This window comes from Electrona antarctica, assembly GCF_951216825.1.
Source record: "Electrona antarctica genome assembly, chromosome: 7".
Taxonomy (NCBI): domain Eukaryota; kingdom Metazoa; phylum Chordata; class Actinopteri; order Myctophiformes; family Myctophidae; genus Electrona; species Electrona antarctica.
Window position 1 is genome coordinate 22,691,844 of NC_136812.1, and position 72,089 is coordinate 22,763,932.

Sequence of the window (72,089 nt, forward strand, 5' to 3'; positions counted from 1 at the left end):
TAAACAATTATCCTTCTTTTCCCCCCTGGCTTCTCGATTTTATTGGCCTGAACATCTAGTATTGTAACTGAGCACATCCTTGTCATACGTGACAACGGTTCTTTTAATAGGACAAGAACAGGCATTACATAAGATCTTAATAGGAGTAATCAGTGCTTACGGTGTTAACTGCCTATCGTGAGATAGAGCTTCAACATAAGCTTGTACATGATGAATACATCACAGGATATGAGATCTACTCAAATCAAGCTATTATCATTTCTTTTTTGCAATATACATGTAATTGAGCAGTAATTATTCCAGTTTTGTCTTCTCTTGAGTAACAAAACAAAAGTAATGTGAAGTTTAACTACTGGTAACATTTTACATGTAAGGAAAAGGATGAATTCAGGAGAATATTTTGGATAGGCCCATCCCACATTATAAACTTGGGTTTCTGAGTGACTGAGATGCAAGCCTGAAGCCAAGGAGAAAGAATGTAGTTATTCAATAGCACTGTACTATTTTGCAAACTGTTAAGTAATCAATCAATCTTGTAGCTACTGAAATGTGCACGTCAATTTGAACAATGCTAAATCTGAAATGACGCGCTTTGGATAAAAGCGCTATATAAATGCACCATTTACAAACCAATCTAAGTGAATAATTATCAGTCAAATAAGTGTTGGGTCAGCTACATGTAGCTTAACTTGCCCAACACTGGTTTTAATTATTTATTTTATGTTTTGTCCCCAGTAACGGCCACGCTACACCAGGCTTTGTTTGTGTGTTGAATTTAGGTCCAGTCCTATTTTAAAAAACGCACACGCGGGCCGCGCGTTTAGGGTAAACGCGCGGCCCGCGTTTTTTAAAATAGGACGACCTAAATTCAACGCACAAACGCGCGCGTTTTGTGCGCGAAAAGCCTGGTGTAGCGTGGCCGTCAGATTTGAGGCTTGAATACCTGCAGGTGTATAGTGGAGTAAGCAATAGGTCTATTTAAGTTCATTAAATAGGCCTATTAGCTATAATGCATTGTTATCTGCAGTGTTGGGCAAGTTAAGATACATGTAGCTGACCCAAGACTGCAAAACAGTGAATCATACCCAATACTTATAGGCCTATTAACTTTAATAGAGCGATTGCTTACTCCACTATACGTACAGGTATTCAAGCCTCAATTCTTACTGGGAAAAAATAAATAAATTAAAACCAGTGTTGGGCATTCTGATGGGCAAGTTAAGCAACATGTAGCTGACCCAACACTAAGTGCTGATGGATATTTTATAGACATGGACACGTATATATCAATCAGTTGATATTTTAATAGACAGTTGACACACAGTGTCAGTTTGCACAGGACACAAGAGGAGCTCTGTAAGTTGAGACTTGGTGACTAGCACAGAGTAAAAACGGCTTAGAGCTATTTACAAGTAGGTTGTAAAAACAAAGCCTTTTGTTTCTAATCTTGCATGTGTGTGTGTGCAGGGAGCTTCAAGCTCTCTGCTTCTCCTCTGCTCCAGAATTGACATGAATCTACACTGTGTATTTGTGCTTAATCATTTAGACTGGTTAACAATATAGTTTGAACAATTTCATTACATGTGTTCGGCATACTTCATATATAGTATAGATATTGAATTAGTCTTATTTGGTATAAAACTTATAGAGTGTTACATGAGCTGTATGCTCTGTGTCCCTCCTCCCCCTCCACCGGAAGATCCTGTGAGTTTCTAGGGAGGCGGGACTTAGAAGTTAGTAAATACTGCAGACGCTGTGAAACTAGCAGAGTCCACACTGATTAGCTATGATGTGACTTCATGTATTTCACGGGGCCTTCCGCCCGTGGAAAGCCTTGTAACTGAGTGAACTCTGTTCAATAAAACTGATCAGATGATGACGACAATCCTGCTTGACTTCCTTTCTTCCACCTCGACGACCATCACTGCTAAAGACACAATTTGGGTAACTTGGTGCTAAATATACATCATAAATGGCGCTCGATGATGGAGGAATGTCGGTGTAGTTTCTATGCCGCGCTGAACGGACCTGCGGCCTGCTGTGACTCTGTGTCGTAGCGGTGATGGGGGGAGAGGTGAGTGGAGGAGAGGGGGGTCGTCTGCTCAGTGACAACGCGTGTTTTCATTCACCATTGTTTTATTTTTTCTGTAAACGCCAGGCGAGCTAGTCATAAACTTGTCTTTATCCCTTTGAAATTCATTTTTTACGACAATTAAGTACCTTCCTACTTCTTGATAGTCCGTCGTCAAGTGATGGCTGTCATGAAGCATTCCTGGCCAATGTGCGGAAGATGTAGGTTTTTTAAATCTATGTAATTATTACCTTCTGCTTCGAGTAGAAGCGTGTGTTCAGAGTAGCGTGCCTTATAGGTTAAGGCAGTTGCAAACTGGACGCGTTTTTCGGGAAACCGGGAGGCGCGCCTGGTGTGCGATTGTCTTTCATGTCCACGTTCTGTTTGCGTGGCTGCCCTCGTATTAAATGGAAGTGCACAATATTTGGACGGTTTTGTGCATTCCTGAGGGCAAGCCGAAAGTGTTTAGTGGGAAAACTGAGGCCCCACGTTGCTGGGTGTATGGGATAGGAGTCTGAAATTTTGGATGATTAATATTAATATTTATTAATATTGTTCTTCTGAGGTTGTCTGGATTACGCACGGCCCAGTAAGACGAGCCGGCGAGCGTATTGCAAAACCGAGATTTTGTGACGTATATATATATACGATGCATATGTGCGCGCACTTCGATGTGTACGTGTTTTTTCTTACATTGCTGCTGGGGAAATGTGCGGGCGTATGGGGATTATTTTTATTAGATTAATTGTGGTTCCTGTTTTGTGCCTGTGCTGTTTTCTCCGTGCGCGGTGGTTTTGTGGGAGGACACGTTGTGCGTTGATGTTTAGGTAGGGTGAGATCTCTTATTTTTGTCTGTGGTTCATTATGGGACCGTATTTGCACCTTCATGTAGTGGGGGGTTTTCTCCGGGGGAACCCCCCCTGTTTTCTGAAGTGTTTAAACTTTAATATTGTTTTTCGTTTGCGTTGTGGTTACGTTCCCTGTGATGTCTGTGATGTGGGGGACGTGCTGATTCGTTTTCGATATGTTTGTCATCTGTAGCAGGATTCACGACGACTTGTTGAGGTCTTGTTATTATTGTTTGGTCGCGGCCATGTTTTTACCCAGGAGGCCTTTCCGGTTTTTCTGGCCGTGCTGTTTTTGGTCCCGGTCAATGGGGGGGGGGGGTCTTGATTCTTTTTAGACTCTCTTCACACTTCCGGTATGTGATGCGGACTGTTTATGCTTTTTATTTTTCACTTCCCATTACAGGGAATATGGGGAAGTAGAATGCTTGAACTAGAAGCGTTGTTTTTAAACTTGAGCTGGTTTTCTGTCAGCAGCTCTGGCTAAAGTTGTTCCCTTACGCCCGCTGCGTGCGTGCGCGTGTGCGTGTGGGTGTGCGCTCTTTCGGCGCTGTTTTATTTTCTTTGGGGACTTTGAGTGACAGTTTATCTTTGGCTTGACAAAGCCTATGGTTTTGGCGTGCATGCGTGCGTGCATGTGCCTTGAGTGCGTGGCTGACGGTATGACTGTACTGTACGTGTGTACTTGTGGATGGTTGTTTATGGTGCGTGCGTGCCTGTGCCTTGCGTGGGAGCGTCTGATGAGTGCGTGATGAGTATGTATGACTGTACTCAATGTGTGTAGTGCGTGCCTGTGCCTGTGCGTGGGTGCGTGATGGATGCGTGTGTCGGTTGATTTGTTCTACTGCCTGTATGACTGTACTGAGAGTGATGTTATGGATGGCGTAGCACTGTTTTCTGTGATGATCTGATTCTTGTCATGAGCGGGAGAGGTTAGTAATAGGTTAATACATTTATGAACAAACTAGATAAATAAACGAAATTAATGGGAGGTTAACAAATAAACTGGATGCATGAACTAAATTAGATAAGGGAACTATAATATGGCTATTCATGTACGTTAGAGTGTATAAATGTATAAGAGTGAAATTATATTTGGGAAATTATTTAAAGTGCATTTATGGACATTTTCTGTGTTAAAATGTGGGGCTAAGAGTAACCATTGGGCATATAGTAACCACGATAGCGAGTCTATTAACTTCACTGTAGGAATATGGTGTGGGGTTAGGCCCGGGTGAACATAGTAGCTATAATGATAGGGTGTTACCTCATTTTTGATCAGTGACTGTTTAAAGGTGGATTGACTTTTTCTTAAATGAATAATATAGATATTACAGTAGGGAGGTTCATTTAAATTTTGACGGAGACAACAGCTCAGTCTATTTTTGTTGTCTTGTGCTCAAAAACTCAGAGATTGGGGACAATTAAGGTTAAAAAAATGTGGGTTCAATTTGGGGGTCCAAATATAATTTAGAAGGTAAATGACAAATGCATCTCATTGGAAATGGTTACATTTAGGTAAAAGTTAGGTATAGGTTAATAAGGGATTGTTAAAAATACAGTTCTCATTAGTAAAATTTATATATAGTCTGCGTGAGTAATTTGATTCTGGGACAAAAACAGTGGCGTAGGGTGAGATAAATCTCCATTTACTCAGTATGGGGTTGGTTGTATGCAAATGAGTGTGTGGGTGATGGGGTAACTAGTCCCATGCATGTGTGTGTGTGTGTGTGAGATTGTGTCACTGAGAGAGTCGAGGGGGGTCCTTCTCCTATTGCAATGGAAGACAAATATTACTTCCACCTTGTTTGTTTGAGTGCATGAGTGAGTGAAACGAGGGGGGTCCCTCTCCCCTCTCAAGTGGTAGAGAGATTACTTCTGCCCTGTTCGACTGTGAAATGAGTGAGTTTGAAGGGTTGGAAAGTAATACTACTAAAACAGTGGTAGTATTTTGGATCAACTCTGTGTGAGAGTGTGTACAGGCAAGGGAACTTCTCATTGAAAAAAAGGCATAGCAATGGTAGACGTGTCTACATTGATCTTTTTTATTTTGGTGGTGGATATGGTTTGGTACACCTTGAGTGTCAGAAGAAACGTACAGTATGTTTGCCAGGCCATATGAAGCTTGAGTTTGGGGTAGACACCAGCCAGGGGTTTCAATGAGAAGGTCACACAAGCCTGAGAGTGTTTGTGGTGTGAATGAAATCGAGAATTGATTGAGAATAATGTATGTGTGAGTTGTTGTGGAAATTATACTAACACAATAACACTTAGACTAAAATATAAGGTGAGGACAAGATGCGATGAGCCATTCAGTTCAATTTAATAGAGATCTCTAGAGCACAACCATCGTCCAGCATGTCGGATGACTGAACTCCAGAACAATACATGTGTGTGAATTTTATACAGTCTTACTCAGAGGAGGAGGAGTAACTGTTGGTCACATGACCAGACAGGTAGCTCTACATCAGACAATGGGATAAATCTAATTAGAATGACAAGTGGTCCAAGTGTGGGTGGGTTTGGAGGAACTGCGATGGGTAAACATGACCTTACAAAGACATCGTCTAGGCTGGTGTTGCTAAAACAGCTGGAGACTGGAGCCATCTCACACCAACACTTTCTCCATGACAAAAGCCTATTGATGTGCGTAAATGGTTGATTAAGTCAAGAGAGGCCTATTACTTACAGTGTAGACCACATCCAGCTAGACTAGACAATCAAGATATGCAGTTTTAAGAATTAATAGTGTGAGTGCAGATTCACACAATTATGTTTGAATGCACGATTTCATATTTCCCATTACATTCCCCCGTTTCGACAATTTTGTCGACATTGAAGAGATAGATTTCGACAATGTTGTTGACATCATGGCAATATGAAAATGTCTGTGAACAAGTTTATATACATATTTTTCATTTAAAACGAAAATCAAAACAATAATGTAAATCAAATTAAAACAATATAGCATAGCAGAAAATATAGAAAAACAAAACAAAAAACAAAATGTTTCAAACGTTACCATAAAATACAGCATATGACTTTCAAACTTCAGAGGACATAATACGTGAATACTGCAGTTTATTCATGCACCATATCACTCCCCAGTCCGGAAATCACAGCTGTTCCATTTTCCCATAATACTGCATCTCACCTTCCCACAACACAAGATCATACAGTATCACTTTCATTAAATGGTGGAATCCACTGTGTTTTAGGAGGTGAGGGTGGCTGTATCATGTGGGACGTGGTGCTAACTAGTTTTGACATGATAGTTCTAAAGCAAACGGATATACATATGAATATCAGGAATATCACAACAATTACAACGGCAATGGAGATTAATGCACGCATCAGTGTGCTTTTTATCCCTCCGAACAAACCTTCGACAAAGTCCCAGAAGGGTCCTCCTTGAGTTTTGTGCAATTCATTTAGACCATGCTTTGTGTCCTCAGTCAACTTGTCAATGGCCTGAGTCGGGTCGGATACATAAGAACAGCATTCTGTACCAATAACTGCACATGCTCCACCTTGACTAGCTAACATGACATCCAAAGCCATTCTATTTTGTAAAACAATGGTTTTTATTTCATTAACTTCTGTTGCCAAGGCATGTACTGCTGCATTTGATGCATTCATGTGAGACTCTAGTACAGTGGATAAAGTTTGCTGTTCACTCTGAGTATTATAAACACCATAAGCAGGTATAATTATTCCTAGTGCTTTTTGCCACCAGGATAATGCTCTTTTCCCACGGTTTGTCTTACTCACATGCTGAGAATAAAATGCTTGGATATCCACATTGTTCACTTTCCTGATCATTGGAATGATATGAGCTAAGTAGCATGAACCCTGACTGTTTCCAGGTAAGTGTGTGTAGGCTTTCTCCCCACAGATCGCATATACCTGACCGGGGAGGCGAGATGGAGCTGAAAGATTAGTGTACATCATGGTTTTTCCTTCACAAGAGCTTTCACCTACATTCACCCCAGCCTGTCCATGGTATCCAGTAAAACAGTACGAGACATTGAGTAAAGGAACTACAGGCAGAGTATGACGCACTGATGAGCTTCGGAGGACCAGATTATTATTTTTTACCTGAGGATGACAGACATGAGTTGCACATTCTAAGAATCCAATCAGAAATTTGGCTTCGTCAGCATAATAAAATATTTCTGATTGGCATTTAAGTCTAGTGCTGACACCGGTTATTATACAATTTGTGGATTTTGACCTTGCGGAACAATTGGTTTGTGCGTGTGTAGTGTCAATCTTAAATACCATGTCTCCTTCTTCCAATCTCCACTTCATTTTAAACGTTGAGGTCTTTCGTGAGGTTATTTTCTCATAGGCTACTAGCCTAAAAATGTCAGTGGTATTCAAAAAATCCATGGGTAAATGTCCCTTATTTACCTCAGCTGACACGACTGCCAACACCTTCTGTGTGAGGTAGGGATTGATGTAGCTGTCAGGGTAAGTCATTTGTGCTGTTAGTTCGGTGTGTTCTGGGTGGGTATAGCAGTCATAGTCCTGTCCTAAATTTTGCCAATTATATCGATACCATTCCTCCTTTGTTAACGGAATGGGCAAAGCCATTGCGGCGGTGGTGCTTTTTGGCATATGTTGACATATCCAGCAGTTTGAATAATTCATTCGTAGAGCAAAATCTGTGATCATAGACATGGCCAGATTTGGATGATGTATGTCACGCCGTGGTCTAATGTGTGTCAGAGGTATATCCAACTCTTCTTCCCCCTTCTTCCACACACACACTGACAGGTATGTGACGATGCCCACTGCAATTGCGAGACAAATGATTTTGAAAGGGCTGTATCCATATCCATGTTTGGACGTCATCGTGCGAACTGCTCAGTGTAGTGTTGTGGATGGGTCGTGGTTGAACTTCTTGCAATGTGATGCGTGAATCCAGGAGTCCCTCTCAGCGACCTTCACTGCCGTAGGAGTCGTCAGTAGTACTTGGTATGGTCCGAGCCAGCGTGGTTGGTGCCAATGCTGTCGTCTCAGGTCCTTCACCACCACCCAATGACCTGGCTGGATGTCATGTAATTGCCCTTCCTTGGGTTCAGGGAGTGCTGCTTTCACCCTGGAATGAATGGACTTTAAAACTTTGTTCAGTGCGAGGCAATATTTTATCATTTCGTCATCTATTCCCATTAGTGTCAGCTTATTTTGTGGGAAAGGCGTGTTAGTCATTCGCATTGGTCTGCCCATTAATATTTCATAAGGAGACAGACCAAGTGTTGCGTGGGTGCGTCCTCTCATAAACATCAGTGCCAGGGGCAGGACTTGCACCCATGCCAGTTGTGTTTCCGCCATCAATTTTGTCAACTTATTTTTAAGCGTCTGGTTTGCGCGTTCAACCGGGGCTGCGGATTTAGGGTGGTACGCACAATGCCTTTTCAAATCAATTTGGAGGCTTGCTGCAAGACTCTGTATTACATTATTTACAAAATGACTCCCGTTGTCCGATCCTAATTTTGACATTAGGCCGAATCTTGGGATGATATGTTTTAGCAGGATTTCTGCTACCGTGTGTGCTGTCTGGCGTCGGCATGGGAAACATTCAACCCATCGTGACCACATATCAACAATGACAAGGCCATACTTGTAGCCCTGATAGGGGGTCAGCTCAATGAAATCCATCATTAAGTATTCAAAAGGTCCATCCGGCATAGGTTGTGCTGACATTGGCACAACTATGCCTCGACCAATATTATTAGTAGCGCAAATTACACACTTTGTACAAAACTGGTCAGCATAGGTTGAGAAACCAGGGGCAAACCAGTATCTATTTACAAGATCAGTCATTTTGGTTTTCGATGCGTGGTCACCGGCATGCGAAATCTTAGCCAAATAGTGAAAGACTGATTTAGGCATGGCAGGACGTCCCATGGGATCCATCCATATGCCAGTAGTTGCATTTAATGCACACTTTTTAGACCATGAGGCCTTTTCCCGTGCGTCAGCTCCTGTCTGTAACAAAGAGACATCATTAAGGGAAAAAGGATCAACATTGCTAGGGAGTGACACCATTTGCAAAAGTGGGGAGACAGAAGAAGTAGCAGCAGTCTTTGCTGCTGTGTCCGCACCAGAATTTCCTCGGGAGACAGGATCGGATGCTCCTGTGTGGGCCTTGCATTTGCACACTGCAATCGTTTTTGGGAGTAAAAGAGCATTTAACAGATTTTTAACCAGAACATGATGGGTAATAGGTTTTCCTGTTGTTGTGAGGAAACCACGATGTGCCCATATTGCATGAAAATCATGGCAAACACTAAAACAATACTGAGAATCAGTGTAAATGGTGACTGTCTGTCCTTCTGCTAAGATACACGCACGGGTCAGCGCAAATAACTCGGCAGCTTGTGCAGAAAGATGACCCGGCAATTTAGCGCTTTCAACAGTATATGCATCAGTACACACAGCATATGCTACTAAAGGTACTCCTGATTGTTTACACCGTTGTGCTGAGCCATCGACAAATAAGATCATATCTGAGTTAGGTAATTCACAGTCTGTTAAATCTGGTCTGGGTTTGCTCATAATATCAACGAGCTGGGTGCAGCTGTGGGGTTCTCCGTCCTCAGCTGTAGGAAGGAGAGTAGCAGGGTTAAGAACTGTACAGCGCTTCAATGTGACATGTGTCATAGTTAATAGAATGTTCTGATAGTGTAGAAGACGTGCAGGAGTTAAATGTGCAGTGCGTGCCTGTAAAATCAATGAATGGACTGCGTGTGGTACATGCACAGTTAAAGGGTGCATTGCTACAATGTCTGCTGATGATAGAACAGCATTTGTGGCAGCTTCTACAGCTCTCAGACAAGGTATGAATCCCTGTGCCACATTGTCCAGACGTTTTGAATAATAAGCAACAGGTCGTTGTTTATCACCATGGGACTGTGTCAGTACTGCGGACATGAAACCATTGATTTCTGATACAAATAGATTAAACGGTTTATCATGGTTTGGTAAACCAAGACAAGGGGATGATGTAAGGGTTTGTTTGAGGGTAGTTAGGGCATTTTCCGCATCAGCTGTCCATTCCAGTGGGTCAGACATGGCTAATTTCTTCCCCCCATGGATTAAAGCAGACAATGGATCTACTATTGTGGCATAGTCTTTTAACCAGGGTCTACAGTAACCGGCTACACCCAACAGAGACATAAGTTGTTGTTTATTTAATGGTTTTGGAAGTTCTAATATAGCACTGATCCTGTCTTTCCCTAAACTTCTACCCTCAGGGGTAATGATGTGACCTAAATATCTGACCTCCTGTGATTCAAATTGTAATTTCTTTTTTGAAACTCTATGCCCGTTGTCAGCAAGAAACGTTAGCAACGCTAGCGTATCTTGCTCACACGCGTGTTTTGACGGAGAGCAGATTAGCAGGTCATCTACATACTCTACGAGAGTGCTGCCTTGAGGGGGCACAAAAGCGGAAAGGTTAGTAGACAGAGCGGCAGAAAACAGTGTGGGTGAAGAAACAAAACCTTGGGGCATTACTGTCCATGTCCATCGTTTGCCTTTGAATGTAAAAGCAAACCAGAATCTGCTATCTGGGTGGACAGGAATGGAAAAATAAGCATTTGCTAAATCGATAACAGAGAACCACAGAGATGTTGCCGGGACTTGGGACATGATGGTGACAACATTGGGGACAATGGGTGCAGGCGAGTGCACAGCATCATTATCTAAACGTAGATCCTGTACAAACCTCCATTCCCCTGAAGCTTTCTTGACCGGCAGTATCGGTGTGTTGCATGGTGAATCAAAACATTCTATTATTGCACCTCTAGCTACTAAAGACGCATGCACCTCGCCTATTCCAATTTCTGCATCCTTACTCAATGGATATTGTGCTCTATGGGGCCTGTATGTTGATTTAGGATAGACTATGACTGGCCTCGCACCTTTTATACAGCCTATGTCATATTTGTCTTTAGCCCATAAGATGTCAGGTACCTGTGATAGTAAAGGTGACATTTGTGTCAGAGTGGTGTCCAACAACATGAGTGATGTTGGCCCCTGTGTGGGATTAACAAAAGTTGATGTCCTCGCCATAAGGCAATCAATGTTCAAAAGGCTAGAATAAGTGTCCATGCTAGGGGAATAATGCCTGTCCCCACAATGCTGCCAATCTTCAGCCTGAGTTACTGCTTTAACCCAGGGGCCTATGTGAACCCATTCCCCATGTGTTTTACCTAATGCTATGTGTGGTATTAAATCTGTGATCATAAATTGGGTGTTTGTGTAAACGGTTCCTAAATGTAACCTATCTTGACCTTGTTTAGAGAACCAGAAATTTTCATAAGTCAGATCTCTCGTCATTGGTGAGCAATTTGTAGTGCAGTGCAAAAGCATGTTTCTGTCAAAACCTTCAGGTATGAGGCCATGCAATGTGTCAAATATTTTTTCATCAGTGAGGTCCCAGGAATAATACCAGTCTGTGGGCTTGCCCTCACTGATAGACAAATTAAAAAGTCCAAGTGTTGGGCATGAGATGAATATACCTTCACTTGTACAGTCTAACTTAACACCAAATTTACACAGCAAGTCACGTCCCATTAAGTTAACAGGACATACAGCAGAAGACAAAAATTTGTGTTCCACTGTTGTTTTTTCATGAGCCACCCTTAATGGATATGTTAATGGCTCACTGCATGGTATGCCTGAAGCTCCAATTGTTGTGACAGATTTGTTAGAAAGAGACGCATTTGGCGTCACTTCCCGTTTTATTACTGAAATGCTAGCACCGGTGTCTACAAGAAAAGAAATAGACTCACCATTTACGAGAAGGTCAAGAATAGGTGATTCATCTGGAGTTACTGAGATTTGGAAAAACTGATCAGAATATTCCCTATGTTCTATTTTATCTACTTCTTCTGTCTCCACCTCATCCTATGCTAACCCCTGCGGATTGGTGACTGTGATGTTGGCGTCTGGCCCAGTCCAGGGCCTGCTTTGGGAAGAGTTATTGCCATTGTGACCATGTGTGTCGTGTGTTCCATGTCCCTGCCTCTGATGAGGATTGTTGTTGCCTCCCTGTCCATGCCAGCTGTTTGTTTCATTTGCAGACCTCTGCTGAGGATTGTTGTTGCCTCCCTGTCCATGCCAGCTGTTTGTTTCATTTGTAGACCTCTGCTGAGGGTTGTTGTTGTCACCTTGTCTGTGCCAGCCGTTTGTGTCATTTGCGGGCCTTGGATGGGGACACTGGCGAATGTAGTGGTGTGGGCTTCTACAATTGTGACATAGTCTCCCATTTACATTCGTTTTCTTGGATCTGTCTTCTCCTTTCTTCTGGTGGTGCTGGTGCTGTTTCTGTTGTTGTGGGACCTGCTGCTGCCAATATATCTGCTGTGGACTCACTTGCTGATCGGGCTCTGGTCCTTGCTGCTGTGTGATCAATTGCTGTCCCTCATAGTACATGATTTGTGCTGTTTCCATTCTCTTCTTCCTAGTGTCGTCTTGTGTGATTGCGTGTCGTTCGGCGTGTTTTGCATGTGCCCACACTGGGTCCAGCTCTTGGGTCTCCCAGCCTATGCATGACATCATGACACGGTTGTGAATGGTTGGCAAAAGGCCATTAATTAAGGAAGTCTTTAACAGGCTGTTGTATGCTGCATTATCATGGGTCAGACCAGCATGTCTAGTGAAACACTGCTCCATTCTTGTCCTATAGTTGTCACAGCTCTCGTCGTGGTTCTGCTTTATGGAATGGATTTTTTGCCAATCTGTTCGGACTGGGTAGGCCTCCTTTATTCTGGAAAAGAGCCCAAGTGGATTTTGTAGCTGTCCTGTAACAATGTCAGTCCTTAATCCATTGACATCATAATCTCCTTTCAGGTGTGGCCATTTCAATTTGAAGACCTTGCGGAACACTGATTCTAATTCTTGTGCCGATGGCTCGTACATTCCTATTAAGTCCAAAACCGATGTGCACCAGCGTTCTACATCTTCGGATGGGGTTGGGAGTTCTTTCACGATTTCGTTCAACTCATCCAGAGTCCAGTTCCGTTGAACCTGGACTGTTTCAGAATAAGCATTACGGATTTCCTCTGTAGCGTCAGCAGGAGGTCTTGGATGTGGATTTGGGTATGATATCAGTGGAAATGTCTGATGTGGCACTGCTTGGCTGCGTGTCACAATCTTGTGGTTGGTTTGGTGAGAGGGCTCCACCTGAGGGTTGTCATGGAGAAAGGGACCAACATCGGCTGTTCCCTGCTGTTTGTTGCCATCCGTGATGGGGAGAACGGCTGCTGTCACTAGCTGCAAAGCTGCTGCATACAGTGCCTTCACTTGATCGAGTTGGACTGCTGGTGGCTGGGTTGCTGGTAGTAGTTGGTCTGCTGGTGGCTGGGCTGCTGGTCGTTGGACTGCTGGTGGCTGGGCTGCTGGTAGTTGGACTGCTGGTGGCTGGGCTGCTGGTAGTTGGACTGCCGGCGGCTGGGCTGTTGTTAGTTGGACTACTGGGTGGACAGGCACAGTGCTAGCATAGGGTGGTGGGCGGAGATCCTCTTCTTTTCTGTCTTTTCTTAACTTTCTTTGTTTCCTCTCAATTTCTTCCTCAGTTTCTTCCTTAGTTTCTTGTTTTAATAACAAAGGCTTTGTCTGTTTCTTGTCCCTGGCTTCAGCCTCCCTCTCCCATTTCCTAAAGTTTTCCCAATCTATTTTCTTTTTCTTCCTGCTCTTTTTATGTTCATACTGTTCTAAAGCATCTCTACACAGTTTTAACTTATTTGTACTGAATGTTCCTATCAAAGGGAACAAACCTTCTGAAATGATGTGCCATAAAGTAACTTGACTTAACACATCTGTGCCCCACCTTTTCACCATTGATACTGCTGGCCCAGAAAGCGTTTGTGGCATAGCCACCTTTTGTTGTCCATTCCCCATGGCACTACAAAAAACTTAAGGAACAAAATAAAAAACAAATTAACAGGTTCAAATAAAAAACAAATGAACAGGTTCAACACTATTACACCTCAGGCGTTACTTTGATTACCAACAGATGGCCAAAGAAGAAATTAATTGAATTAAAGAATAAATTCTCTTCCCCCTTCCTTCCCCCTTTTTTTTTTTTTTTTTTTTTTTTTTTTTTTTTCCCAAAGAAAGTCTGTTGGTTCCCGACTTTTTCCAAAAGAAAGACTGTTGGTTCCCCCTCTTTTCTTTCTTCCTTTCTTCCTTTCCCCCTTTTTTTTAACTTACAATTTACAAAAAGCTGCTAGACTAATCACTTAAGGGTTTAGTTTAGCAAATCAAAACATTCATATTCCGCCACAACTATCACCATTCTATTAATAACAGTAAAAGTTGTTTTAGAACTCTGTCATTCGACTATATATTTTTATATTCATTTGACATAATCACACTCATGTATGATGAGTTGAATAGGTATAGGACATACAGTACAACACACACAGTATATCTAGAACATAGAAACATAAGATGACACACCCGGGTTGTTAGTATTGGAATGCAAAAGACACCCGATCATAATATGGAGCTTACATACAATATATGAAAACCCTCCACCAAAAAAATACACCCTATGGGATCCTCCCCGAATACAGTTCAAAAACGCACTCTGTACTGGGACCCTCCCCTATACACTCTGTCCTGGGACTTTCCCCAATATACAGTTTAAATATTCAAACATACATTTATGGGATCCTCCCCAAATACAGTTTAAAAACGCACTCTGTACTGGGACCCTCCCCTATACACTCTGTACTTGGACTCTCACCAATATACAGTTTAAATATACAGTTTACTGTACAGGGTCGCTCCCCTACCATACAGTTTAAATATACACTAATTATATAGAATGAATCATAACATCCTCTCACCTTATTTGAGTAACAGCTGATGTCACCCGTCGTTCGCCAGCTCCAGAATCCGCGGGCCGGCCCAAATGCTGCTTTGTGCACAAAAGGATTTGCCTTGGCTAGACAGCCACCATCGATGGTTTATCCCAGGAAACCAGAGCCCGGCCGGAACGGCGGATGAATCAGTCTCGGCAGAACCTCCAGAATTGTTGTGGAAATTATACTAACACAATAACACTTAGACTAAAATATAAGGTGAGGACAAGATGCGATGAGCCATTCAGTTCAATTTAATAGAGATCTCTAGAGCACAACCATCGTCCAGCATGTCGGATGACTGAACTCCAGAACAATACATGTGTGTGAATTTTATACAGTCTTACTCAGAGGAGGAGGAGTAACTGTTGGTCACATGACCAGACAGGTAGCTCTACATCAGACAATGGGATAAATCTAATTAGAATGACAAGTGGTCCAAGTGTGGGTGGGTTTGGAGGAACTGCGATGGGTAAACATGACCTTACAAAGACATCGTCTAGGCTGGTGTTGCTAAAACAGCTGGAGACTGGAGCCATCTCACACCAACACTTTCTCCATGACAAAAGCCTATTGATGTGCGTAAATGGTTGATTAAGTCAAGAGAGGCCTATTACTTACAGTGTAGACCACATCCAGCTAGACTAGACAATCAAGATATGCAGTTTTAAGAATTAATAGTGTGAGTGCAGATTCACACAATTATGTTTGAATGCACGATTTCATATTTCCCATTACAGAGTGAATGAATGATTGAATGTACTTCATACTAGACTTAATTCAAGAAGGTTCTAGCTATGTCCGGTGAAATATTGCTAGTAGGAGCCATTCTAAAAGTGATAGTTAAATGAGTAAATACATACAGAGCTACGTGTGAGGAATTGCAATGACAATTTTAGCATGCTCGGACGGAATGTGCTTTTAGGGAAAGAGGGGGAGAGAGCTAAAATCCCTTCTCACCCTAAATAGTTTTAAGATAGAGAGCTTTAGGGCCAGGTGTGGACATCCTGTCCCTTCCTTATCTCCTATCACTGTCTGTTTTAAAAGACCCACTGAGCTGTCCTGCAGGCAGCTATTTATTGGGGGTGCTATTTAGAGAAACAGATGGGACAGTGTTTGAAGAACAGGAGTGAAGAATGACTGATTGACCAGTGGCATGCAATGACATGAACACGATGAAGTCTGCTTTTGGAGTCTGATGTCAACAGTAGATCGCAATTAAGGACTACATTTGTAAGGGCGTATTATGGTGTGAATTTGAAGTATTGGTTTTAGTCAAAAGTGTCTGTTTGTGTGTAGGGTGATGAAGGCGACGGCTGACAGCCTTACTACATAACGGTGATCACAGGAATTCGTAACCCTGTGTTCTGAGCACGACTAGCTGGTAGCATGACTGAGGGGGAGTTGACCCATATCTCTAGGAGTGGAAGTTTTAACCGGGGAGTCTAGACCCACGGTTGAACCTTTTCAGGGTTAAAGCAAGCCAGCCCCTCGGCTCAAAACACATGAGATTAAGGCCAGAGAGGTCATTTTGAGTAGCTTGTAGTGTCAACAATATCCTAACGAATGATTGGGGATATTTGGGAGAGACTTCTGTAGAGGGAGCCTGCATGTTTCCTATTAATAGGTGTGGAAGAGAGGAGTCCATCCATGGATTCCTGAAGGTGTCGAAAGTGACATCTGACTGCACCAAAAAGGATCACAGAGAGACCACCAGGTCTAGATGATGTCAACGGTGACATCTGAACAGCGCCTACAGGAGGTCATCCCGAGGGCAGAGAGTCCAGGGGGGTGTCTGCAGGCAGCTGTGACAACAGCAACAGAGGAGCTCCTAACTCAGCTTCTACCGTCGGAAATCAACAGCAGGAGGGAGGAGAGGTCCAAGGGAGGCTACGGCCCACGGGCCGGTGCCAACTGGTTCTCCTTCTGCACTAGGAGGGAGGAGAGGTCCAAGGGAGACCGTTCCAATGTTCGTATACAATGGAGAAGAGGAGCGTTCCTGCTACAGGAGCGTTTCAATGCTTTTGCTGTCATGATTGACATGGCTAAGCAATAAGCTGTCCACTAAGAGCCTTGTGATTGCTCAAGGAGAATCTACAGTCCACTCGAGCCTTGTGATGCTCAAAGTGAGTTCTACTGAGTTCTACTGCTGACTGCAGTTAAGCTGTAGTTCACGTGTGCGGAAGCATATGGTGATAACTGTCTGCTTCAAACCTACAGATCTGAGAGCTATGTGCTAGCTCTGAGAATCAAGAAGGATGTTCCAAGCGTTTTTATTCTATAGGCGAAAAAATAATTGTGGGAACCGTTTCCTACGGCGCGTTGAACGTCTGAACAATTTGCGTCATGGAAAGAAAAAAATCGTGGTTCATCTGAATTGTGATTGATGTTGGAAAATGTTGTTCTAATGTTTGTATGTTGTATTCTGTGCTGACATAGGTCAAAGTAGATATAACAAGGTACTGAAATAGTACTGTTAAAGGCATGTTTGTGTTTATGATTAACCATTTTGTCATGCTATGAGTGTTAACTTTTCAATTACAGGATGTAACCAATATAGGAATTTGATTTAGTCTAAAATAGGATTTCAGTTAAAGAAGGACAGGTATTTGAATTTAATCAATATAGGAATTTGATTTAGTCTAGATAGGATTTCAGTTAAATAAGGAGTTTAATTTCTGTTTTAAATATGGTTCAGTTTCAGGTCTGTCCTACAACAGAACAAGCCCTATGCTTGTTCGGTTCTAATTTGATACAATTTAGGTAGTTAACAAGAGGCTTCTGTGTCCAGGGGGGTCTATCACGTTGTACTATGGTTAAAATGATTAATTTTTAATTTTGGAAAAAGAAATATTTTTGGCAATTTATTTTTGGAAAAATGTATTAGGCAGGTTATGACTTATGATGCTGTTATGGTATTGCAACAGGCGTAAGAGCCTGTTGAGGGAGGATGTGATGGATATTTTATAGACATGGACACGTATATATCAATCAGTTGATATTTTAATAGACAGTTGACACACAGTGTCAGTTTGCACAGGACACAAGAGGAGCTCTGTAAGTTGAGACTTGGTGACTAGCACAGAGTAAAAACGGCTTAGAGCTATTTACAAGTAGGTTGTAAAAACAAAGCCTTTTGTTAAGAATGCGGCCAGGCACCCCAGGGGGTCTGGGTGCTGTTTCTAATCTTGCATGTGTGTGTGTGCAGGGAGCTTCAAGCTCTCTGCTTCTCCTCTGCTCCAGAATTGACATGAATCTACACTGTGTATTTGTGCTTAATCATTTAGACTGGTTAACAATATAGTTTGAACAATTTCATTACATGTGTTCGGCATACTTCATATATAGTATAGATATTGAATTAGTCTTATTTGGTATAAAACTTATAGAGTGTTACATGAGCTGTATGCTCTGTGTCCCTCCTCCCCCTCCACCGGAAGATCCTGTGAGTTTCTAGGGAGGCGGGACTTAGAAGTTAGTAAATACTGCAGACGCTGTGAAACTAGCAGAGTCCACACTGATTAGCTATGATGTGACTTCATGTATTTCACGGGGCCTTCCGCCCGTGGAAAGCCTTGTAACTGAGTGAACTCTGTTCAATAAAGCTGATCAGATGATGACGACAACCTGCTTGACTTCCTTTCTTCCACCTCGACGACCATCACTGCTAAAGACACAATTTGGGTAACTTGGTGCTAAATATACATCAGTGCTCCAATGTAATTTCCTATTTTATGTCAGAACATGCATCAATAGCAATTTGTTGATAAATGTAACAGCACAAGCAGGATAAAAAAAAAAAGCACTTTAAAGTCTCCAGTTGCAAAACAAGCTTTCATCAATTCAGTATCGAGTTTCTGTATCACTCATCTGATGGGCAGTGGGCACCACTAACAAAATAAAAATCCAGCTACACAAAATGCCAAGTCGATCACAAGTTTGCCAGTAAATGCTTAAGACACCCAACCCTAAACAAGGAAATGGAAGTCTAATTGTTTTCTCCTTGATTTGCATTAACTAGAAATGTAATGCTAGGAGGAAAATAAAGGTAACAAAATGCAAGATACTGTATGTCACACCATTTACAGGCACACACCGATATCAGAGCAATGGTAGGTAAAATCACATAATACACACACACACACACACACACACACACACACACTTGTAATAAAATACTGTTTTAATGTAAACACAAATATTTAGTGAACACAATTTGGAACGAAAGGCAAATGGGATGGTGGGGGACGTCCACAGATATCTGACAACATAAATCTCAAGGCACATAAGAAAAGTGCAAAATATTTTCTAATTCTCTTCACAACAAAGGAAGCCCATCTTTTTAACCGGCGGCACTCAAGTGTAATCCAATCATGAAAGATCACAGGCCTCTCTGTTACACATTAAACATGATGACATTCAAAGTGTGAATACAATATTGCACTTTCTTCAGATGTAGATCTATGAATATATGAAACAACTCCCATAGGGAGTTAATTACTAGGACCCCGTTTATGAATATCTTTGGTAGACTGTATAGATCTGGAGGGAAATCAGACATTTAACATCTTGACGTTGGCTGTTTCCTGTGAAGTAAACTGGATATCAGATGTAGGGAGGAGGGATCTGTTTGCTTGTGGCTTGTTCCCCATCCGTTGACAGACTGAGCAAAGTAGGTGCCATGTGAATATGGCCACTTGCACAGTCATCATGGATTACTCTGCCTCTTACTTTTGAATGCCCAGGCTAGATCTCATGTTTTCATACACCACATAGCTAATGCTGACCGCTGGTATGACCTTCATGAAGTTGGGCAGGATGCCGCGGTAGAGTCCAAAGAACCCCTCCTTTTCTACAATCTTCTTCACCATCGTGGTCATGTTCACTTGCTCTGAGCCCTCAATAGATGCTGAGAAGGTAAGGAGTCAAAAGGTTAATGAACATACACGACAAACTGTCCAGATCTGAGGTAAATTCAGACTCATTAAATTAAAATATATGCAATTGAAGTACTTTTGTCCCACACCACTTACTGTCACAGTGAATTCAACTTTGTGTAATTGATATATTTTTTTAAATAACACAGGTGTTGAAAACTAGCACTCGCGATAATACACCAAGGCTTACAGTGTAAGCAATGCATCTACAAATTGTACAATTGTGCAATGTGATGTCCATATCAAATAAATAAACATTGCTATGGAAAAACAGGGAGTGTTAGTTCTCCTTTAACCTTCTTAGTTTAGCTGAAAACCAAATGAGTTGTCCTTTAAACTATTTACTTAAATAAACACAAAATGAGCTTGTTACCCTTTAAACGTCTTAAACCTTTGTGAAAACAAAAATTATTTTAACCCTTTATCATGAAATACAAAAATGACTTAATTATGCCTTTAAACCCTTTAGTTTGGTAAAACACAAAATTGCAATCTTAATGCAAACACCTTTATATAAACCTTTAAACTCTGTTCACTTGCTTAAGTGAGTCATTTAAATTCTTCTTATACTATCCAGCAATGTAACAACTGCAAATACCAGCTCATTGGAAAGATCCCAAAAACGTGTAGGCTAAGCTCAATATGCAAGGTTAACACTAGCGCGTCGGAGCGGTCAGGCTGACCGATTTTGAAATTTTGAAGTGGATTTTCTTTGCCCATGAAGTCCTGAGAAAGTTCCCCTTGCATGACTTTTTCTAAATGTTCGATTCAAACCATCTCTGTTTTTTTTTTCATCTGAAACGTTTTGGAAATATGATTTTAGACATAATTCTACTAAAATGTCTGCTCTTTTTCGGTCCGTGGGACCGCTCTTAGAGCCCTCACCCTTTCTCCCCCACAAGCAGTGCTTTTCACACCTCCCTCCCGGCTGGAGACGGGCATTGTTCAAGCTAATGTGTCATTTGCATTCCAACTAGCCTTCCACATGTAGGCAAACTTACATTACAAACTTACATAAACTAAATGTTGTTTTAGATGTTATATTTGTTATATGCGGTTTGCAGAAATAACGATGTCTGACTTTATTTCTCGAAACGGAAAAAGAAATATGGTGTGTGGTATTGTTTCCACCAAGCGCATAGTTCAATAGATATAAATACATGTTGACTATACACGCCATCTTTAGCATAATTATGTTGGAATAATAAAGTTTATAGCATTGTGACTATGTCGCGCATATTCATTTCATATATCAGCGCATCAAAAATATGGTGAAATATGGTGTATTGACTGACTGGCGTATTGTTTCAACCAAACGCATAGCTCAATAGATATAAATCCATGTTGACTATACACGCCATCTTTATAGCATAATTATGTAAGGTGGCGATGATAAAAATGAATCAATTATCCTGGAATAATAAAGTTTATAGCATGGTCTGTTTGACCCGACCGACATTTCCTTGGAGCGAGAATGTTCGCCGATGCGCGAATCAGCGCGATGCCAAATAAAAATGACAGTGTTTGAAATCAGTCCAACCCGATAGACGTCCCGAACTTCTAAATGTTTTGTCAGTAAGAAGAACAGTTCTGTCCGTCCTTCGTCTGTAAACTTTTCTGCACGCGACCAGTGGAACTGATTTCCACGCATCACGGCTCTCTTTTTTTCTCTCCCCCTCTCTCTCTCTCCCTCTCTCGTGGAGAGGGAGAAAATATCCAAGTAACTGACGGTGAGGTATGCGGAAGTGCATTTTAGATAACGCTGTAGCACTATTTGTGGCGGTGATGCGTCACATGACTTGATCTATCCTATGGTGTATATATAAACCGTGCTGCTGCTACGGACCTTTCTGCTGGCACAATAAATCAAATATATATAAATGACATCGATCATAGGCGGCGGGTATGTAAGGCTAGGCCAGGCTTAGCCTTCCCAAAAATTATGCTGGGTATTTTTTAAATATATATAGGCTAATATGTGCGCAGCATTATATAGAAGGCTAGCCGATCCCAAACTCCCAACTCCTTTGTCTGTAGCCTAAACTTTTCTGATTTGCACGCACGCACAGCTCTTTCCTTTTTTTGGCACAATCAATCAAATATATATTAATTACATCGATGTTTCCCCCTCTATATAAAATGACAATATATAACTAATGTCGTATTTCGTCTGAGCAATGAATTCGTTGGAATGTAACATTTAGAAGACAATGGCAAGCCGTCAACGGGTGCAGAGAGAGGTGTGAAGATCATTAGACAGTGGGGGAGACAATGGCCAATCAAATAGCACGAAAAACACCGGTCAGCCTGACCGTTAGCCGTCATATTAGTAGTGCATTTTTTTCAGACATCCTAGTGTTAATAGATCTGAGTCCTTGTTGCAATTTCCAAGTTTAACCGCTTCCCACACCACCTTTAACTTGAGGATTGTGGTAGGGAACTTCTTGGCTGTCACTCGAAACGTTGCTCTTTCGACACAGTCTATCGCCGTTGCTTTGCACTGGCTATGCCGAGTTGCCGACACCTACTTTGTGGGCTTTGCATATCTGAAGGCTGGATCCTCTTGCGTTGTCACCCGCGGAGGTTGTCGTCTCTCCTACCCGCGTTGAGCAGTCGAGTTGGCGTCTCTCCTACCCGCGTTGAGCAGTCGAGTTCTCACTGTAGCTCTTCTCCCAACATTGACGACACAGGTCGGTTCTTTATAAACGGGCATTTATTTCGGGCATTCTTCTCATCCCTCAGTTGTTCCATCCATGCCGTGAGAACTATGTTCACACAAAAATACACATAAATCAATCAACAAAGTGCATCATAATACATAATATTGATTAAACAAATGAAAATACCAAACATGTAGAAATGCGCGATGCGCAGGTGAACGTGTCACATACAACACAACATCAAAGACTAATCTAAAATACCTCGTTGGCCGCTTGTTGTGAAAAGAGGTTCTTGAATCTTGAGTTGCTTAAAGTTCTTATAATGTCCTTTGACAGTCTGCTTTGGCTTCAGACGTCTTTCTTACTTTAACAGTTTGTGACACACTAAACTGCAAGTGTGCTGCTGCTTCCTTCATGCAGACCAGTGTCCGAGTGAGTGAGACAAAGTTTGTACCACCTGCCTGCAATGCCAGGCAATCATGCATCAATCAGTCAATCAAACATGGTCCAGTGTTGCTACTGACAGACAGGGAACTTGGTTCTGCCTCAAAGTTATCATCACATCATGTTTACATTCTTAACCTCATATGAAATCAATTATGAACCACATATTTATTGTATGCATCATGAAATTATTATGAATTATGCTTTATGAACTTATGACCATGAATTGTTGTATTTTAGTCCTTTTAAAGTAAGCATTTTAATAGCAGCAGTTACACTCTCTCTCTCTCTCTCTCTCACACACACACACACACACACACACACACACACACACACACACACACACACACACACACACACACACACACACACACACACACACACACACACACACCATCTTAGTGGCTCTAGTCTGTGTCCCCTCTGACATCTCTGTCTTTCAGTTACACTCACTCTGAGTTGGTATCGCCAAAATAATCTCAGCACATCCCCAAAAACAACTTTTTTACCAGCTGCTGTGTAAGCACAGCTGGTCTATGTTCTCTCTGCTTGGCTTTCACGCCCACTCGACCTATCCTTCTCAATGGCTGCTGTATTGACTACCTATCGTCCTGATTAGCTGCCTCGTCTCTAGGCAACCAGACACTTTTTGCCTCTAGCCGACCTTTCAGCCAATGGGATAGCATGCAGCCAGCAACAACCCACTAGTGTGTGTGTGTGTGTGTGTGTGTGTGTGTGTGTGTGTGTGTGTGTGTGTGTGTGTGTGTGTGTGTGTGTGACTGTGTGTGTGTGCAGCTGGTAAAATATGACATTTTGGGCTTGTTTTTTTTTGTCCTTCAAGAGTTCAAATGCAGGATTGTTTAATTGACTGACTTTCATGAGTAAAAGTTATCTTCTTCCCGTTTCTTCCTCGATCCTCATCTGTGTGTTCCTCTCTGTCACTTTCTCAACCTTGCTCTCTGTTCTTGTGTTTTACCGTTCTTTCCATTCCACCCACTTCCCTGCTGGTCTCTGTCTCCAGATGCTGAGCTCCATACTGTTTGCAGGTGTGGGTGTTTTGGGGGCAGGTTACTCTGTCATAATATCTGCCGTGGCTATCAACAAGGGACCAAAGTGTAACATTAATGCTACCACTCACGATGACTGGATCTACCCTTTCGTTGACAGGTGAGAGCTTTTTTCTTTTTTTTGTGAGAGCAGCCGTAGCTGAGTCCGTAGAGAGGCCATCTGGGAATCGGTATTTCGCTGGTTAGATCCTTGGCCCACCCACTTTGTGTCAAAGTGCCTCTGAGCAAGACACTCTCATCAGATCCACCTGAGCTAATTTCCTCTACCTCTACGGGGGTCAGAAAACTCCTTTCAAATCTGTATTTGATTTCCCCTTTACATTGTTTAAGATATTTTTGGGGCTTTTTGCCTTTATTGATAGATATACAGGAAACAGGGAGATAGATGGGGGGGAAGACATGCAGCAAATGTCGTCGGGATCGGGACTCGAACCTGCGACACACTGTCAGGCTGGATTACCAGCCTGGGTGCCTGGACTGCTAGGCCGACCCGGGCCTCCCCTTTACATTGTTAATAAGAATTGATTGATTGATTGATTGAATACTTTATTAATAGTTTGCAAAAAAGGGTACAGTGGTACATATGTATACAAAAGGTGCTAAAAGGATAACCCAAAAAAGTACAAATTGCATTGAGGTCCTGTGTATTCAATTCATCGAGACATTTAAAGACAAACAATAAGTATGTTGGTGTATAGTTGCTGTTGTGTTGGGAAACACCAACCATCCTGTCTTCTTGCTCTCTTTTTCCAGTAACTACCTATCTGACCACATCATTTGGTCAAAGTGTGTCGAACCAGTTGGTGTGGTGTCCTGGCATCTGTCTTTGTTCGCCGTACTGCTGGTCATGGGTTTGAGCCAGATGGTGCTATGTGCCGTCCAGGTGATAAACGGCCTGCTGGGAGCCCTGTGTGGGGACTGCTGCGGTGCAGGGGTCAGTATAATTTAGATTTACTTTAAATTATGTCCAAGCTTAGGTTGATTTGGTTTTATTTTTATCATGACAAAATGTATTTGGCACACCTTGAATGATGTTGAATGATGGCTGTGTTTAATATCAGTGAAGATAGTGACACATAATTAAGAAAATTTAAATATGATCTATCACTTGATTTTTAATACATTTGGGATGTAAAGTAATCCAAAATGCACTTAAAATAATCCAATGACACCCTTGGATTTGTTTTCTGTGAAAATAGCCGGTTATCACTTCTATTTTGAAAGTAATTTTTCAAAGCTGTCCATATTTTGTGTCTTTTAGAGTCCTGATGCAGCCTGAGCAATTCCTTCTACCACATGTTGGAAGGCTGGAGCTACTGTACATTTCGTCTTCCATTTATCCTGAAGTTAATTAGAAGATGGGACTTATTCCTCCTGCATCTCTTCTGTCCAAATATGTCTGTTGCAGTTAGCAAAGATTTATATGTTTTCTCATATGTATGCAGTAATACAATTTTAGATTGTACACATCAATTCACTGTATCTGACATTGTATATTTAATGATATGGTCTGGTTTGGGGTAATTGAATTAGGCTTTAAGTAGCACTAGCATGTGACAAACTATGGGTTATTCTGATTCTGAACCCATTCCAAGCATTATTTTTGCATGAAAAACACCCCTTGTGCTAAATTCGGCCATAGCCACTTGCCCAAATGTGATCATCTCATCACATTTGTGAAGACGGCTATGGCCGAGCATCTCTTGAGTCTGACCCAGGCCAGAGTTATAGGCCTATAAGGTCTGACCGCCCAAGTTAGTATGTACTAGTGTTGCATTACTGCCCCCTCGTGGACATTTGTGGATACTACACCAGTAGTATTCACAACAGTTCGTTGAATGCATTTTGCTCAATATTTACAATAGATTCACTGACTCACAGACAGTGCCAAACAAACAGTCAAGTAAACTATTACAGTATCTCTTATCATTTTCATTTAAAGCAAACAAGTAAAACTGTTTTTGGAGAAAGATCTGAAGGTACGTGTTCATTTGCATGTCCATGTCTACTCAACTCTAAATAAAATGTAACTTTGATTTGAGACGTGTGTCGTATGCTGTGTTGTTTACACTTTACAGTAGCAAAGCGATATGCGCATTAACAAGTCCATGATTCACTATGTCACTATTCACTATTCACTATGAGTAGCAGTAGCTACAAAATAAACTACATGTTTGATTGAATACTTACTGTATTACCAGTTTGTAAATTGTAACATAGTACAGCAGTGGTATTATACTGCTAAAGGAATTGGGGCTCTATGTGGAACGTTCCTTCAAGATTAAAGTTCCGAGCCCGCCCCGGATGACATTCATTGCGTACACGTTTACAGTTACAGACGGTATCCTAGCTTCAGGTTGACCCTGAAGAAAAATAGAAAATTACAAATGATCACGTTTTATGAGTGGTCCAACGTGACTTGAAAGTAAGGTAAGATTCAGAATATCACTTTGTGTTTGTTTGTTTTAGCAGACTATTTCTGTAATCTCCGTCCGATCGAGTCCGTCTCTTCAGTGCTGCAGCACTGACTTGAAGTTGCAAATATTTCTCCTTCTTTGTTGCTTCTAGATAAAACAACATAGATATATCATATATGGGATCCTTGCCGGATAAGAGTTGCCCTGGTCCGGTGCGTTAGAGAGACTCGCTAACGCACTGGACCAGGGCTAGGATAAAATATGCTTGGGAATTATACTGTGGTATTTGAGAGGGGATGCATACACACACACACACACACACACACACACACACACACACACACACACACACACACACACACACACACGTCTTTTGGTCTGTATAATGTATAATAAGAGCACTGTTTACCTATAATATGCTGTTTTCACTGTTGCTACACTTAAAATGTAAAAGTGTGATGTGAACCCATACATAGCTAGTAGTAGTTATGTATTTGGCAATGGCATACACACTGAGGTATGAAGTTTTTTTAAGTAAAATAAAAACACTGTTAAATTAAACTGCAATTAAAATGTTGCCTGTCATTTTATAATGGATGATTTACTTAAACGTCTGGGTTTCCGAGGCTACTGGAGTGGGCATGACCTTTGGGCAAGTAGAAGTTAGAAGAACATGACCTGTACTTGCCCGACGGGCAAGTGCCTCTGAGACCTTAGTGTCAACCCCTGAATGTGACATGTACGTGTTTACCTGTTTCCACAGATAAAATGCTTTCTGCTATAGTTAGAAGAAATGCTTTGACTGCTCCCAAGGTACGTGTGTTTAGCTCAGTTAAATGCTTGGATCATTCTAGGGCATGTTTAATCTTAGGCAACAAAATGTACATTTTCAGAATATCTTTTGTAAAGATGTTACCTGTCAAGTCATTAATTAAGTGTGTGTGTGTGTGTGTGTTTAGGTATGGAGGGCCAGTCCTCAACAAATGTCCTGGATACCTGCCTTGGAAAGAATTCCTGATGGTGTATCTAGTTCCCTGGCGCTCTGTTGGGCTTCATCAGCCAAACTTCCCTCTAGGATTAATGATGCTGGTTTAAAGACTCATAGTTTGGCTCTTATCAGTTTATTGAGGCCTTCACCCTTCCAGAGCATCCAGACTCGTGCTGCTCCTGGTTCAGTGAGGCCTTCACCCTTCCAGAGCATCCAGACTCATGCTGCTCCTGGTTCAGTGAGGACACAGCCTTTCCACACTTCCGCAGTGTGGTGGAAGAAACGGCAGCAGCCAGAGCCTCCGCCCAGAGAGCTTGATCTTCTGCGTTATGACATGAGGGACATCTGGAAGAGCCCCAAACCAGCAATGTATCTGGGGCTCGCTGGGCTCATCCCCTTCATCGCCGCTCCTCTAATAATGGCCTCGACGGAGATCTACCTCCCGCAGTTGGCTTACGCACAGGTAGCGTATGGAGCGTCCATCCTTTCCTTCCTGGGCGGAGCACGCTGGGGATTTGCGCTTCCAGAGGGCAGCCCAGCGAAACCTGATTGGATTAACTTGGCCAATAGCGTGGTTCCTCCACTGCTGGCCTGGGTGGCTATGCTGCTCAGTGACAGTATCAGTCCAGCAATCATCACCGTAATCATGGGACTTGGAATTAGCTTACACTACGACCTCTCTCTGCTGCCAACGTACCCCAGTTGGTTCAAAGCATTGCACTCCATACTTACCATTGTGGCTTCTTTCTCCCTGATTAGCACACTTCTACTGAGTGGAATTTACCCAGAGAAGACTATTTTCTGAATTAGGCCATTTGTGCTCTTCGAAATGTACATTTTATAAGGGTGAAAGGGTGTGAACTTTGCGGTTGACTGTCAGACTCCAGTTGAAGATATTTGACAAACTATTTCTCCCACATCATATAAATGAACTGGAAATGTGAAGTTGGTGCCATTGAATCTGCCATGGAATCTGAATTAGAACAAGAAACCCTGATTAATACAATATAAACAATTATCCTTCTTTTCCCCCCTGGCTTCTCGATTTTATTGGCCTGAACATCTAGTATTGTAACTGAGCACATCCTTGTCATACGTGACAACGGTTCTTTTAATAGGACAAGAACAGGCATTACATAAGATCTTAATAGGAGTAATCAGTGCTTACGGTGTTAACTGCCTATCGTGAGATAGAGCTTCAACATAAGCTTGTACATGATGAATACATCACAGGATATGAGATCTACTCAAATCAAGCTATTATCATTTCTTTTTTGCAATATACATGTAATTGAGCAGTAATTATTCCAGTTTTGTCTTCTCTTGAGTAACAAAACAAAAGTAATGTGAAGTTTAACTACTGGTAACATTTTACATGTAAGGAAAAGGATGAATTCAGGAGAATATTTTGGATAGGCCCATCCCACATTATAAACTTGGGTTTCTGAGTGACTGAGATGCAAGCCTGAAGCCAAGGAGAAAGAATGTAGTTATTCAATAGCACTGTACTATTTTGCAAACTGTTAAGTAATCAATCAATCTTGTAGCTACTGAAATGTGCACGTCAATTTGAACAATGCTAAATCTGAAATGACGCGCTTTGGATAAAAGCGCTATATAAATGCACCATTTACAAACCAATCTAAGTGAATAATTATCAGTCAAATAAGTGTTGGGTCAGCTACATGTAGCTTAACTTGCCCAACACTGGTTTTAATTATTTATTTTATGTTTTGTCCCCAGTAACGGCCACGCTACACCAGGCTTTGTTTGTGTGTTGAATTTAGGTCCAGTCCTATTTTAAAAAACGCACACGCGGGCCGCGCGTTTAGGGTAAACGCGCGGCCCGCGTTTTTTAAAATAGGACGACCTAAATTCAACGCACAAACGCGCGCGTTTTGTGCGCGAAAAGCCTGGTGTAGCGTGGCCGTCAGATTTGAGGCTTGAATACCTGCAGGTGTATAGTGGAGTAAGCAATAGGTCTATTTAAGTTCATTAAATAGGCCTATTAGCTATAATGCATTGTTATCTGCAGTGTTGGGCAAGTTAAGCTACATGTAGCTGACCCAAGACTGCAAAACAGTGAATCATACCCAATACTTATAGGCCTATTAACTTTAATAGAGCGATTGCTTACTCCACTATACGTACAGGTATTCAAGCCTCAATTCTTACTGGGAAAAAATAAATAAATTAAAACCAGTGTTGGGCATTCTGATGGGCAAGTTAAGCAACATGTAGCTGACCCAACACTAAGTGCTCCAATGTAATTTCCTATTTTATGTCAGAACATGCATCAATAGCAATTTGTTGATAAATGTAACAGCACAAGCAGGATAAAAAAAAAAGCACTTTAAAGTCTCCAGTTGCAAAACAAGCTTTCATCAATTCAGTATCGAGTTTCTGTATCACTCATCTGATGGGCAGTGGGCACCACTAACAAAATAAAAATCCAGCTACACAAAATGCCAAGTCGATCACAAGTTTGCCAGTAAATGCTTAAGACACCCAACCCTAAACAAGGAAATGGAAGTCTAATTGTTTTCTCCTTGAAACTAGAAATGTAATGCTAGGAGGAAAATAAAGGTAACAAAATGCAAGATACTGTATGTCACACCATTTACAGGCACACACCGATATCAGAGCAATGGTAGGTAAAATCACATAATACACACGCACACACACACACTTGTAATAAAATACTGTTTTAATGTAAACACAAATATTTAGTGAACACAATTTGGAACGAAAGGCAAATGGGATGGTGGGGGACGTCCACAGATATCTGACAACATAAATCTCAAGGCACATAAGAAAGTGCAAAATATTTTCTAATTCTCTTCACAACAAAGGAAGCCCATCTTTTTAACCGGCGGCACTCAAGTGTAATCCAATCATGAAAGATCACAGGCCTCTCTGTTACACATTAAACATGATGACATTCAAAGTGTGAATACAATATTGCACTTTCTTCAGATGTAGATCTATGAATATATGAAACAACTCCCATAGGGAGTTAATTACTAGGACCCCGTTTATGAATATCTTTGGTAGACTGTATAGATCTGGAGGGAAATCAGACATTTAACATCTTGACGTTGGCTGTTTCCTGTGAAGTAAACTGGATATCAGATGTAGGGAGGAGGGATCTGTTTGCTTGTGGCTTGTTCCCCATCCGTTGACAGACTGAGCAAAGTAGGTGCCATGTGAATATGGCCACTTGCACAGTCATCATGGATTACTCTGCCTCTTACTTTTGAATGCCCAGGCTAGATCTCATGTTTTCATACACCACATAGCTAATGCTGACCGCTGGTATGACCTTCATGAAGTTGGGCAGGATGCCGCGGTAGAGTCCAAAGAACCCCTCCTTTTCTACAATCTTCTTCACCATCGTGGTCATGTTCACTTGCTCTGAGCCCTCAATAGATGCTGAGAAGGTAAGGAGTCAAAAGGTTAATGAACATACACGACAAACTGTCCAGATCTGAGGTAAATTCAGACTCATTAAATTAAAATATATGCAATTGAAGTACTTTTGTCCCACACCACTTACTGTCACAGTGAATTCAACTTTGTGTAATTGATATATGTTTTTAAATAACACAGGTGTTGAAAACTAGCACTCGCGATAATACACCAAGGCTTACAGTGTAAGCAATGCATCTACAAATTGTACAATGTGATGTCCATATCAAATAAATAAACATTGCTATGGAAAAACAGGGAGACCCCTGAATTGAACAAACACTATAGTAGTCCGGCAGCAGACAGGCTTCTTTTGTTTAAAGTGGGAAATGTGGTATATAGTATTTTTTATTGGCCTAAAATATTGTCTATATACACATACATTCACGAATCCACTTGCTGACCGGCTGTTAGTATTGGGCAATCTTTTTAATAGGGGTTTCTTGTGACCCTACCATTAACATCCTATGGCTGGCAAAAATGTCAAATTTTCCTTTTGCTTTAAGTAGCATGTGACATGTCAAACTAGTTTTTCATGATTCTAAATCCATTCCAAGCATTAGTTTTGCACAAAATACACTCCTAGGCCTAAAAGCAGCCATAGCCACTTGCCCAAATGTGCCCAAAATGTGTATTTTGTGCAAAACTAATGCTCGGAATGGAATGGTCACATGCTACTTAAAGCAAAAGGAAAGTTTGACATTTTTGCCTGCCATAGTAGGATGTTAATGGTAGGGTCACAAGAAACCCCTATAAAAGAAAAATCCCAATACTTCCAGCCGGTCAGCAAGTGGATTCATGGATGTATGTATATAGACAATATTTTAGGCCAATAAAAAAAGACTATACCAAATTTCCCACCCGTCCACCTCGGCTGCCGGACTATAGTATAGATCAGGGTTACCCAATTAACTTTCCTCAAGGGCCATATTTTGACTAGGGTACCAGGCTGGGGGCAGAGTCCGCACGCACGAGGTCTTGCCCTGAAAATTCATTTTCAGGGCAAGACCCCATTTGAAAAGGATGCCCAGTTTGACATGCATATGCTACTGACCCCCATTTAATGCCATTTATATCTGGGACCTTCCAGGGGCCACAAGGGGGCGCTCCGCGGGCCACCTATTGGGGAACCCTGGTATAGATTGTTCAATAACGGGGTTCTCCGTGTTTCTCCAACACTTTAACAGAAAATATATTTCCAGATCGGAAGACCAATTTTATCCACTAGAAGAGAGAACCCATACAGCATAGAACAAGAGAAAAGAAAACAGAATTGGAACTATAACATTTAAGCTGAAACATTCTTTGTTGGGTTCTCTCTCCTGATTGGCTGAAATTTGCAACCCACCTGAAAATTTATTTTATGAAACGGAGATAGAGCTGCCTAGTCTGTTGCACTCGCTTGAAACTCCCAATGCAAAGCATTGTTTTTAAAACTAGTGTAGTTCACAAATCAACATCATTAGAAAATGACAAAGTTAGATAAAATGTGGAAGACATTTCTTTCCACTATGTCCCATTCGAAGTGCATTGCCTTAAATGTAACAAGCATCACTATTCAAAAGAAAGGAAACTTGGAGAGACACTTTGGAACAGCACAATAGTGCGTTTATCAGGATGGCATTATAGCGAAAGAGAAACTATTAACAACTAGAGCAGTGCCTGGCCTACTTGGAACGATGCAAGTTAGAAATGCATGCTCCACCCAGTTATAATGTCTGCGTCCCTTTTATGGCCATATATGGAGTTCTTCACAGGCATGCCCAAATATGGAGTCTATGCAGATGTCAGAACCACATTGTGATGTCAGAACAGGCCAGCTCCATATATGGTGATATAGGGGTGATCAGGTGTGATTAATTGGCTAATTTGGGCCCTGTCCAGAGGCTGGACAGAGGCCTTTTGGTCCGACCGACTCAAAGCCGGGAACTGCAGTCCCTGTGGTGGAACGCGTGTGTCCAATTTGAAGTCGGTGGGGCGAACAGTCCTCGAGTTAGAAATAAATAATTACCATCAGAATATAGAGCTTTAACATTTTAACAAAAAATGTAAACAAAAAAATAACAAAGCACCTTTAATGTTGTACCTTTTACTTATAATCCAATATGACAGACCATTCAAATTGTAAACCGCATAGAAAGAACCCCAAGGTATCAGCCTGTGGTGGATGTCTTACCTGCAGCTTGCATCCTGGTGCGGATCAGAGCGAGAGGGTAGCTGGCCAGTTGGCCACAAGTGCTGGAGATGGTACCACAGGCCAGCAGCACCATAATCCCAGGGTTGCATGTGTCTTTGGCATAGCGGGACAGCCAGGCATTTTTTAAACTCTAGAGATGGTAGGCAGAAAGAATTTTGGGAAATCAGATTATGCCCAAGTTATAGTAGTTGCAAGCCATATATACAGAATCAGTTGGAGAAATCAAAACTATAATACATGTGTAGGTGTGCGCACGTGCATGCGTGTGTTTACACAATATATAGTGTAACTACTATATCAATGAATTTATAAACATGAATGTATTAATGTTAAGACAAGTCTCTTGTTTTGTTTGTTTGTATGTTTCTGCTATTTGTTTTCCAATCTGTAACTTACTGGTTAAACATTCTTGAAATGCTTGTATGCCAAAAATCATAAACAGATGTTTTTAAAAAAAAAGAAAAGACAAGGCTATGTTTTTTCTGGCTGTGAGTACGCACACAATACAGCAATATACAGTCTAACTACTTGTCATATATTTTATAATGTAGTATCCTTAGACATTGTGTACCTCATACACTGCCAGATCTATCCCAGCATATGGAATAATGCCTATAATATTTGGAATGTAGCCTTTGTAGAATGCCTTCACGCCTTCTTTCTTTCTTGAGGATTTTCTTTCCACAGTCAAACATTCCAGTGTACTGTCCAGTCTTCCCCAGAGTCAGCCTGGTTTTCATCACCTGCATAGACAAAAGATCATCATCACTGAGTATTTCTACTGTAGTTCTTCAGCCGGATTTATACTTGGATGTACAATGGTGTCGTGTGCTGAAAATAGAAGATCTATCTTTTCGGTGCACGATATCAGCATACGATGGTGTATAAATTATGCATTCTGGTTCCATGCAGGCATGGAAGAGCCTGCTCAGGGACTACAGATGAAATTTAGCCTATGGCTAACACTGGCCCATTTACATGGATTTGAAAAATGACGTGTTGATTAATGTACATTGTCCCTGTTAAATAAATAAATAAAAATAAATTAATAAATGGTCCGCCAATCCCCACTTCTGCATTGGTGCATTGAAGCGCCCAACCCCAGTTCTTAGGCGGTTTAGTGTGGTCCATTGCTGGCGAGGTAGGTCATCTCCAGCTATGGCACCAGCTCCTGGTTCCCAGATGTACCGGTGCATGCGGGAGGGCCCGGCTGACTCCCACTCCTGCTTCCACGCTGCTGCAAGCCATTCATCTCTGGAGATGTCCTCAGGGATGGAGTTGAGCATCTCCTGTGCTGCCCTGTTGTAGGGGTGACGAGACCTGAGTCTGCTTGGAGGCGCTGGAGTTGTGGTGGTGCCATGCAGGATGTGCCAGTCCTGCTTTTGGGCTTTCCTGGCCAGGACGAGGGTGGCAGCCTCCCGTCGGAGGCCGGCCGGCTAATGCTGACCGCTGGTATGACCTTCATGAAGTTGGGCAGGATGCCGCGGTAGAGTCCAAAGAACCCCTCCTTTTCTACAATCTTCTTCACCATCGTGGTCATGTTCACTTGCTCTGAGCCCTCAATAGATGCTGAGAAGGTAAGGAGTCAAAAGGTTAATGAACATACACGACAAACTGTCCAGATCTGAGGTAAATTCAGACTCATTAAATTAAAATATATGCAATTGAAGTACTTTTGTCCCACACCACTTACTGTCACAGTGAATTCAACTTTGTGTAATTGATATATGTTTTTAAATAACACAGGTGTTGAAAACTAGCACTCGCGATAATACACCAAGGCTTACAGTGTAAGCAATGCATCTACAAATTGTACAATTGTGCAATGTGATGTCCATATCAAATAAATAAACATTGCTATGGAAAAACAGGGAGTGTTAGTTCTCCTTTAACCTTCTTAGTTTAGCTGAAAACCAAATGAGTTGTCCTTTAAACTATTTACTTAAATAAACACAAAATGAGCTTGTTACCCTTTAAACGTCTTAAACCTTTGTGAAAACAAAATTAATTATTTTAACCCTTTATCATGAAATACAAAAATGACTTAATTATGCCTTTAAACCCTTTAGTTTGGTAAAACACAAAATTGCAATCTTAATGCAAACACCTTTATATAAACCTTTAAACTCTGTTCACTTGCTTAAGTGAGTCATTTAAATTCTTCTTATACTATCCAGCAATGTAACAACTGCAAATACCAGCTCATTAGAAAGATCCCAAAAACGTGTAGGCTAAGCTCAATATGCAAGGTTAATAGATCTGAGTCCTTGTTGCAATTTCCAAGTTTAACCGCTTCCCACACCACCTTTAACTTGAGGATTGTGGTAGGGAACTTCTTGGCTGTCACTCGAAACGTTGCTCTTTCGACACAGTCTATCGCCGTTGCTTTGCACTGGCTATGCCGAGTTGCCGACACCTACTTTGTGGGCTTTGCGTATCTGAAGGCTGGATCCTCTTGCGTTGTCACCCGCGGAGGTTGTCGTCTCTCCTACCCGCGTTGAGCAGTCGAGTTGGCGTCTCTCCTACCCGCGTTGAGCAGTCGAGTTCTCACTGTAGCTCTTCTCCCAACATTGACGACACAGGTCGGTTCTTTATAAACGGGCATTTATTTCGGGCATTCTTCTCATCCCTCAGTTGTTCCATCCATGCCGTGAGAACTATGTTCACACAAAAATACACATAAATCAATCAACAAAGTGCATCATAATACATAATATTGATTAAACAAATGAAAATACCAAACATGTAGAAATGCGCGATGCGCAGGTGAACGTGTCACATACAACACAACATCAAAGACTAATCTAAAATACCTCGTTGGCCGCTTGTTGTGAAAAGAGGTTCTTGAATCTTGAGTTGCTTAAAGTTCTTATAATGTCCTTTGACAGTCTGCTTTGGCTTAAGACGTCTTTCTTACTTTAACAGTTTGTGACACACTAAACTGCAAGTGTGCTGCTGCTTCCTTCATGCAGACCAGTGTCCGAGTGAGTGAGACAAAGTTTGTACCACCTGCCTGCAATGCCAGGCAATCATGCATCAATCAGTCAATCAAACATGGTCCAGTGTTGCTACTGACAGACAGGGAACTTGGTTCTGCCTCAAAGTTATCATCACATCATGTTTACATTCTTAACCTCATATGAAATCAATTATGAACCACATATTTATTGTATGCATCATGAAATTATTATGAATTATGCTTTATGAACTTATGACCATGAATTGTTGTATTTTAGTCCTTTTAAAGTAAGCATTTTAATAGCAGCAGTTACACTCTCTCTCTCTCTCTCTCACACACACACACACACACACACACACACACACACACACACACACACACACACACACACACACACACACACACACACACACACACACACACACACACACACCATCTTAGTGGCTCTAGTCTGTGTCCCCTCTGACATCTCTGTCTTTCAGTTACACTCACTCTGAGTTGGTATCGCCAAAATAATCTCAGCACATCCCCAAAAACAACTTTTTTACCAGCTGCTGTGTAAGCACAACTGGTCTATGTTCTCTCTGCTTGGCTTTCACGCCCACTCGACCTATCCTTCTCAATGGCTGCTGTATTGACTACCTATCGTCCTGATTAGCTGCCTCGTCTCTAGGCAACCAGACACTTTTTGCCTCTAGCCGACCTTTCAGCCAATGGGATAGCATGCAGCCAGCAACAACCCACTAGTGTGTGTGTGTGTGTGTGTGTGTGTGTGTGTGTGTGTGTGTGTGTGTGTGACTGTGTGTGTGTGCAGCTGGTAAAATATGACATTTTGGGCTTGTTTTTTTTTGTCCTTCAAGAGTTCAAATGCAGGATTGTTTAATTGACTGACTTTCATGAGTAAAAGTTATCTTCTTCCCGTTTCTTCCTCGATCCTCATCTGTGTGTTCCTCTCTGTCACTTTCTCAACCTTGCTCTCTGTTCTTGTGTTTTACCGTTCTTTCCATTCCACCCACTTCCCTGCTGGTCTCTGTCTCCAGATGCTGAGCTCCATACTGTTTGCAGGTGTGGGTGTTTTGGGGGCAGGTTACTCTGTCATAATATCTGCCGTGGCTATCAACAAGGGACCAAAGTGTAACATTAATGCTACCACTCACGATGACTGGATCTACCCTTTCGTTGACAGGTGAGAGCTTTTTTCTTTTTTTTGTGAGAGCAGCCGTAGCTGAGTCCGTAGAGAGGCCATCTGGGAATCGGTATTTCGCTGGTTAGATCCTTGGCCCACCCACTTTGTGTCAAAGTGCCTCTGAGCAAGACACTCTCATCAGATCCACCTGAGCTAATTTCCTCTACCTCTACGGGGGTCAGAAAACTCCTTTCAAATCTGTATTTGATTTCCCCTTTACATTGTTTAAGATATTTTTGGGGCTTTTTGCCTTTATTGATAGATATACAGGAAACAGGGAGATAGATGGGGGGGAAGACATGCAGCAAATGTCGTCGGGATCGGGACTCGAACCTGCGACACACTGTCAGGCTGGATTACCAGCCTGGGTGCCTGGACTGCTAGGCCGACCCGGGCCTCCCCTTTACATTGTTAATAAGAATTGATTGATTGATTGATTGAATACTTTATTAATAGTTTGCAAAAAAGGGTACAGTGGTACATATGTATACAAAAGGTGCTAAAAGGATAACCCAAAAAAGTACAAATTGCATTGAGGTCCTGTGTATTCAATTCATCGAGACATTTAAAGACAAACAATAAGTATGTTGGTGTATAGTTGCTGTTGTGTTGGGAAACACCAACCATCCTGTCTTCTTGCTCTCTTTTTCCAGTAACTACCTATCTGACCACATCATTTGGTCAAAGTGTGTCGAACCAGTTGGTGTGGTGTCCTGGCATCTGTCTTTGTTCGCCGTACTGCTGGTCATGGGTTTGAGCCAGATGGTGCTATGTGCCGTCCAGGTGATAAACGGCCTGCTGGGAGCCCTGTGTGGGGACTGCTGCGGTGCAGGGGTCAGTATAATTTAGATTTACTTTAAATTATGTCCAAGCTTAGGTTGATTTGGTTTTATTTTTATCATGACAAAATGTATTTGGCACACCTTGAATGATGTTGAATGATGGCTGTGTTTAATATCAGTGAAGATAGTGACACATAATTAAGAAAATTTAAATATGATCTATCACTTGATTTTTAATACATTTGGGATGTAAAGTAATCCAAAATGCACTTAAAATAATCCAATGACACCCTTGGATTTGTTTTCTGTGAAAATAGCCGGTTATCACTTCTATTTTGAAAGTAATTTTTCAAAGCTGTCCATATTTTGTGTCTTTTAGAGTCCTGATGCAGCCTGAGCAATTCCTTCTACCACATGTTGGAAGGCTGGAGCTACTGTACATTTCGTCTTCCATTTATCCTGAAGTTAATTAGAAGATGGGACTTATTCCTCCTGCATCTCTTCTGTCCAAATATGTCTGTTGCAGTTAGCAAAGATTTATATGTTTTCTCATATGTATGCAGTAATACAATTTTAGATTGTACACATCAATTCACTGTATCTGACATTGTATATTTAATGATATGGTCTGGTTTGGGGTAATTGAATTAGGCTTTAAGTAGCACTAGCATGTGACAAACTATGGGTTATTCTGATTCTGAACCCATTCCAAGCATTATTTTTGCATGAAAAACACCCCTTGTGCTAAATTCGGCCATAGCCACTTGCCCAAATGTGATCATCTCATCACATTTGTGAAGACGGCTATGGCCGAGCATCTCTTGAGTCTGACCCAGGCCAGAGTTATAGGCCTATAAGGTCTGACCGCCCAAGTTAGTATGTACTAGTGTTGCATTACTGCCCCCTCGTGGACATTTGTGGATACTACACCAGTAGTATTCACAACAGTTCGTTGAATGCATTTTGCTCAATATTTACAATAGATTCACTGACTCACAGACAGTGCCAAACAAACAGCCAAGTAAACTATTACAGTATCTCTTATCATTTTCATTTAAAGCAAACAAGTAAAACTGTTTTTGGAGAAAGATCTGAAGGTACGTGTTCATTTGCATGTCCATGTCTACTCAACTCTAAATAAAATGTAACTTTGATTTGAGACGTGTGTCGTATGCTGTGTTGTTTACACTTTACAGTAGCAAAGCGATATGCGCATTAACAAGTCCATGATTCACTATGTCACTATTCACTATTCACTATGAGTAGCAGTAGCTACAAAATAAACTACATGTTTGATTGAATACTTACTGTATTACCAGTTTGTAAATTGTAACATAGTACAGCAGTGGTATTATACTGCTAAAGGAATTGGGGCTCTATGTGGAACGTTCCTTCAAGATTAAAGTTCCGAGCCCGCCCCGGATGACATTCATTGCGTACACGTTTACAGTTACAGACGGTATCCTAGCTTCAGGTTGACCCTGAAGAAAAATAGAAAATTACAAATGATCACGTTTTATGAGTGGTCCAACGTGACTTGAAAGTAAGGTAAGATTCAGAATATCACTTTGTGTTTGTTTGTTTTAGCAGACTATTTCTGTAATCTCCGTCCGATCGAGTCCGTCTCTTCAGTGCTGCAGCACTGACTTGAAGTTGCAAATATTTCTCCTTCTTTGTTGCTTCTAGATAAAACAACATAGATATATCATATATGGGATCCTTGCCGGATAAGAGTTGCCCTGGTCCGGTGCGTTAGAGAGACTCGCTAACGCACTGGACCAGGGCTAGGATAAAATATGCTTGGGAATTATACTGTGGTATTTGAGAGGGGATGCATACACACACACACACACACACACACACACACACACACACACACACACACACACACACGTCTTTTGGTCTGTATAATGTATAATAAGAGCACTGTTTACCTATAATATGCTGTTTTCACTGTTGCTACACTTAAAATGTAAAAGTGTGATGTGAACCCATACATAGCTAGTAGTAGTTATGTATTTGGCAATGGCATACACACTGAGGTATGAAGTTTTTTTAAGTAAAATAAAAACACTGTTAAATTAAACTGCAATTAAAATGTTGCCTGTCATTTTATAATGGATGATTTACTTAAACGTCTGGGTTTCCGAGGCTACTGGAGTGGGCATGACCTTTGGGCAAGTAGAAGTTAGAAGAACATGACCTGTACTTGCCCGATGGGCAAGTGCCTCTGAGACCTTAGTGTCAACCCCTGAATGTGACATGTACGTGTTTACCTGTTTCCACAGATAAAATGCTTTCTGCTATAGTTAGAAGAAATGCTTTGACTGCTCCCAAGGTACGTGTGTTTAGCTCAGTTAAATGCTTGGATCATTCTAGGGCATGTTTAATCTTAGGCAACAAAATGTAAATTTTCAGAATATCTTTTGTAAAGATGTTACCTGTCAAGTCATTAATTAAGTGTGTGTGTGTGTGTGTGTGTGTGTGTTTAGGTATGGAGGGCCAGTCCTCAACAAATGTCCTGGATACCTGCCTTGGAAAGAATTCCTGATGGTGTATCTAGTTCCCTGGCGCTCTGTTGGGCTTCATCAGCCAAACTTCCCTCTAGGATTAATGATGCTGGTTTAAAGACTCATAGTTTGGCTCTTATCAGTTTATTGAGGCCTTCACCCTTCCAGAGCATCCAGACTCGTGCTGCTCCTGGTTCAGTGAGGCCTTCACCCTTCCAGAGCATCCAGACTCATGCTGCTCCTGGTTCAGTGAGGACACAGCCTTTCCACACTTCCGCAGTGTGGTGGAAGAAACGGCAGCAGCCAGAGCCTCCGCCCAGAGAGCTTGATCTTCTGCGTTATGACATGAGGGACATCTGGAAGAGCCCCAAACCAGCAATGTATCTGGGGCTCGCTGGGCTCATCCCCTTCATCGCCGCTCCTCTAATAATGGCCTCGACGGAGATCTACCTCCCGCAGTTGGCTTACGCACAGGTAGCATATGGAGCGTCCATCCTTTCCTTCCTGGGCGGAGCACGCTGGGGATTTGCGCTTCCAGAGGGCAGCCCAGCGAAACCTGATTGGATTAACTTGGCCAATAGCGTGGTTCCTCCACTGCTGGCCTGGGTGGCTATGCTGCTCAGTGACAGTATCAGTCCAGCAATCATCACCGTAATCATGGGACTTGGAATTAGCTTACACTACGACCTCTCTCTGCTGCCAACGTACCCCAGTTGGTTCAAAGCATTGCACTCCATACTTACCATTGTGGCTTCTTTCTCCCTGATTAGCACACTTCTACTGAGTGGAATTTACCCAGAGAAGACTATTTTCTGAATTAGGCCATTTGTGCTCTTCGAAATGTACATTTTATAAGGGTGAAAGGGTGTGAACTTTGCGGTTGACTGTCAGACTCCAGTTGAAGATATTTGACAAACTATTTCTCCCACATCATATAAATGAACTGGAAATGTGAAGTTGGTGCCATTGAATCTGCCATGGAATCTGAATTAGAACAAGAAACCCTGATTAATACAATATAAACAATTATCCTTCTTTTCCCCCCTGGCTTCTCGATTTTATTGGCCTGAACATCTAGTATTGTAACTGAGCACATCCTTGTCATACGTGACAACGGTTCTTTTAATAGGACAAGAACAGGCATTACATAAGATCTTAATAGGAGTAATCAGTGCTTACGGTGTTAACTGCCTATCGTGAGATAGAGCTTCAACATAAGCTTGTACATGATGAATACATCACAGGATATGAGATCTACTCAAATCAAGCTATTATCATTTCTTTTTTGCAATATACATGTAATTGAGCAGTAATTATTCCAGTTTTGTCTTCTCTTGAGTAACAAAACAAAAGTAATGTGAAGTTTAACTACTGGTAACATTTTACATGTAAGGAAAAGGATGAATTCAGGAGAATATTTTGGATAGGCCCATCCCACATTATAAACTTGGGTTTCTGAGTGACTGAGATGCAAGCCTGAAGCCAAGGAGAAAGAATGTAGTTATTCAATAGCACTGTACTATTTTGCAAACTGTTAAGTAATCAATCAATCTTGTAGCTACTGAAATGTGCACGTCAATTTGAACAATGCTAAATCTGAAATGACGCGCTTTGGATAAAAGCGCTATATAAATGCACCATTTACAAACCAATCTAAGTGAATAATTATCAGTCAAATAAGTGTTGGGTCAGCTACATGTAGCTTAACTTGCCCAACACTGGTTTTAATTATTTATTTTATGTTTTGTCCCCAGTAACGGCCACGCTACACCAGGCTTTGTTTGTGTGTTGAATTTAGGTCCAGTCCTATTTTAAAAAACGCACACGCGGGCCGCGCGTTTAGGGTAAACGCGCGGCCCGCGTTTTTTAAAATAGGACAACCTAAATTCAACGCACAAACGCGCGCGTTTTGTGCGCGAAAAGCCTGGTGTAGCGTGGCCGTCAGATTTGAGGCTTGAATACCTGCAGGTGTATAGTGGAGTAAGCAATAGGTCTATTTAAGTTCATTAAATAGGCCTATTAGCTATAATGCATTGTTATCTGCAGTGTTGGGCAAGTTAAGCTACATGTAGCTGACCCAAGACTGCAAAACAGTGAATCATACCCAATACTTATAGGCCTATTAACTTTAATAGAGCGATTGCTTACTCCACTATACGTACAGGTATTCAAGCCTCAATTCTTACTGGGAAAAAATAAATAAATTAAAACCAGTGTTGGGCATTCTGATGGGCAAGTTAAGCAACATGTAGCTGACCCAACACTAAGTGCTCCAATGTAATTTCCTATTTTATGTCAGAACATGCATCAATAGCAATTTGTTGATAAATGTAACAGCACAAGCAGGATAAAAAAAAAAGCACTTTAAAGTCTCCAGTTGCAAAACAAGCTTTCATCAATTCAGTATCGAGTTTCTGTATCACTCATCTGATGGGCAGTGGGCACCACTAACAAAATAAAAATCCAGCTACACAAAATGCCAAGTCGATCACAAGTTTGCCAGTAAATGCTTAAGACACCCAACCCTAAACAAGGAAATGGAAGTCTAATTGTTTTCTCCTTGAAACTAGAAATGTAATGCTAGGAGGAAAATAAAGGTAACAAAATGCAAGATACTGTATGTCACACCATTTACAGGCACACACCGATATCAGAGCAATGGTAGGTAAAATCACATAATACACACACACACACACACACACTTGTAATAAAATACTGTTTTAATGTAAACACAAATATTTAGTGAACACAATTTGGAACGAAAGGCAAATGGGATGGTGGGGGACGTCCACAGATATCTGACAACATAAATCTCAAGGCACATAAGAAAAGTGCAAAATATTTTCTAATTCTCTTCACAACAAAGGAAGCCCATCTTTTTAACCGGCGGCACTCAAGTGTAATCCAATCATGAAAGATCACAGGCCTCTCTGTTACACATTAAACATGATGACATTCAAAGTGTGAATACAATATTGCACTTTCTTCAGATGTAGATCTATGAATATATGAAACAACTCCCATAGGGAGTTAATTACTAGGACCCCGTTTATGAATATCTTTGGTAGACTGTATAGATCTGGAGGGAAATCAGACATTTAACATCTTGACGTTGGCTGTTTCCTGTGAAGTAAACTGGATATCAGATGTAGGGAGGAGGGATCTGTTTGCTTGTGGCTTGTTCCCCATCCGTTGACAGACTGAGCAAAGTAGGTGCCATGTGAATATGGCCACTTGCACAGTCATCATGGATTACTCTGCCTCTTACTTTTGAATGCCCAGGCTAGATCTCATGTTTTCATACACCACATAGCTAATGCTGACCGCTGGTATGACCTTCATGAAGTTGGGCAGGATGCCGCGGTAGAGTCCAAAGAACCCCTCCTTTTCTACAATCTTCTTCACCATCGTGGTCATGTTCACTTGCTCTGAGCCCTCAATAGATGCTGAGAAGGTAAGGAGTCAAAAGGTTAATGAACATACACGACAAACTGTCCAGATCTGAGGTAAATTCAGACTCATTAAATTAAAATATATGCAATTGAAGTACTTTTGTCCCACACCACTTACTGTCACAGTGAATTCAACTTTGTGTAATTGATATATGTTTTTAAATAACACAGGTGTTGAAAACTAGCACTCGCGATAATACACCAAGGCTTACAGTGTAAGCAATGCATCTACAAATTGTACAATTGTGCAATGTGATGTCCATATCAAATAAATAAACATTGCTATGGAAAAACAGGGAGACCCCTGAATTGAACAAACACTATAGTAGTCCGGCAGCAGACAGGCTTCTTTTGTTTAAAGTGGGAAATGTGGTATATAGTATTTTTTATTGGCCTAAAATATTGTCTATATACACATACATTCACGAATCCACTTGCTGACCGGCTGTTAGTATTGGGCAATCTTTTTAATAGGGGTTTCTTGTGACCCTACCATTAACATCCTATGGCTGGCAAAAATGTCAAATTTTCCTTTTGCTTTAAGTAGCATGTGACATGTCAAACTAGTTTTTCATGATTCTAAATCCATTCCAAGCATTAGTTTTGCACAAAATACACTCCTAGGCCTAAAAGCAGCCATAGCCACTTGCCCAAATGTGCCCAAAATGTGTATTTTGTGCAAAACTAATGCTCGGAATGGAATGGTCACATGCTACTTAAAGCAAAAGGAAAGTTTGACATTTTTGCCTGCCATAGTAGGATGTTAATGGTAGGGTCACAAGAAACCCCTATAAAAGAAAAATCCCAATACTTCCAGCCGGTCAGCAAGTGGATTCATGGATGTATGTATATAGACAATATTTTAGGCCAATAAAAAAAGACTATACCAAATTTCCCACCCGTCCACCTCGGCTGCCGGACTATAGTATAGATCAGGGATACCCAATTAACTTTCCTCAAGGGCCATATTTTGACTAGGGTACCAGGCTGGGGGCAGAGTCCGCACGCACGAGGTCTTGCCCTGAAAATTCATTTTCAGGGCAAGACCCCATTTGAAAAGGATGCCCAGTTTGACATGCATATGCTACTGACCCCCATTTAATGCCATTTATATCTGGGACCTTCCAGGGGCCACAAGGGGGCGCTCCGCGGGCCACCTATTGGGGAACCCTGGTATAGATTGTTCAATAACGGGGTTCTCCGTGTTTCTCCAACACTTTAACAGAAAATATATTTCCAGATCGGAAGACCAATTTTATCCACTAGAAGAGAGAACCCATACAGCAAGGTTACCCAATTCATTTTCCTCAAGGGCCATATTTTGACTAGGGTACCAGGCTGGGGGCCGAGTCCGCACGCACAAGGTCTTGCCCTGAAAATTCATTTTCAGGGCAAGACCCCATTTGAAAAGGATGCCCAGTTTGACATGCATAGGCTACTGACCCCCATTTAATGCCATTTATATCTCGGACCTTCCAGGGGCCACAAGGGGGCGCTCCGCAGGCCACCTATTGGGGAACCCTGGTATAGATTGTTCAATAACGGGGTTCTCCGTGTTTCTCCAACACTTTAACAGAAAATATATTTACAGATCGGAAGACCAATTTTATCCACTAGAAGAGAGAACCCATACAGCATAGAACAAGAGAAAAGAAAACAGAATTGGAACTATAACATTTAAGCTGAAACATTCTTTGTTGGGTTCTCTCTCCTGATTGGCTGAAATTTGCAACCCACCTGAAAATTTATTTTATGAAACGGAGATAGAGCTGCCTAGTCTGTTGCACTCGCTTGAAACTCCCAATGCAAAGCATTGTTTTTAAAACTAGTGTAGTTCACAAATCAACATCATTAGAAAATGACAAAGTTAGATAAAATGTGGAAGACATTTCTTTCCACTATGTCCCATTCGAAGTGCATTGCCTTAAATGTAACAAGCATCACTATTCAAAAGAAAGGAAACTTGGAGAGACACTTTGGAACAGCACAATAGTGCGTTTATCAGGATGGCATTATAGCGAAAGAGAAACTATTAACAACTAGAGCAGTGCCTGGCCTACTTGGAACGATGCAAGTTAGAAATGCATGCTCCACCCAGTTATAATGTCTGCGTCCCTTTTATGGCCATATATGGAGTTCTTCACAGGCATGCCCAAATATGGAGTCTATGCAGATGTCAGAACCACATTGTGATGTCAGAACAGGCCAGCTCCATATATGGTGATATAGGGGTGATCAGGTGTGATTAATTGGCTAATTTGGGCCCTGTCCAGAGGCTGGACAGAGGCCTTTTGGTCCGACCGACTCAAAGCCGGGAACTGCAGTCCCTGTGGTGGAACGCGTGTGTCCAATTTGAAGTCGGTGGGGCGAACAGTTCTCGAGTTAGAAATAAATAATTACCATCAGAATATAGAGCTTTAACATTTTAACAAAAAATGTAAACAAAAAAATAACAAAGCACCTTTAATGTTGTACCTTTTACTTATAATCCAATATGACAGACCATTCAAATTGTAAACCGCATAGAAAGAACCCCAAGGTATCAGCCTGTGGTGGATGTCTTACCTGCAGCTTGCATCCTGGTGCGGATCAGAGCGAGAGGGTAGCTGGCCAGTTGGCCACAAGTGCTGGAGATGGTACCACAGGACAGCAGCACCATAATCCCAGGGTTGCATGTGTCTTTGGCATAGCGGGACAGCCAGGCATTTTTTAAGCTCTAGAGATGGTAGGCAGAAAGAATTTTGGGAAATCAGATTATGCCCAAGTTATAGTAGTTGCAAGCCATATAGAATCAGTTGGAGAAATCAAAACTATAATACATGTGTAGGTGTGCGCACGTGCATGCGTGTGTTTACACAATATATAGTGTAACTACTATATCAATGAATTTATAAACATGAATGTATTAATGTTAAGACAAGTCTCTTGTTTTGTTTGTTTGTATGTTTCTGCTATTTGTTTTCCAATCTGTAACTTACTGGTTAAACATTCTTGAAATGCTTGTATGCCAAAAATCATAAACAGATGTTTTTAAAAAAAAAGAAAAGACAAGGCTATGTTTTTTCTGGCTGCGAGTACGCACACAATACAGCAATATACAGTCTAACTACTTGTCATATATTTTATAATGTAGTATCCTTAGACATTGTGTACCTCATACACTGCCAGATCTATCCCAGCATATGGAATAATGCCTATAATATTTGGAATGTAGCCTTTGTAGAATGCCTTCACGCCTTCTTTCTTGAGGATTTTCTTTCCACAGTCAAACATTCCAGTGTACTGTCCAGTCTTCCCCAGAGTCAGCCTGGTTTTCATCACCTGCATAGACAAAAGATCATCATCACTGAGTATTTCTACTGTAGTTCTTCAGCCGGATTTATACTTGGATGTACAATGGTGTCGTGTGCTGAAAATAGAAGATCTATCTTTTCGGTGCACGATATCAGCATACGATGGTGTATAAATTATGCATTCTGGTTCCATGCAGGCATGGAAGAGCCTGCTCAGGGACTACAGATGAAATTTAGCCTATGGCTAACACTGGCCCATTTACATGGATTTGAAAAATGACGTGTTGATTAATGTACATTGTCCCTGTTAAATAAATAAATAAATAAAAATAAATTAATAAATGGTCCGCCAATCCCCACTTCTGCATTGGTGCATTGAAGCGCCCAACCCCAGTTCTTAGGCGGTTTAGTGTGGTCCATTGCTGGCGAGGTAGGTCATCTCCAGCTATGGCACCAGCTCCTGGTTCCCAGATGTACCGGTGCATGCGGGAGGGCCCGGCTGACTCCCACTCCTGCTTCCACGCTGCTGCAAGCCATGCATCTCTGGAGATGTCCTCAGGGATGGAGTTGAGCATCTCCTGTGCTGCCCTGTTGTAGGGGTGACGAGACCTGAGTCTGCTTGGAGGCGCTGGAGTTGTGGTGGTGCCATGCAGGATGTGCCAGTCCTGCTTTTGGGCTTTCCTGGAAATGTTAAAATGATAATTCACCACAGACACCTGTCATGCTATTATAATGCAAGTGCTGAGCAGCCTTACTGAAGAAGGACCTCTCTATCCCAATGGGTGTCCAAACAATTGCCTGTTGAAATTTCCCAAAATGGTGTCACACAATATGATTTTGGTTTGGGGGACAAAATCTTTTTGATCAGAAATTACTGAAAACATTATGCTTGGACTTTGAAAAGATTAGGCTCACAAATAAACATCTATATTATATTTATGGAATTTTTAAAAGAATTTTAGCATTTTTTCCCCTTAGTTTTATTCAAGTTCCTACTTTGAGAAACAGGGCCAGGACAGTCGCACCATATGAGTTTTGCTATGTTTGGTTGAAAATTCTGAAGAAATGAGGAATGAAATGTTTTAATCTTGAGTATGTTCACATGAAGCATAATGTCCTGCACAATATTCAGAAGGTTTTTGACAAATATATCTTTTATTTATACGCGTTTGACACTGAGGACAGCAAAGGACAGCATGTCACGTCACCCACCCATATACAGAATCAGTTGGAGAAATCAAAACTATAATACATGTGTAGGTGTGCGCACGTGCATGCGTGTGTTTACACAATATATAGTGTAACTACTATATCAATGAATTTATAAACATGAATGTATTAATGTTAAGACAAGTCTCTTGTTTTGTTTGTTTGTATGTTTCTGCTATTTGTTTTCCAATCTGTAACTTACTGGTTAAACATTCTTGAAATGCTTGTATGCCAAAAATCATAAACAGATGTTTTTAAAAAAAAAAGAAAAGACAAGGCTATGTTTTTTCTGGCTGCGAGTACGCACACAATACAGCAATATACAGTCTAACTACTTGTCATATATTTTATAATGTAGTATCCTTAGACATTGTGTACCTCATACACTGCCAGATCTATCCCAGCATATGGAATAATGCCTATAATATTTGGAATGTAGCCTTTGTAGAATGCCTTCACGCCTTCTTTCTTGAGGATTTTCTTTCCACAGTCAAACATTCCAGTGTACTGTCCAGTCTTCCCCAGAGTCAGCCTGGTTTTCATCACCTGCATAGACAAAAGATCATCATCACTGAGTATTTCTACTGTAGTTCTTCAGCCGGATTTATACTTGGATGTACAATGGTGTCGTGTGCTGAAAATAGAAGATCTATCTTTTCGGTGCACGATATCAGCATACGATGGTGTATAAATTATGCATTCTGGTTCCATGCAGGCATGGAAGAGCCTGCTCAGGGACTACAGATGAAATTTAGCCTATGGCTAACACTGGCCCATTTACATGGATTTGAAAAATGACGTGTTGATTAATGTACATTGTCCCTGTTAAATAAATAAATAAATAAAAATAAATTAATAAATGGTCCGCCAATCCCCACTTCTGCATTGGTGCATTGAAGCGCCCAACCCCAGTTCTTAGGCGGTTTAGTGTGGTCCATTGCTGGCGAGGTAGGTCATCTCCAGCTATGGCACCAGCTCCTGGTTCCCAGATGTACCGGTGCATGCGGGAGGGCCCGGCTGACTCCCACTCCTGCTTCCACGCTGCTGCAAGCCATGCATCTCTGGAGATGTCCTCAGGGATGGAGTTGAGCATCTCCTGTGCTGCCCTGTTGTAGGGGTGACGAGACCTGAGTCTGCTTGGAGGCGCTGGAGTTGTGGTGGTGCCATGCAGGATGTGCCAGTCCTGCTTTTGGGCTTTCCTGGAAATGTTAAAATGATAATTCACCACAGACACCTGTCATGCTATTATAATGCAAGTGCTGAGCAGCCTTACTGAAGAAGGACCTCTCTATCCCAATGGGTGTCCAAACAATTGCCTGTTGAAATTTCCCAAAATGGTGTCACACAATATGATTTTGGTTTGGGGGACAAAATCTTTTTGATCAGAAATTACTGAAAACATTATGCTTGGACTTTGAAAAGATTAGGCTCACAAATAAACATCTATATTATATTTATGGAATTTTTAAAAGAATTTTAGCATTTTTTCCCCTTAGTTTTATTCAAGTTCCTACTTTGAGAAACAGGGCCAGGACAGTCGCACCATATGAGTTTTGCTATGTTTGGTTGAAAATTCTGAAGAAATGAGGAATGAAATGTTTTAATCTTGAGTATGTTCACATGAAGCATAATGTCCTGCACAATATTCAGAAGGTTTTTGACAAATATATCTTTTATTTATACGCGTTTGACACTGAGGACAGCAAAGGACAGCATGTCACGTCACCCACCCATATACAGAATCAGTTGGAGAAATCAAAACTATAATACATGTGTAGGTGTGCGCACGTGCATGCGTGTGTTTACACAATATATAGTGTAACTACTATATCAATGAATTTATAAACATGAATGTATTAATGTTAAGACAAGTCTCTTGTTTTGTTTGTTTGTATGTTTCTGCTATTTGTTTTCCAATCTGTAACTTACTGGTTAAACATTCTTGAAATGCTTGTATGCCAAAAATCATAAACAGATGTTTTTAAAAAAAAAAGAAAAGACAAGGCTATGTTTTTTCTGGCTGCGAGTACGCACACAATACAGCAATATACAGTCTAACTACTTGTCATATATTTTATAATGTAGTATCCTTAGACATTGTGTACCTCATACACTGCCAGATCTATCCCAGCATATGGAATAATGCCTATAATATTTGGAATGTAGCCTTTGTAGAATGCCTTCACGCCTTCTTTCTTGAGGATTTTCTTTCCACAGTCAAACATTCCAGTGTACTGTCCAGTCTTCCCCAGAGTCAGCCTGGTTTTCATCACCTGCATAGACAAAAGATCATCATCACTGAGTATTTCTACTGTAGTTCTTCAGCCGGATTTATACTTGGATGTACAATGGTGTCGTGTGCTGAAAATAGAAGATCTATCTTTTCGGTGCACGATATCAGCATACGATGGTGTATAAATTATGCATTCTGGTTCCATGCAGGCATGGAAGAGCCTGCTCAGGGACTACAGATGAAATTTAGCCTATGGCTAACACTGGCCCATTTACATGGATTTGAAAAATGACGTGTTGATTAATGTACATTGTCCCTGTTAAATAAATAAATAAATAAAAATAAATTAATAAATGGTCCGCCAATCCCCACTTCTGCATTGGTGCATTGAAGCGCCCAACCCCAGTTCTTAGGCGGTTTAGTGTGGTCCATTGCTGGCGAGGTAGGTCATCTCCAGCTATGGCACCAGCTCCTGGTTCCCAGATGTACCGGTGCATGCGGGAGGGCCCGGCTGACTCCCACTCCTGCTTCCACGCTGCTGCAAGCCATGCATCTCTGGAGATGTCCTCAGGGATGGAGTTGAGCATCTCCTGTGCTGCCCTGTTGTAGGGGTGACGAGACCTGAGTCTGCTTGGAGGCGCTGGAGTTGTGGTGGTGCCATGCAGGATGTGCCAGTCCTGCTTTTGGGCTTTCCTGGAAATGTTAAAATGATAATTCACCACAGACACCTGTCATGCTATTATAATGCAAGTGCTGAGCAGCCTTACTGAAGAAGGACCTCTCTATCCCAATGGGTGTCCAAACAATTGCCTGTTGAAATTTCCCAAAATGGTGTCACACAATATGATTTTGGTTTGGGGGACAAAATCTTTTTGATCAGAAATTACTGAAAACATTATGCTTGGACTTTGAAAAGATTAGGCTCACAAATAAACATCTATATTATATTTATGGAATTTTTAAAAGAATTTTAGCATTTTTTCCCCTTAGTTTTATTCAAGTTCCTACTTTGAGAAACAGGGCCAGGACAGTCGCACCATATGAGTTTTGCTATGTTTGGTTGAAAATTCTGAAGAAATGAGGAATGAAATGTTTTAATCTTGAGTATGTTCACATGAAGCATAATGTCCTGCACAATATTCAGAAGGTTTTTGACAAATATATCTTTTATTTATACGCGTTTGACACTGAGGACAGCAAAGGACAGCATGTCACGTCACCCACCCATATACAGAATCAGTTGGAGAAATCAAAACTATAATACATGTGTAGGTGTGCGCACGTGCATGCGTGTGTTTACACAATATATAGTGTAACTACTATATCAATGAATTTATAAACATGAATGTATTAATGTTAAGACAAGTCTCTTGTTTTGTTTGTTTGTATGTTTCTGCTATTTGTTTTCCAATCTGTAACTTACTGGTTAAACATTCTTGAAATGCTTGTATGCCAAAAATCATAAACAGATGTTTTTAAAAAAAAGAAGAAAAGACAAGGCTATGTTTTTTCTGGCTGCGAGTACGCACACAATACAGCAATATACAGTCTAACTACTTGTCATATATTTTATAATGTAGTATCCTTAGACATTGTGTACCTCATACACTGCCAGATCTATCCCAGCATATGGAATAATGCCTATAATATTTGGAATGTAGCCTTTGTAGAATGCCTTCACGCCTTCTTTCTTGAGGATTTTCTTTCCACAGTCAAACATTCCAGTGTACTGTCCAGTCTTCCCCAGAGTCAGCCTGGTTTTCATCACCTGCATAGACAAAAGATCATCATCACTGAGTATTTCTACTGTAGTTCTTCAGCCGGATTTATACTTGGATGTACAATGGTGTCGTGTGCTGAAAATAGAAGATCTATCTTTTCGGTGCACGATATCAGCATACGATGGTGTATAAATTATGCATTCTGGTTCCATGCAGGCATGGAAGAGCCTGCTCAGGGACTACAGATGAAATTTAGCCTATGGCTAACACTGGCCCATTTACATGGATTTGAAAAATGACGTGTTGATTAATGTACATTGTCCCTGTTAAATAAATAAATAAATAAAAATAAATTAATAAATGGTCCGCCAATCCCCACTTCTGCATTGGTGCATTGAAGCGCCCAACCCCAGTTCTTAGGCGGTTTAGTGTGGTCCATTGCTGGCGAGGTAGGTCATCTCCAGCTATGGCACCAGCTCCTGGTTCCCAGATGTACCGGTGCATGCGGGAGGGCCCGGCTGACTCCCACTCCTGCTTCCACGCTGCTGCAAGCCATGCATCTCTGGAGATGTCCTCAGGGATGGAGTTGAGCATCTCCTGTGCTGCCCTGTTGTAGGGGTGACGAGACCTGAGTCTGCTTGGAGGCGCTGGAGTTGTGGTGGTGCCATGCAGGATGTGCCAGTCCTGCTTTTGGGCTTTCCTGGAAATGTTAAAATGATAATTCACCACAGACACCTGTCATGCTATTATAATGCAAGTGCTGAGCAGCCTTACTGAAGAAGGACCTCTCTATCCCAATGGGTGTCCAAACAATTGCCTGTTGAAATTTCCCAAAATGGTGTCACACAATATGATTTTGGTTTGGGGGACAAAATCTTTTTGATCAGAAATTACTGAAAACATTATGCTTGGACTTTGAAAAGATTAGGCTCACAAATAAACATCTATATTATATTTATGGAATTTTTAAAAGAATTTTAGCATTTTTTCCCCTTAGTTTTATTCAAGTTCCTACTTTGAGAAACAGGGCCAGGACAGTCGCACCATATGAGTTTTGCTATGTTTGGTTGAAAATTCTGAAGAAATGAGGAATGAAATGTTTTAATCTTGAGTATGTTCACATGAAGCATAATGTCCTGCACAATATTCAGAAGGTTTTTGACAAATATATCTTTTATTTATACGCGTTTGACACTGAGGACAGCAAAGGACAGCATGTCACGTCACCCACCCATATACAGAATCAGTTGGAGAAATCAAAACTATAATACATGTGTAGGTGTGCGCACGTGCATGCGTGTGTTTACACAATATATAGTGTAACTACTATATCAATGAATTTATAAACATGAATGTATTAATGTTAAGACAAGTCTCTTGTTTTGTTTGTTTGTATGTTTCTGCTATTTGTTTTCCAATCTGTAACTTACTGGTTAAACATTCTTGAAATGCTTGTATGCCAAAAATCATAAACAGATGTTTTTAAAAAAAAAGAAAAGACAAGGCTATGTTTTTTCTGGCTGCGAGTACGCACACAATACAGCAATATACAGTCTAACTACTTGTCATATATTTTATAATGTAGTATCCTTAGACATTGTGTACCTCATACACTGCCAGATCTATCCCAGCATATGGAATAATGCCTATAATATTTGGAATGTAGCCTTTGTAGAATGCCTTCACGCCTTCTTTCTTGAGGATTTTCTTTCCACAGTCAAACATTCCAGTGTACTGTCCAGTCTTCCCCAGAGTCAGCCTGGTTTTCATCACCTGCATAGACAAAAGATCATCATCACTGAGTATTTCTACTGTAGTTCTTCAGCCGGATTTATACTTGGATGTACAATGGTGTCGTGTGCTGAAAATAGAAGATCTATCTTTTCGGTGCACGATATCAGCATACGATGGTGTATAAATTATGCATTCTGGTTCCATGCAGGCATGGAAGAGCCTGCTCAGGGACTACAGATGAAATTTAGCCTATGGCTAACACTGGCCCATTTACATGGATTTGAAAAATGACGTGTTGATTAATGTACATTGTCCCTGTTAAATAAATAAATAAATAAAAATAAATTAATAAATGGTCCGCCAATCCCCACTTCTGCATTGGTGCATTGAAGCGCCCAACCCCAGTTCTTAGGCGGTTTAGTGTGGTCCATTGCTGGCGAGGTAGGTCATCTCCAGCTATGGCACCAGCTCCTGGTTCCCAGATGTACCGGTGCATGCGGGAGGGCCCGGCTGACTCCCACTCCTGCTTCCACGCTGCTGCAAGCCATGCATCTCTGGAGATGTCCTCAGGGATGGAGTTGAGCATCTCCTGTGCTGCCCTGTTGTAGGGGTGACGAGACCTGAGTCTGCTTGGAGGCGCTGGAGTTGTGGTGGTGCCATGCAGGATGTGCCAGTCCTGCTTTTGGGCTTTCCTGGAAATGTTAAAATGATAATTCACCACAGACACCTGTCATGCTATTATAATGCAAGTGCTGAGCAGCCTTACTGAAGAAGGACCTCTCTATCCCAATGGGTGTCCAAACAATTGCCTGTTGAAATTTCCCAAAATGGTGTCACACAATATGATTTTGGTTTGGGGGACAAAATCTTTTTGATCAGAAATTACTGAAAACATTATGCTTGGACTTTGAAAAGATTAGGCTCACAAATAAACATCTATATTATATTTATGGAATTTTTAAAAGAATTTTAGCATTTTTTCCCCTTAGTTTTATTCAAGTTCCTACTTTGAGAAACAGGGCCAGGACAGTCGCACCATATGAGTTTTGCTATGTTTGGTTGAAAATTCTGAAGAAATGAGGAATGAAATGTTTTAATCTTGAGTATGTTCACATGAAGCATAATGTCCTGCACAATATTCAGAAGGTTTTTGACAAATATATCTTTTATTTATACGCGTTTGACACTGAGGACAGCAAAGGACAGCATGTCACGTCACCCACCCATATACAGAATCAGTTGGAGAAATCAAAACTATAATACATGTGTAGGTGTGCGCACGTGCATGCGTGTGTTTACACAATATATAGTGTAACTACTATATCAATGAATTTATAAACATGAATGTATTAATGTTAAGACAAGTCTCTTGTTTTGTTTGTTTGTATGTTTCTGCTATTTGTTTTCCAATCTGTAACTTACTGGTTAAACATTCTTGAAATGCTTGTATGCCAAAAATCATAAACAGATGTTTTTAAAAAAAAAAGAAAAGACAAGGCTATGTTTTTTCTGGCTGCGAGTACGCACACAATACAGCAATATACAGTCTAACTACTTGTCATATATTTTATAATGTAGTATCCTTAGACATTGTGTACCTCATACACTGCCAGATCTATCCCAGCATATGGAATAATGCCTATAATATTTGGAATGTAGCCTTTGTAGAATGCCTTCACGCCTTCTTTCTTGAGGATTTTCTTTCCACAGTCAAACATTCCAGTGTACTGTCCAGTCTTCCCCAGAGTCAGCCTGGTTTTCATCACCTGCATAGACAAAAGATCATCATCACTGAGTATTTCTACTGTAGTTCTTCAGCCGGATTTATACTTGGATGTACAATGGTGTCGTGTGCTGAAAATAGAAGATCTATCTTTTCGGTGCACGATATCAGCATACGATGGTGTATAAATTATGCATTCTGGTTCCATGCAGGCATGGAAGAGCCTGCTCAGGGACTACAGATGAAATTTAGCCTATGGCTAACACTGGCCCATTTACATGGATTTGAAAAATGACGTGTTGATTAATGTACATTGTCCCTGTTAAATAAATAAATAAATAAAAATAAATTAATAAATGGTCCGCCAATCCCCACTTCTGCATTGGTGCATTGAAGCGCCCAACCCCAGTTCTTAGGCGGTTTAGTGTGGTCCATTGCTGGCGAGGTAGGTCATCTCCAGCTATGGCACCAGCTCCTGGTTCCCAGATGTACCGGTGCATGCGGGAGGGCCCGGCTGACTCCCACTCCTGCTTCCACGCTGCTGCAAGCCATGCATCTCTGGAGATGTCCTCAGGGATGGAGTTGAGCATCTCCTGTGCTGCCCTGTTGTAGGGGTGACGAGACCTGAGTCTGCTTGGAGGCGCTGGAGTTGTGGTGGTGCCATGCAGGATGTGCCAGTCCTGCTTTTGGGCTTTCCTGGAAATGTTAAAATGATAATTCACCACAGACACCTGTCATGCTATTATAATGCAAGTGCTGAGCAGCCTTACTGAAGAAGGACCTCTCTATCCCAATGGGTGTCCAAACAATTGCCTGTTGAAATTTCCCAAAATGGTGTCACACAATATGATTTTGGTTTGGGGGACAAAATCTTTTTGATCAGAAATTACTGAAAACATTATGCTTGGACTTTGAAAAGATTAGGCTCACAAATAAACATCTATATTATATTTATGGAATTTTTAAAAGAATTTTAGCATTTTTTCCCCTTAGTTTTATTCAAGTTCCTACTTTGAGAAACAGGGCCAGGACAGTCGCACCATATGAGTTTTGCTATGTTTGGTTGAAAATTCTGAAGAAATGAGGAATGAAATGTTTTAATCTTGAGTATGTTCACATGAAGCATAATGTCCTGCACAATATTCAGAAGGTTTTTGACAAATATATCTTTTATTTATACGCGTTTGACACTGAGGACAGCAAAGGACAGCATGTCACGTCACCCACCCATATACAGAATCAGTTGGAGAAATCAAAACTATAATACATGTGTAGGTGTGCGCACGTGCATGCGTGTGTTTACACAATATATAGTGTAACTACTATATCAATGAATTTATAAACATGAATGTATTAATGTTAAGACAAGTCTCTTGTTTTGTTTGTTTGTATGTTTCTGCTATTTGTTTTCCAATCTGTAACTTACTGGTTAAACATTCTTGAAATGCTTGTATGCCAAAAATCATAAACAGATGTTTTTAAAAAAAAAGAAAAGACAAGGCTATGTTTTTTCTGGCTGCGAGTACGCACACAATACAGCAATATACAGTCTAACTACTTGTCATATATTTTATAATGTAGTATCCTTAGACATTGTGTACCTCATACACTGCCAGATCTATCCCAGCATATGGAATAATGCCTATAATATTTGGAATGTAGCCTTTGTAGAATGCCTTCACGCCTTCTTTCTTGAGGATTTTCTTTCCACAGTCAAACATTCCAGTGTACTGTCCAGTCTTCCCCAGAGTCAGCCTGGTTTTCATCACCTGCATAGACAAAAGATCATCATCACTGAGTATTTCTACTGTAGTTCTTCAGCCGGATTTATACTTGGATGTACAATGGTGTCGTGTGCTGAAAATAGAAGATCTATCTTTTCGGTGCACGATATCAGCATACGATGGTGTATAAATTATGCATTCTGGTTCCATGCAGGCATGGAAGAGCCTGCTCAGGGACTACAGATGAAATTTAGCCTATGGCTAACACTGGCCCATTTACATGGATTTGAAAAATGACGTGTTGATTAATGTACATTGTCCCTGTTAAATAAATAAATAAATAAAAATAAATTAATAAATGGTCCGCCAATCCCCACTTCTGCATTGGTGCATTGAAGCGCCCAACCCCAGTTCTTAGGCGGTTTAGTGTGGTCCATTGCTGGCGAGGTAGGTCATCTCCAGCTATGGCACCAGCTCCTGGTTCCCAGATGTACCGGTGCATGCGGGAGGGCCCGGCTGACTCCCACTCCTGCTTCCACGCTGCTGCAAGCCATGCATCTCTGGAGATGTCCTCAGGGATGGAGTTGAGCATCTCCTGTGCTGCCCTGTTGTAGGGGTGACGAGACCTGAGTCTGCTTGGAGGCGCTGGAGTTGTGGTGGTGCCATGCAGGATGTGCCAGTCCTGCTTTTGGGCTTTCCTGGAAATGTTAAAATGATAATTCACCACAGACACCTGTCATGCTATTATAATGCAAGTGCTGAGCAGCCTTACTGAAGAAGGACCTCTCTATCCCAATGGGTGTCCAAACAATTGCCTGTTGAAATTTCCCAAAATGGTGTCACACAATATGATTTTGGTTTGGGGGACAAAATCTTTTTGATCAGAAATTACTGAAAACATTATGCTTGGACTTTGAAAAGATTAGGCTCACAAATAAACATCTATATTATATTTATGGAATTTTTAAAAGAATTTTAGCATTTTTTCCCCTTAGTTTTATTCAAGTTCCTACTTTGAGAAACAGGGCCAGGACAGTCGCACCATATGAGTTTTGCTATGTTTGGTTGAAAATTCTGAAGAAATGAGGAATGAAATGTTTTAATCTTGAGTATGTTCACATGAAGCATAATGTCCTGCACAATATTCAGAAGGTTTTTGACAAATATATCTTTTATTTATACGCGTTTGACACTGAGGACAGCAAAGGACAGCATGTCACGTCACCCACCCATATACAGAATCAGTTGGAGAAATCAAAACTATAATACATGTGTAGGTGTGCGCACGTGCATGCGTGTGTTTACACAATATATAGTGTAACTACTATATCAATGAATTTATAAACATGAATGTATTAATGTTAAGACAAGTCTCTTGTTTTGTTTGTTTGTATGTTTCTGCTATTTGTTTTCCAATCTGTAACTTACTGGTTAAACATTCTTGAAATGCTTGTATGCCAAAAATCATAAACAGATGTTTTTAAAAAAAAAAGAAAAGACAAGGCTATGTTTTTTCTGGCTGCGAGTACGCACACAATACAGCAATATACAGTCTAACTACTTGTCATATATTTTATAATGTAGTATCCTTAGACATTGTGTACCTCATACACTGCCAGATCTATCCCAGCATATGGAATAATGCCTATAATATTTGGAATGTAGCCTTTGTAGAATGCCTTCACGCCTTCTTTCTTGAGGATTTTCTTTCCACAGTCAAACATTCCAGTGTACTGTCCAGTCTTCCCCAGAGTCAGCCTGGTTTTCATCACCTGCATAGACAAAAGATCATCATCACTGAGTATTTCTACTGTAGTTCTTCAGCCGGATTTATACTTGGATGTACAATGGTGTCGTGTGCTGAAAATAGAAGATCTATCTTTTCGGTGCACGATATCAGCATACGATGGTGTATAAATTATGCATTCTGGTTCCATGCAGGCATGGAAGAGCCTGCTCAGGGACTACAGATGAAATTTAGCCTATGGCTAACACTGGCCCATTTACATGGATTTGAAAAATGACGTGTTGATTAATGTACATTGTCCCTGTTAAATAAATAAATAAATAAAAATAAATTAATAAATGGTCCGCCAATCCCCACTTCTGCATTGGTGCATTGAAGCGCCCAACCCCAGTTCTTAGGCGGTTTAGTGTGGTCCATTGCTGGCGAGGTAGGTCATCTCCAGCTATGGCACCAGCTCCTGGTTCCCAGATGTACCGGTGCATGCGGGAGGGCCCGGCTGACTCCCACTCCTGCTTCCACGCTGCTGCAAGCCATGCATCTCTGGAGATGTCCTCAGGGATGGAGTTGAGCATCTCCTGTGCTGCCCTGTTGTAGGGGTGACGAGACCTGAGTCTGCTTGGAGGCGCTGGAGTTGTGGTGGTGCCATGCAGGATGTGCCAGTCCTGCTTTTGGGCTTTCCTGGAAATGTTAAAATGATAATTCACCACAGACACCTGTCATGCTATTATAATGCAAGTGCTGAGCAGCCTTACTGAAGAAGGACCTCTCTATCCCAATGGGTGTCCAAACAATTGCCTGTTGAAATTTCCCAAAATGGTGTCACACAATATGATTTTGGTTTGGGGGACAAAATCTTTTTGATCAGAAATTACTGAAAACATTATGCTTGGACTTTGAAAAGATTAGGCTCACAAATAAACATCTATATTATATTTATGGAATTTTTAAAAGAATTTTAGCATTTTTTCCCCTTAGTTTTATTCAAGTTCCTACTTTGAGAAACAGGGCCAGGACAGTCGCACCATATGAGTTTTGCTATGTTTGGTTGAAAATTCTGAAGAAATGAGGAATGAAATGTTTTAATCTTGAGTATGTTCACATGAAGCATAATGTCCTGCACAATATTCAGAAGGTTTTTGACAAATATATCTTTTATTTATACGCGTTTGACACTGAGGACAGCAAAGGACAGCATGTCACGTCACCCACCCATATACAGAATCAGTTGGAGAAATCAAAACTATAATACATGTGTAGGTGTGCGCACGTGCATGCGTGTGTTTACACAATATATAGTGTAACTACTATATCAATGAATTTATAAACATGAATGTATTAATGTTAAGACAAGTCTCTTGTTTTGTTTGTTTGTATGTTTCTGCTATTTGTTTTCCAATCTGTAACTTACTGGTTAAACATTCTTGAAATGCTTGTATGCCAAAAATCATAAACAGATGTTTTTAAAAAAAAAAGAAAAGACAAGGCTATGTTTTTTCTGGCTGCGAGTACGCACACAATACAGCAATATACAGTCTAACTACTTGTCATATATTTTATAATGTAGTATCCTTAGACATTGTGTACCTCATACACTGCCAGATCTATCCCAGCATATGGAATAATGCCTATAATATTTGGAATGTAGCCTTTGTAGAATGCCTTCACGCCTTCTTTCTTGAGGATTTTCTTTCCACAGTCAAACATTCCAGTGTACTGTCCAGTCTTCCCCAGAGTCAGCCTGGTTTTCATCACCTGCATAGACAAAAGATCATCATCACTGAGTATTTCTACTGTAGTTCTTCAGCCGGATTTATACTTGGATGTACAATGGTGTCGTGTGCTGAAAATAGAAGATCTATCTTTTCGGTGCACGATATCAGCATACGATGGTGTATAAATTATGCATTCTGGTTCCATGCAGGCATGGAAGAGCCTGCTCAGGGACTACAGATGAAATTTAGCCTATGGCTAACACTGGCCCATTTACATGGATTTGAAAAATGACGTGTTGATTAATGTACATTGTCCCTGTTAAATAAATAAATAAATAAAAATAAATTAATAAATGGTCCGCCAATCCCCACTTCTGCATTGGTGCATTGAAGCGCCCAACCCCAGTTCTTAGGCGGTTTAGTGTGGTCCATTGCTGGCGAGGTAGGTCATCTCCAGCTATGGCACCAGCTCCTGGTTCCCAGATGTACCGGTGCATGCGGGAGGGCCCGGCTGACTCCCACTCCTGCTTCCACGCTGCTGCAAGCCATGCATCTCTGGAGATGTCCTCAGGGATGGAGTTGAGCATCTCCTGTGCTGCCCTGTTGTAGGGGTGACGAGACCTGAGTCTGCTTGGAGGCGCTGGAGTTGTGGTGGTGCCATGCAGGATGTGCCAGTCCTGCTTTTGGGCTTTCCTGGAAATGTTAAAATGATAATTCACCACAGACACCTGTCATGCTATTATAATGCAAGTGCTGAGCAGCCTTACTGAAGAAGGACCTCTCTATCCCAATGGGTGTCCAAACAATTGCCTGTTGAAATTTCCCAAAATGGTGTCACACAATATGATTTTGGTTTGGGGGACAAAATCTTTTTGATCAGAAATTACTGAAAACATTATGCTTGGACTTTGAAAAGATTAGGCTCACAAATAAACATCTATATTATATTTATGGAATTTTTAAAAGAATTTTAGCATTTTTTCCCCTTAGTTTTATTCAAGTTCCTACTTTGAGAAACAGGGCCAGGACAGTCGCACCATATGAGTTTTGCTATGTTTGGTTGAAAATTCTGAAGAAATGAGGAATGAAATGTTTTAATCTTGAGTATGTTCACATGAAGCATAATGTCCTGCACAATATTCAGAAGGTTTTTGACAAATATATCTTTTATTTATACGCGTTTGACACTGAGGACAGCAAAGGACAGCATGTCACGTCACCCACCCATATACAGAATCAGTTGGAGAAATCAAAACTATAATACATGTGTAGGTGTGCGCACGTGCATGCGTGTGTTTACACAATATATAGTGTAACTACTATATCAATGAATTTATAAACATGAATGTATTAATGTTAAGACAAGTCTCATGTTTTGTTTGTTTGTATGTTTCTGCTATTTGTTTTCCAATCTGTAACTTACTGGTTAAACATTCTTGAAATGCTTGTATGCCAAAAATCATAAACAGATGTTTTTAAAAAAAAAGAAAAGACAAGGCTATGTTTTTTTCTGGCTGCGAGTACGCACACAATACAGCAATATACAGTCTAACTACTTGTCATATATTTTATAATGTAGTATCCTTAGACATTGTGTACCTCATACACTGCCAGATCTATCCCAGCATATGGAATAATGCCTATAATATTTGGAATGTAGCCTTTGTAGAATGCCTTCACGCCTTCTTTCTTGAGGATTTTCTTTCCACAGTCAAACATTCCAGTGTACTGTCCAGTCTTCCCCAGAGTCAGCCTGGTTTTCATCACCTGCATAGACAAAAGATCATCATCACTGAGTATTTCTACTGTAGTTCTTCAGCCGGATTTATACTTGGATGTACAATGGTGTCGTGTGCTGAAAATAGAAGATCTATCTTTTCGGTGCACGATATCAGCATACGATGGTGTATAAATTATGCATTCTGGTTCCATGCAGGCATGGAAGAGCCTGCTCAGGGACTACAGATGAAATTTAGCCTATGGCTAACACTGGCCCATTTACATGGATTTGAAAAATGACGTGTTGATTAATGTACATTGTCCCTGTTAAATAAATAAATAAATAAAAATAAATTAATAAATGGTCCGCCAATCCCCACTTCTGCATTGGTGCATTGAAGCGCCCAACCCCAGTTCTTAGGCGGTTTAGTGTGGTCCATTGCTGGCGAGGTAGGTCATCTCCAGCTATGGCACCAGCTCCTGGTTCCCAGATGTACCGGTGCATGCGGGAGGGCCCGGCTGACTCCCACTCCTGCTTCCACGCTGCTGCAAGCCATGCATCTCTGGAGATGTCCTCAGGGATGGAGTTGAGCATCTCCTGTGCTGCCCTGTTGTAGGGGTGACGAGACCTGAGTCTGCTTGGAGGCGCTGGAGTTGTGGTGGTGCCATGCAGGATGTGCCAGTCCTGCTTTTGGGCTTTCCTGGAAATGTTAAAATGATAATTCACCACAGACACCTGTCATGCTATTATAATGCAAGTGCTGAGCAGCCTTACTGAAGAAGGACCTCTCTATCCCAATGGGTGTCCAAACAATTGCCTGTTGAAATTTCCCAAAATGGTGTCACACAATATGATTTTGGTTTGGGGGACAAAATCTTTTTGATCAGAAATTACTGAAAACATTATGCTTGGACTTTGAAAAGATTAGGCTCACAAATAAACATCTATATTATATTTATGGAATTTTTAAAAGAATTTTAGCATTTTTTCCCCTTAGTTTTATTCAAGTTCCTACTTTGAGAAACAGGGCCAGGACAGTCGCACCATATGAGTTTTGCTATGTTTGGTTGAAAATTCTGAAGAAATGAGGAATGAAATGTTTTAATCTTGAGTATGTTCACATGAAGCATAATGTCCTGCACAATATTCAGAAGGTTTTTGACAAATATATCTTTTATTTATACGCGTTTGACACTGAGGACAGCAAAGGACAGCATGTCACGTCACCCACCCATATACAGAATCAGTTGGAGAAATCAAAACTATAATACATGTGTAGGTGTGCGCACGTGCATGCGTGTGTTTACACAATATATAGTGTAACTACTATATCAATGAATTTATAAACATGAATGTATTAATGTTAAGACAAGTCTCTTGTTTTGTTTGTTTGTATGTTTCTGCTATTTGTTTTCCAATCTGTAACTTACTGGTTAAACATTCTTGAAATGCTTGTATGCCAAAAATCATAAACAGATGTTTTTAAAAAAAAAGAAAAGACAAGGCTATGTTTTTTCTGGCTGCGAGTACGCACACAATACAGCAATATACAGTCTAACTACTTGTCATATATTTTATAATGTAGTATCCTTAGACATTGTGTACCTCATACACTGCCAGATCTATCCCAGCATATGGAATAATGCCTATAATATTTGGAATGTAGCCTTTGTAGAATGCCTTCACGCCTTCTTTCTTGAGGATTTTCTTTCCACAGTCAAACATTCCAGTGTACTGTCCAGTCTTCCCCAGAGTCAGCCTGGTTTTCATCACCTGCATAGACAAAAGATCATCATCACTGAGTATTTCTACTGTAGTTCTTCAGCCGGATTTATACTTGGATGTACAATGGTGTCGTGTGCTGAAAATAGAAGATCTATCTTTTCGGTGCACGATATCAGCATACGATGGTGTATAAATTATGCATTCTGGTTCCATGCAGGCATGGAAGAGCCTGCTCAGGGACTACAGATGAAATTTAGCCTATGGCTAACACTGGCCCATTTACATGGATTTGAAAAATGACGTGTTGATTAATGTACATTGTCCCTGTTAAATAAATAAATAAATAAAAATAAATTAATAAATGGTCCGCCAATCCCCACTTCTGCATTGGTGCATTGAAGCGCCCAACCCCAGTTCTTAGGCGGTTTAGTGTGGTCCATTGCTGGCGAGGTAGGTCATCTCCAGCTATGGCACCAGCTCCTGGTTCCCAGATGTACCGGTGCATGCGGGAGGGCCCGGCTGACTCCCACTCCTGCTTCCACGCTGCTGCAAGCCATGCATCTCTGGAGATGTCCTCAGGGATGGAGTTGAGCATCTCCTGTGCTGCCCTGTTGTAGGGGTGACGAGACCTGAGTCTGCTTGGAGGCGCTGGAGTTGTGGTGGTGCCATGCAGGATGTGCCAGTCCTGCTTTTGGGCTTTCCTGGAAATGTTAAAATGATAATTCACCACAGACACCTGTCATGCTATTATAATGCAAGTGCTGAGCAGCCTTACTGAAGAAGGACCTCTCTATCCCAATGGGTGTCCAAACAATTGCCTGTTGAAATTTCCCAAAATGGTGTCACACAATATGATTTTGGTTTGGGGGACAAAATCTTTTTGATCAGAAATTACTGAAAACATTATGCTTGGACTTTGAAAAGATTAGGCTCACAAATAAACATCTATATTATATTTATGGAATTTTTAAAAGAATTTTAGCATTTTTTCCCCTTAGTTTTATTCAAGTTCCTACTTTGAGAAACAGGGCCAGGACAGTCGCACCATATGAGTTTTGCTATGTTTGGTTGAAAATTCTGAAGAAATGAGGAATGAAATGTTTTAATCTTGAGTATGTTCACATGAAGCATAATGTCCTGCACAATATTCAGAAGGTTTTTGACAAATATATCTTTTATTTATACGCGTTTGACACTGAGGACAGCAAAGGACAGCATGTCACGTCACCCACCCATATACAGAATCAGTTGGAGAAATCAAAACTATAATACATGTGTAGGTGTGCGCACGTGCATGCGTGTGTTTACACAATATATAGTGTAACTACTATATCAATGAATTTATAAACATGAATGTATTAATGTTAAGACAAGTCTCTTGTTTTGTTTGTTTGTATGTTTCTGCTATTTGTTTTCCAATCTGTAACTTACTGGTTAAACATTCTTGAAATGCTTGTATGCCAAAAATCATAAACAGATGTTTTTAAAAAAAAAAGAAAAGACAAGGCTATGTTTTTTCTGGCTGCGAGTACGCACACAATACAGCAATATACAGTCTAACTACTTGTCATATATTTTATAATGTAGTATCCTTAGACATTGTGTACCTCATACACTGCCAGATCTATCCCAGCATATGGAATAATGCCTATAATATTTGGAATGTAGCCTTTGTAGAATGCCTTCACGCCTTCTTTCTTGAGGATTTTCTTTCCACAGTCAAACATTCCAGTGTACTGTCCAGTCTTCCCCAGAGTCAGCCTGGTTTTCATCACCTGCATAGACAAAAGATCATCATCACTGAGTATTTCTACTGTAGTTCTTCAGCCGGATTTATACTTGGATGTACAATGGTGTCGTGTGCTGAAAATAGAAGATCTATCTTTTCGGTGCACGATATCAGCATACGATGGTGTATAAATTATGCATTCTGGTTCCATGCAGGCATGGAAGAGCCTGCTCAGGGACTACAGATGAAATTTAGCCTATGGCTAACACTGGCCCATTTACATGGATTTGAAAAATGACGTGTTGATTAATGTACATTGTCCCTGTTAAATAAATAAATAAATAAAAATAAATTAATAAATGGTCCGCCAATCCCCACTTCTGCATTGGTGCATTGAAGCGCCCAACCCCAGTTCTTAGGCGGTTTAGTGTGGTCCATTGCTGGCGAGGTAGGTCATCTCCAGCTATGGCACCAGCTCCTGGTTCCCAGATGTACCGGTGCATGCGGGAGGGCCCGGCTGACTCCCACTCCTGCTTCCACGCTGCTGCAAGCCATGCATCTCTGGAGATGTCCTCAGGGATGGAGTTGAGCATCTCCTGTGCTGCCCTGTTGTAGGGGTGACGAGACCTGAGTCTGCTTGGAGGCGCTGGAGTTGTGGTGGTGCCATGCAGGATGTGCCAGTCCTGCTTTTGGGCTTTCCTGGAAATGTTAAAATGATAATTCACCACAGACACCTGTCATGCTATTATAATGCAAGTGCTGAGCAGCCTTACTGAAGAAGGACCTCTCTATCCCAATGGGTGTCCAAACAATTGCCTGTTGAAATTTCCCAAAATGGTGTCACACAATATGATTTTGGTTTGGGGGACAAAATCTTTTTGATCAGAAATTACTGAAAACATTATGCTTGGACTTTGAAAAGATTAGGCTCACAAATAAACATCTATATTATATTTATGGAATTTTTAAAAGAATTTTAGCATTTTTTCCCCTTAGTTTTATTCAAGTTCCTACTTTGAGAAACAGGGCCAGGACAGTCGCACCATATGAGTTTTGCTATGTTTGGTTGAAAATTCTGAAGAAATGAGGAATGAAATGTTTTAATCTTGAGTATGTTCACATGAAGCATAATGTCCTGCACAATATTCAGAAGGTTTTTGACAAATATATCTTTTATTTATACGCGTTTGACACTGAGGACAGCAAAGGACAGCATGTCACGTCACCCACCCATATACAGAATCAGTTGGAGAAATCAAAACTATAATACATGTGTAGGTGTGCGCACGTGCATGCGTGTGTTTACACAATATATAGTGTAACTACTATATCAATGAATTTATAAACATGAATGTATTAATGTTAAGACAAGTCTCTTGTTTTGTTTGTTTGTATGTTTCTGCTATTTGTTTTCCAATCTGTAACTTACTGGTTAAACATTCTTGAAATGCTTGTATGCCAAAAATCATAAACAGATGTTTTTAAAAAAAAAGAAAAGACAAGGCTATGTTTTTTCTGGCTGCGAGTACGCACACAATACAGCAATATACAGTCTAACTACTTGTCATATATTTTATAATGTAGTATCCTTAGACATTGTGTACCTCATACACTGCCAGATCTATCCCAGCATATGGAATAATGCCTATAATATTTGGAATGTAGCCTTTGTAGAATGCCTTCACGCCTTCTTTCTTGAGGATTTTCTTTCCACAGTCAAACATTCCAGTGTACTGTCCAGTCTTCCCCAGAGTCAGCCTGGTTTTCATCACCTGCATAGACAAAAGATCATCATCACTGAGTATTTCTACTGTAGTTCTTCAGCCGGATTTATACTTGGATGTACAATGGTGTCGTGTGCTGAAAATAGAAGATCTATCTTTTCGGTGCACGATATCAGCATACGATGGTGTATAAATTATGCATTCTGGTTCCATGCAGGCATGGAAGAGCCTGCTCAGGGACTACAGATGAAATTTAGCCTATGGCTAACACTGGCCCATTTACATGGATTTGAAAAATGACGTGTTGATTAATGTACATTGTCCCTGTTAAATAAATAAATAAATAAAAATAAATTAATAAATGGTCCGCCAATCCCCACTTCTGCATTGGTGCATTGAAGCGCCCAACCCCAGTTCTTAGGCGGTTTAGTGTGGTCCATTGCTGGCGAGGTAGGTCATCTCCAGCTATGGCACCAGCTCCTGGTTCCCAGATGTACCGGTGCATGCGGGAGGGCCCGGCTGACTCCCACTCCTGCTTCCACGCTGCTGCAAGCCATGCATCTCTGGAGATGTCCTCAGGGATGGAGTTGAGCATCTCCTGTGCTGCCCTGTTGTAGGGGTGACGAGACCTGAGTCTGCTTGGAGGCGCTGGAGTTGTGGTGGTGCCATGCAGGATGTGCCAGTCCTGCTTTTGGGCTTTCCTGGAAATGTTAAAATGATAATTCACCACAGACACCTGTCATGCTATTATAATGCAAGTGCTGAGCAGCCTTACTGAAGAAGGACCTCTCTATCCCAATGGGTGTCCAAACAATTGCCTGTTGAAATTTCCCAAAATGGTGTCACACAATATGATTTTGGTTTGGGGGACAAAATCTTTTTGATCAGAAATTACTGAAAACATTATGCTTGGACTTTGAAAAGATTAGGCTCACAAATAAACATCTATATTATATTTATGGAATTTTTAAAAGAATTTTAGCATTTTTTCCCCTTAGTTTTATTCAAGTTCCTACTTTGAGAAACAGGGCCAGGACAGTCGCACCATATGAGTTTTGCTATGTTTGGTTGAAAATTCTGAAGAAATGAGGAATGAAATGTTTTAATCTTGAGTATGTTCACATGAAGCATAATGTCCTGCACAATATTCAGAAGGTTTTTGACAAATATATCTTTTATTTATACGCGTTTGACACTGAGGACAGCAAAGGACAGCATGTCACGTCACCCACCCATATACAGAATCAGTTGGAGAAATCAAAACTATAATACATGTGTAGGTGTGCGCACGTGCATGCGTGTGTTTACACAATATATAGTGTAACTACTATATCAATGAATTTATAAACATGAATGTATTAATGTTAAGACAAGTCTCTTGTTTTGTTTGTTTGTATGTTTCTGCTATTTGTTTTCCAATCTGTAACTTACTGGTTAAACATTCTTGAAATGCTTGTAATGCCAAAAATCATAAACAGATGTTTTTAAAAAAAAAGAAAAGACAAGGCTATGTTTTTTCTGGCTGCGAGTACGCACACAATACAGCAATATACAGTCTAACTACTTGTCATATATTTTATAATGTAGTATCCTTAGACATTGTGTACCTCATACACTGCCAGATCTATCCCAGCATATGGAATAATGCCTATAATATTTGGAATGTAGCCTTTGTAGAATGCCTTCACGCCTTCTTTCTTGAGGATTTTCTTTCCACAGTCAAACATTCCAGTGTACTGTCCAGTCTTCCCCAGAGTCAGCCTGGTTTTCATCACCTGCATAGACAAAAGATCATCATCACTGAGTATTTCTACTGTAGTTCTTCAGCCGGATTTATACTTGGATGTACAATGGTGTCGTGTGCTGAAAATAGAAGATCTATCTTTTCGGTGCACGATATCAGCATACGATGGTGTATAAATTATGCATTCTGGTTCCATGCAGGCATGGAAGAGCCTGCTCAGGGACTACAGATGAAATTTAGCCTATGGCTAACACTGGCCCATTTACATGGATTTGAAAAATGACGTGTTGATTAATGTACATTGTCCCTGTTAAATAAATAAATAAATAAAAATAAATTAATAAATGGTCCGCCAATCCCCACTTCTGCATTGGTGCATTGAAGCGCCCAACCCCAGTTCTTAGGCGGTTTAGTGTGGTCCATTGCTGGCGAGGTAGGTCATCTCCAGCTATGGCACCAGCTCCTGGTTCCCAGATGTACCGGTGCATGCGGGAGGGCCCGGCTGACTCCCACTCCTGCTTCCACGCTGCTGCAAGCCATGCATCTCTGGAGATGTCCTCAGGGATGGAGTTGAGCATCTCCTGTGCTGCCCTGTTGTAGGGGTGACGAGACCTGAGTCTGCTTGGAGGCGCTGGAGTTGTGGTGGTGCCATGCAGGATGTGCCAGTCCTGCTTTTGGGCTTTCCTGGAAATGTTAAAATGATAATTCACCACAGACACCTGTCATGCTATTATAATGCAAGTGCTGAGCAGCCTTACTGAAGAAGGACCTCTCTATCCCAATGGGTGTCCAAACAATTGCCTGTTGAAATTTCCCAAAATGGTGTCACACAATATGATTTTGGTTTGGGGGACAAAATCTTTTTGATCAGAAATTACTGAAAACATTATGCTTGGACTTTGAAAAGATTAGGCTCACAAATAAACATCTATATTATATTTATGGAATTTTTAAAAGAATTTTAGCATTTTTTCCCCTTAGTTTTATTCAAGTTCCTACTTTGAGAAACAGGGCCAGGACAGTCGCACCATATGAGTTTTGCTATGTTTGGTTGAAAATTCTGAAGAAATGAGGAATGAAATGTTTTAATCTTGAGTATGTTCACATGAAGCATAATGTCCTGCACAATATTCAGAAGGTTTTTGACAAATATATCTTTTATTTATACGCGTTTGACACTGAGGACAGCAAAGGACAGCATGTCACGTCACCCACCCATATACAGAATCAGTTGGAGAAATCAAAACTATAATACATGTGTAGGTGTGCGCACGTGCATGCGTGTGTTTACACAATATATAGTGTAACTACTATATCAATGAATTTATAAACATGAATGTATTAATGTTAAGACAAGTCTCTTGTTTTGTTTGTTTGTATGTTTCTGCTATTTGTTTTCCAATCTGTAACTTACTGGTTAAACATTCTTGAAATGCTTGTATGCCAAAAATCATAAACAGATGTTTTTAAAAAAAAGAAGAAAAGACAAGGCTATGTTTTTTCTGGCTGCGAGTACGCACACAATACAGCAATATACAGTCTAACTACTTGTCATATATTTTATAATGTAGTATCCTTAGACATTGTGTACCTCATACACTGCCAGATCTATCCCAGCATATGGAATAATGCCTATAATATTTGGAATGTAGCCTTTGTAGAATGCCTTCACACCTTCTTTCTTGAGGATTTTCTTTCCACAGTCAAACATTCCAGTGTACTGTCCAGTCTTCCCCAGAGTCAGCCTGGTTTTCATCACCTGCATAGACAAAAGATCATCATCACTGAGTATTTCTACTGTAGTTCTTCAGCCGGATTTATACTTGGATGTACAATGGTGTCGTGTGCTGAAAATAGAAGATCTATCTTTTCGGTGCACGATATCAGCATACGATGGTGTATAAATTATGCATTCTGGTTCCATGCAGGCATGGAAGAGCCTGCTCAGGGACTACAGATGAAATTTAGCCTATGGCTAACACTGGCCCATTTACATGGATTTGAAAAATGACGTGTTGATTAATGTACATTGTCCCTGTTAAATAAATAAATAAATAAAAATAAATTAATAAATGGTCCGCCAATCCCCACTTCTGCATTGGTGCATTGAAGCGCCCAACCCCAGTTCTTAGGCGGTTTAGTGTGGTCCATTGCTGGCGAGGTAGGTCATCTCCAGCTATGGCACCAGCTCCTGGTTCCCAGATGTACCGGTGCATGCGGGAGGGCCCGGCTGACTCCCACTCCTGCTTCCACGCTGCTGCAAGCCATGCATCTCTGGAGATGTCCTCAGGGATGGAGTTGAGCATCTCCTGTGCTGCCCTGTTGTAGGGGTGACGAGACCTGAGTCTGCTTGGAGGCGCTGGAGTTGTGGTGGTGCCATGCAGGATGTGCCAGTCCTGCTTTTGGGCTTTCCTGGAAATGTTAAAATGATAATTCACCACAGACACCTGTCATGCTATTATAATGCAAGTGCTGAGCAGCCTTAC

General features: G+C 41.1%; 6 protein-coding genes across 9 annotated transcripts in view; 5 read left to right on the plus strand and 1 right to left on the minus strand.

Annotated features, from left to right (window-relative positions):
* Positions 1-21, plus strand: part of LOC306926992 (transmembrane protein 69-like) — a 2,105-nt gene extending 2,084 nt beyond the window's left edge. For both annotated transcript variants that reach the window (XM_079506562.1, XM_079506561.1), the window contains exon 3: positions 1-21. This exon is cut by the window's left edge and continues 1,037 nt beyond it. The gene's annotated coding sequence lies outside the window, so the exon portion shown is untranslated.
* Positions 22-22,344: 22,323 nt separating this feature from the next.
* On the plus strand, positions 22,345-25,793 carry LOC306926994 (transmembrane 4 L6 family member 4-like). The gene is made up of 4 exons (XM_079506564.1): positions 22,345-22,425; positions 23,861-24,006; positions 24,660-24,840; positions 25,168-25,793. Exons 2-4 carry the CDS (start codon positions 23,861-23,863, stop codon positions 25,183-25,185), a joined length of 345 nt encoding a protein of 114 aa, XP_079362690.1. The 5' UTR covers positions 22,345-22,425; the 3' UTR covers positions 25,186-25,793.
* A 434-nt stretch (positions 25,794-26,227) lies between these two features.
* LOC306926990 (transmembrane protein 69-like) lies at positions 26,228-28,340 on the plus strand. Of its 2 annotated transcripts, none has more exons than XM_079506558.1 (3): positions 26,228-26,331; positions 27,087-27,136; positions 27,283-28,340. In XM_079506558.1, exons 2-3 carry the CDS (start codon positions 27,092-27,094, stop codon positions 28,114-28,116), a joined length of 879 nt encoding a protein of 292 aa, XP_079362684.1. In that variant the 5' UTR covers positions 26,228-26,331; positions 27,087-27,091; the 3' UTR covers positions 28,117-28,340. The 2 variants fall into 2 exon arrangements, with proteins under 2 accessions (XP_079362684.1, XP_079362683.1); XM_079506557.1 differs by having other exon boundaries at positions 26,232-26,336.
* A 7,137-nt stretch (positions 28,341-35,477) lies between these two features.
* On the plus strand, positions 35,478-39,014 carry LOC306926993 (transmembrane 4 L6 family member 4-like). Its single transcript, XM_079506563.1, has 4 exons — positions 35,478-35,558; positions 36,976-37,121; positions 37,775-37,955; positions 38,283-39,014. Exons 2-4 carry the CDS (start codon positions 36,976-36,978, stop codon positions 38,298-38,300), a joined length of 345 nt encoding a protein of 114 aa, XP_079362689.1. The 5' UTR covers positions 35,478-35,558; the 3' UTR covers positions 38,301-39,014.
* A 328-nt stretch (positions 39,015-39,342) lies between these two features.
* On the plus strand, positions 39,343-41,453 carry LOC306926991 (transmembrane protein 69-like). 2 transcript variants are annotated; one of them, XM_079506560.1, is made up of 3 exons: positions 39,343-39,446; positions 40,192-40,241; positions 40,396-41,453. In XM_079506560.1, exons 2-3 carry the CDS (start codon positions 40,197-40,199, stop codon positions 41,227-41,229), a joined length of 879 nt encoding a protein of 292 aa, XP_079362686.1. In that variant the 5' UTR covers positions 39,343-39,446; positions 40,192-40,196; the 3' UTR covers positions 41,230-41,453. The 2 variants fall into 2 exon arrangements, with proteins under 2 accessions (XP_079362686.1, XP_079362685.1); XM_079506559.1 differs by having other exon boundaries at positions 39,347-39,451.
* Positions 41,454-43,126: 1,673 nt separating this feature from the next.
* On the minus strand, positions 43,127-47,192 carry LOC306927262 (mitochondrial adenyl nucleotide antiporter SLC25A24-like; the record flags this gene model as incomplete). Its single annotated transcript, XM_079506971.1, has 3 exons — positions 43,127-43,859; positions 46,431-46,581; positions 47,019-47,192. The coding sequence occupies 3 exons, from the start codon at positions 47,190-47,192 to the stop codon at positions 43,678-43,680; spliced, it is 507 nt and encodes a 168-aa protein (XP_079363097.1). The 3' UTR covers positions 43,127-43,677.
* Positions 47,193-72,089: the final 24,897 nt, after the last annotated feature.

Bases quoted from the DNA above. Each gene is read 5' to 3' on its own strand.
- LOC306926994 (XM_079506564.1), top strand. From the start codon at position 23,861: ATGCTGAGCTCCATACTGTTTGCAGGTGTGGGTGTTTTGGGGGCAGGT. The intron at 24,007-24,659 runs GTGAGAGCTTTT...CTCTTTTTCCAG, and splicing joins ATCTACCCTTTCGTTGACAG to TAACTACCTATCTGACCACA.
- LOC306926990 (XM_079506558.1), top strand. From the start codon at position 27,092: ATGCTTTCTGCTATAGTTAGAAGAAATGCTTTGACTGCTCCCAAG. The intron at 27,137-27,282 runs GTACGTGTGTTT...GTGTGTGTTTAG, and splicing joins ATGCTTTGACTGCTCCCAAG to GTATGGAGGGCCAGTCCTCA.
- LOC306926993 (XM_079506563.1), top strand. From the start codon at position 36,976: ATGCTGAGCTCCATACTGTTTGCAGGTGTGGGTGTTTTGGGGGCAGGT. The intron at 37,122-37,774 runs GTGAGAGCTTTT...CTCTTTTTCCAG, and splicing joins ATCTACCCTTTCGTTGACAG to TAACTACCTATCTGACCACA.
- LOC306926991 (XM_079506560.1), top strand. From the start codon at position 40,197: ATGCTTTCTGCTATAGTTAGAAGAAATGCTTTGACTGCTCCCAAG. The intron at 40,242-40,395 runs GTACGTGTGTTT...GTGTGTGTTTAG, and splicing joins ATGCTTTGACTGCTCCCAAG to GTATGGAGGGCCAGTCCTCA.